Here is a 72,089-nt window from a genome sequence, read left to right on the forward strand (position 1 = left end):
AGTATTCTAAATGCATGAAATGTAGTGCCAAAATTATGGACACTCAAGAATTTGATACTTGTGACAAATGTGGGATGGTACAGTGTATTTCAGAGTGCCAAACTGAAGTAGCTGCAAAGCTGATGATCAGACACAGCAGCAGCAATGAAAGGCTTATGCTGAAAGCATATGGGAGCATTCTTGAAGAAATAGCAGAAGAAGTTGTATGCAGTCCTTTAGTACTTCTTAAAGCAAAGCCATTTACTGCCACCTATGGTAACCAGGATGGAATCATCCAGTCAATTAGCAGAGTTTAAACTGAACTACGACTACCAATTCAGCATGATTACACTTGTACTTGTATCTTGTACTTGCAACTTACAGTCATTTTATTATAATCACTGGAAATTTACACAAATATTGTATTGAATTTGGATATTATTATACGTACACTATTCTTCACTAATCCGTAACTCAGACCAAAAGTGTGTTTGTTGTGTACCAATAGTATTCTCATCATAATATCATATGTATCATATACATCATCTGGCTCTGTACAATATGCTGGCAACACTTGACACCAAGCATGCCAGTATAAGCCTCAATACATTCTCAGCATTGGAAAAAAAACAAAAACAGGAAACCATATCAACAAAATGCATTTGTTGATAGGACTTTTCGGCCATGACATTTATAATGGCTGGCCTCATCAGCTGGTTTCCACTGTCACTAATCCAAAAATAATATACATGTATTTTTTTTATGTATATGTAATATGCACAAAGTTTTGATTATCCTTCAAACTTGTGAAGTCATTGGCAAAAGGCAATTTTACTTTGTTAAATGGCAGGAATCTAGTTGACCTGAAATGAGCAATAGAAAGCCAGAAACCCTAACGATTAGTAGACATTTGCCATATCTCCTATGTACAACTAAAGAAGATAATACTTCCCTCTTTACTTTTAACATAAATGTTAGCAGAACTGTATATTCAGCTGTTGTATTGCTCCATGTCAACAAGACTCAGTATAATATAGATCAAGTCATTGATTGGTCAAGTATGTGTACTTGGAAAGTTTTGTACTTCTGTGCAATTGATAACAGTATAATAGTATTGACCAAAATTCCATCTAAATACTAGTAGATGTACAGGCAATAAGAACAACTTTTGCAGATCCAGTCACATATATCAGGGGGCATCTCCAAATCGATTTGGTACACTTAATGTTATATTGACATTAAGGGGTTCAGCCTGTGATATTATTAATTTGTTCTGTGCGAGCAAGTCTATAGTACACAAGTGAAAATGTCTCACCAAACCACACTATTTGGAAGAGTTTTACCAGAAAAGAAGTATTATGTCTATGAAAATCCATCAGCTAACTAATAAGCTTTTCCATGTCAATTACATCCAAACACAAAAATGGCAATAAGTGCGGGGGATCTTTGTACAAAGAGTTATTGGGAGGAAACCAAAAGCAGACCGTAGGACTATTCGAGAAGTATGAAATAAGTGCCCCTACATAGGAAGATAATTAATAAGCCTCACCAGAGTTTTCTCATGCTTTCTTCACGGGGAACATCTCAAAACATTATCCCTTCCATACGAAGTATCCCACTCAGCCACCACACTTTTTGCCATTTATACGTTATTTTTTTTGCATTGTGACATAATTGCAGAAAAGGCTCATATTGACAAGTTCATGTCAAAATGATGTTGAGCATACCAAAATCAGTTATGAGATACCACCTTTCTACTTCGTGTAGAGAAAATATCTTCATTTTGTTTCTGTACCATGCTTGAACCAAATGTGAGTTATATATGTTTGCTAACAATGTAACTTTGTTGTCACCATTTCCAAGCTTGGAGACCCTTCTAGTTTAACACGTAGCATGCCATTGGGTGGACTTAGACCAAAAGCTGTGCTTGATGAATACCCAGTTCTGGATAATACAATGACACAAGTTACAACTCCGTAGCCCATTGTACTCAAGACTTATGACTATGAATTGTGTAAACTGCAAGCTAGTCATGTTTTCACTCAGCAGTTCACAAATACGTAGCTATGTAGCTAAACCTTCTATTAACAAAGCCACCTAACAGGCAGTACCTTTCACCTAACCTATGGCAGTTAGTTCTTGTAACTACTTCACTGACAATCACCAAAGTGGACAGGGGAACAAAATCAACATTGTTATATTGATATCATCATCGAAACAATGAGAGAATGTACATATACACTCAATAAAAGCATGAATGTAGTTTGGCTGGGACACATCACACTACTGTAGAAAACAAAATCTGCATCACAAACTACTATACAGCTACATCACAAAGCATGGTGCAAAGCAAGCCGAATAACTAAACCAAACATATAATAGCACACACATGCTAGCAGTTAATCTCGCGACTCAATGCATTATGACCATTTCTGAGTCGGCCATTTCAGTCAGTTGTACACTGTGGCTGGGTTAAAATCACAGCATACAACGGCACAGTTGCATTGACAAATACATGTGGTTATACTGTACTGATCAGTTAATCTCAGAATCCTCTTCTAGAGAGCTGCAGAGTTCACAACCAGTGTTGCCAGATAATTTGCTCCAAATGTTCATGTAAAAACTAAATTTGTTCATAAAAAGTTCATAAATCCATAGTCACTTTCCAAAAACTAGCTTGCACATTATAAATAGGTGGATCTCTGAGTTAGTAGGGCACCAAAGAACAAAAAAAACAAACAAAGTCACCACCTAAAATTGCCTAAAGTTCATAAAAAACTTCACAGATTACTTCAGGTTCACAAACAAGCCAAAAGTTCATAGATTATTTCAGGTTCACAAACAAGACAAAAAGTTCATAAATCTATGAACTTTATTCACAACATGGCAACACTGTTCACAACACACTCGTCAACCTCCACATAAAACTTTATAGACACAGATGCATGTGACTGCATGTGAAAGTTTGACGCTAATGATATTTGAATTGGTGAAAGCAGTGGCAGAAGAAGTAGTTGATATGAGGGAGGGTTGACTAGAGTATAGAGTCTCTGACAGTAGGGGGTCTGGGGCGTGCAGCCCCCCAGAAGCTGTAGCCATTCAGTTAGCTTTCATAATGTTTCAAAGTTCACCAAAATTAATTTATAGCAATTTCATAAATGCAATTTAAAGCATTTTAACTAAAACACTGACTTTTAGTTAAAACTGTTTAAAACAAGCTATTTGCCAGGTTCTTTTGGCAACGCTTTTGGCTGTTGACTACTGGGTTAATGAACATTATAGTATTTATATGCAGTACAAAACAGCCTGTAGCCACCTGGAAACACTTGATACAGTAGTAAAACACCAAATCTTAAAGTAAGAGGTACTTCTATTCTATTCTCTATTCTCTACTTGGTTAGATTCCCGCTGTAGGCAACTTATTTTGTTTTTTTAAACTACTTTTAGGAACACGTTTTTATGAAGGCCTTGACTGCTCCATTAGGGTATTTGAACGTTCTATTAGAGTACATCGATTTTTCTCACGATTTTCAACCCCACTCCAAGAAGGATAATTTTGGCGTGATACTATTTCAGGGGGGATCATCCCCCCTCAGCAGGGCGAGTGGGGGGGGGGGGGGGTCCCCCAGCCAGCCTCCCCCCCCCCCAGCCGCCCATAGCCGGGTGAAGGCCGGAGCAGCCAGAACGGCAGTGCGCTAGCGAAGTGCCCCGATGAAGGAGAGATCACGCGCCCAAGCTGAGTACCGCACACGGTAAGTTTGTGAGTTTTGTGTAGCTGCGATGATGATTTATAATCACTGCCAGACAGAACGACTCGGTTGAGAGATAGGGAACCAGTGTGAGACTGGACGTCATGAGGCGAGAATACACTGAGGTAACATATTACTTTTCCATCGATTGTTTACCATAAAATTGTATAGTTGCATATTTAAATATAACCCTAAAAAATAAAACTAATAAAAAATACAAAAATATATTATTTATAGTAAATAAATATATATTTTTATTTGCTTTACAGCACAAGTGCTGAAGGTCTGTAGGACACCTAGTCCTACAGCCTGCTCAAAGACTTTAGCTACTTAATATTATAATAATATGACAACAGTGTCACAACCGGTTCGGATCAATGTCAACAGGGATATTTTTATAGGATATATATATTTTAGGGATATTTTTATAAATTTGAACGTTACAATTTTATGGTAAACAATCGATGGAAAAGTAATATGTTACCTCAGTGTATAAAATTTATATATGCGACCGGATTTGACAAAACCAGGCTTCCACACACATCCAATTCTTTGACTCTTATCATTTGTAACTTGACAACTCGGTATGCTATTGACCTACAATTTTCACACAATGCTTTCATTGCATTATACAATAACAGGTCCAAATTTGGTACTGATAACATACTCCTACATTGTGTTATGGTTCTTTAAAGTCATAAATCTGGATGTGTGTGGAAGTCTGGTTTTGTCAAATCTGGTCACACATATATTTTTATAAAATTTATATATATATTTTTATAAAATTTATATATTTTTATAAAATTTATATATATGTTTTTATAAAATTTATATATATGTTTTTATAAAATTTATATTATATTCTTATAAAATTTATATATATATATTTATAAAATTTGTATATATATTTTTATAAAATTTATATATATATTTTTATAAAACTTATATTATATTTTTATAAAATTTGTATATATATTTTTATAAAATATATATTTTTATAAAATTTGTATATATATTTTTATAAAATTTGTATATATATTTTTATAAAATTTGTATTTATATTTTTATAAAATTTGTATATATATTTTTATAAAATTTATATATATATCTTATAAAATATATTTATATATATACCACACCTGTGGTTGAGATCAAAAGCGCCGCGCTGTGGTATAGAGTATTTATAAGCTACTGATGTTCGACCACCAGGAATTTTCAGACGTTCGTATGCAGAAACTATGCAACGTATTCTCTTGCATTTTGCATTGCAATTACCTTAGTCCCTTACCATTTATCCCACCAAGTTTCGTATGTGTGTGTGTAGGCTCTTGTTTACCAGTCAAGTGTTATGATCATTCAGGTGTAATCATAACATTTGAGCACATTGACAAGTATGTCTTGTATCATACACTTGTAAAATATATGTTTAGTTCACAATGAAGCTATATAGGTATTTGTATAGGTAGATAGAAGAGCTGGTAAACTGCACTCATACAAGTAGAGCACATGATCTATACCTGTAACTACATACACCCCTAGATTGAGTTTAGAACCTTTGCCATAACTTGTTTTTGCACGTTTGCATGTGTGTGACCAAGTTTGGTTCCCTGTATGTATGCATGCATATACCAGTTCACAGTCTCATTGGTGGTGAGTAGTGTGCCTGTAGGTCAGAAAGTGGTAGTATTTATTGTGTATTTGTGAGTAGCAATGGTTGTCATTTGAGATTCATATAACATTGGTAATCAATGAACATATAATATTATAATTCTTTTCACTTTACTGACTCTTGTACATAATAAGAAGCTTCACTGTTGCAAATGTAAAAGCATCAAATAGCATGCTGCCAAATAGCTATGTACACTGTTTTTCTATGAAAATCAGTTTATTAGTGTTCTCAAATTCTGAGTCAGTCACAGTAACCTATACGCACTTTCCCATGCATTAAAGTTTGAAATGTGTAACATAATAAAAGATTCAACAGTCATTCAATGATACAGTATATACTGAATAGAAAAAAGAAACCAGTATCACAATGCTTTAATGGTGCCTTGACAAGATCAGTTCAGTTTAATCAAATCCACTGGCAGATATAGACATTTAATCCCCATAGCTATATACTGAAGTATAAGGATTACGTAAATGTCCACCAATATAATATTTATCTGCAAGTGTAAGCAGCCTCATTGTTTATTTGTTTGATCACTATTCAAACTTAAAATTCTCTTGTATCTAAGAGTATACGTATCATCTGAGTTGAGACACGTTTGTTCACATACAGGAAACCAAACTTGGTAACCCATGCACAGATCCCAAAGTACCAAAAAACAAGTTTAAGTAAACATAATAATGTAAAGAACCACACTGGCTGTACTTTCATGCATTGCACTACATATAATTCAATACACATTATGTATTGTGCTGTAGTTATACACATTATGTATTGTGCTGTAGTTAAAGCGTCGATGTGCAGGTCTACAGAAAATATAGCATGAGGAGGTATCAGTGTTGAGAGGCTAATACAGCATGAGGCAAAGCCAATTGTTGTATTAGTCTTAATGCAACTTCCAGGCACTGTATTTTTGTGTACTCACAAGCATGGCAGTGCTTTAAGTAATAATTATACTGTACTTCCAGGCCATCTTACTTAGGGCGTCATTATCCTGAACCACTCAATTTTTGGCAATCAGCCGGACTACCAGACAGTAAATATTAATTTATTTTTATACATATGACAAATTTCTAGAAGTAATTTGACTAGTTTTAGTGATTACAATGTCACAAATGTGATCAATCATGCTGTCTGAGTGAGGCTGTTTTCGTAATATTCCTACATATGTGACCGGATCTGCGAAAAAGGGACATAATCGCACAAGCCTAAATTTACAGTATAAAGCATTGAATACTTTGACAAAAAATTGAATACATTGAGTGAAATACTTGCGTATATTATTGAAAAATTCCGTATATTTTTTAACCCCTCTTTTTTAGTGAAGGAAGGGACTAACAATACAAACTTGGATATCATCTTATTTGCCTGCTCACGAGGACTTAGAAAAGCTTTGTTTCGTTGCAGCAGACCTAAGGACACTTAAGTTATGAGCGTTTGTTTACGTCATGTCGAAGCGATCGTACGCGATCGATTTTTCTTCATGCATTCCGCCTTTGTATGTAGTGAAGAAGGGCGAGTAATGGAAAAACTTACCCAGTAATTTATTCCCCTGTTCATGGCGAACACGATGGTGAAAACTTTAGCTCTGTAGTTCAATCCGGTGGTAAGTTACAACCGTTTTTGTAAGCGCCTGTAATTTATTTTCTCTATATACTTGCTGTACAAATCGATTTTTCCTGTTGTTGCTACTTTGTAGGGCTGTAACTCCCGGAGTGCTTTGCATATGAAGCTGAAATATTGCCAGTGCATACACTTGGCTACATAGATTATAAATATTCAATAAACAGGAATTTGGATAAATGCGATTATGTCCTGTTTTCGCAGATCCCGTCACATATTACTTAAAGCACCACCATGAGTAAACTACGGGAAAAATAGCATGAGGATGTGGGAGACTATATAATACAACATGAGGCAAAGCCGAGTGCTGTATTTGGCTTGAGGATAGTGTCAGAGTGTTATTGCATGAGCTTATATGGTGTAGGTAGAGAATCGAAGACTAAAGAAAATGTACTTAAGTAAAATTCGCTAACATATACTGTAGGGTTCTTGCAGATCCGGTCGCATTTACATAAGGCCACACCAAGTCAAACCTTAGTTTCTGGTCACCCGCCCGCATGGAAAACTGGAACCCCAGTTTATGAGGACTATTATTAATATTACAAGCGCTTAAGTGTACGTGACCAAGGACAGTGATTTTTAAACACTGCAAAAGATCGAGATACTCTAATAGAGCAGTCAGGCATTCTAATAGAGCAGTCACACTACCCTTAACTCTAATACTAGAATAGACAGATACTACTATAACGTTTTTGACTTGTCCTTGATTAGCTATATAGCTAGCTATTAGTAATGCTTCTGTTGCCAGTAGGTAACTTCAGTACAGTATGTATGTAGCATTGATCACTAGCCTAATGATCAGATATACCATAGCTTTAAACTTTCCTAACAATTCAGATGTAGTCCTCTAATGATTAGTCTAGTAACTCTTCTAGTGGATCTAAACTTGGACTTCCTTATCACTGATCACTGATATACTGACTAGAAATCCGGTAACATTTGGTGAGCTCAAACTTCAACTTTTCCATGGTTAAATAATTGCAAGTATGGTCCTAAATTAACAAATGCATGACATCCCTTAGTTAAAACATTAACTTAGCTTTCCCACATGATCACTGAAAAACACTAGCCTGGAGCACTCAACAACTCAACTCAAAACTTTGACAGCTACTTTACTCAAGGTTTACTGTATAGAAGGCTGGAAACGCATGCATATATAGTTGGCTAAGACTTCACATTTGAAAGAGTTTCTGATGATGTGTTAATATAGTTTTGGATTATTATTAGCTAGCTAATAAATAATAATTTCCTGACGTAGCTAATGAAACATTTCATTTGTAAAGCAAAAGTAGCTACATGAGCAGACCTTTCCTTAGTGTTAGCTACACATTGTTGTGCTCAGCAGTGTAGCTAGCCATCAACAATTTTCCTGGTGCATTTTGCAGAAGCATAATTAACTACTTATGCTATAAGAATGTTGGTTAAGCTTGGTTGTAAACTCAATATGAAATGGGTAAATTTAGCAAAATTAATAACATTACAGTATTACTGGTGTATATGTAAGAGTCTATGATAGTCCTGAAGTCCTGATCATCCGCCCGCCCGCATCCTTTTGTTGGCTAGGGAGTGACCAGAAACTAAGGTATGACTTGGAGTGGCCTAACTATAAATAAGTTCAAGTGTTTACCAATTACAATAACATTTATACAATCACATTATTTACATAAGTTGTTTACATAAGTGCTAATACCCTAATTACACTGAAACTTGAACGAAACAGTTTATAGGTAAAGCTTCTGCCCGAGTGTTTACCACAGCGCCCCTTCCTCTACTTTTTGTACAAAGACTATTCAGCTGACGTGAACTATATGCTTGCGCAATATTCAGTTCTCGCGTCATTACTTCACAATCAATTAGTGCAAGTAGATTGCTAATAAGTCATGCAAGCATTATAACAATCTGCTCATAATTTTCACAAAATTAAGTATAGGTCTATTATAAATCATTTTTACAGCATAATATATATATATATATATTACTAGTTGTGCTTTACTGTCATACAATTTAGCGTTCTTATATAGTGCAAGGTACTGTAGCTAGCTAGCTAAATCGTAAGTTTGCTCATAGGAATCCTACAGCATATCTTTGCAGTGCTTAATAATGTCTGCTTTGCTTTCTGTTAGAGCTGTTACAGCTTGTTCGGGGGATTTTTCCTTTCTCCCACGGTTGACTGCAGCTAGAAAAGCAGGGATTTTCTTTAAGTGATCAAATATCACTTCGTCTTTTATCTCCATTCCCTCTGTTATTATACCCTTCTCCTGTAGCCATTTCCTCACCAGTCGTATTAGTGCGCGTAATACACCTGCTGTTTAAACACAAACATATTATTAACTTAATATTTTATCCGTTAAATACCAGTTACACTGTCCGTCATTAGATCTGCGAATTGTGATGTATCTGTTACGTCCATTGTACTGCTGGGCTCGTCACGAATTAAATAGCTAAGCACAAGAGGTATGATGATCGCTTAATGCTCGAACCTACTATTGTAACTTATTATGTAAATGCTACATATATATAGAGGTATTCAGAAGATTACGAAATCACGCATATCATCGTATTTCGCAGGATGACATTGCGCGTTACGTAACCCATATTTTACCGGTTTTGGCAGCTGCCATTTTGGAGGTGTTCTTATTCACGCCTACCAACTAGAAAAACCGTTCAGGTGTGTCGCATACGGATGTGGAAACGAACAGGGACTCTGTGAGTATAGTTTTCATCACTTAATTTCTCGATGATAGGAAAGAAGATTGAGAAGCTGCGATTCGACGAGAACGTTGGAAATCTACGGAGTAGCTACAGTCGCTTGTGCGGAGCACACTTTATCAAAAGTAAGCATCAAATCATGAAATAGGTAGACATGTGTAAATTGACTGTAAACCGTCGAAGGATCCAACTCATGTTGACTTCATACCAGCGCTGAAACCTAGTCGGATCATCCGGTCACATTTTCTCCGGGTCTTCCGGGTCTGACCCAGTTTACAAATTATCCGGGACTGATCCGAATTGGATCAAGTGAGAAACAAAAATTGATCGTTTGACGACGTGGAACCTATAAACGCTAGTCGCGTAGCACTTTCGTGAGCCACGCCCACTTATCGCGTTACAAACATACGCTCAGCCACGTCCATTTATTAGTAAGTGTAGTCTGTAGCACTGAACTGTGTCCGTTGCTGTCTGCAAGCTCACGTGGAGCCACGCCCACTAGTCGATTATGGTATGAGTTGTATATAGTCTAGTTCTAGTCTTGCAACAGGATATTAAAGTACTTTTGCGAGCCACATCCATTATTATTATTATATTTGTTACTGTGCAGAAATCAAAAAGATTGTTGCGCACAGGTGCGATCATAATGAATGTTCAGGTTAGTACAAAACTCATCTAAGGTAAGGGAGTGAATTACAAAGGGGGGAGTGTGTTCCAGAGTCTGATTGTAGAAGGGAAAAAGGAAAATTTATAAGAATCAATCATAGTGTCAAGCTGTTTATAATATCCTTCCCTTGATGGACTATGACTGTAGCTATATGGTTGTGTGGAATTTAGTATGGCCTTGTGTTGTGGAGCCCAAGTGAATGAAGGTGCCTTCACTGAACTAAATTCCACAGAAAAATTATGCTTTATTTCTAATTTAAACCACCACAGTTCATTTTTCTACTGCATATTTGCAGCTGCTTGTAACATGAGAAAAGTAGTGGTAATTGGGTTTGTAATTAGTACAAATGAACAATTTACACCAATTATTATGATTTTTAAAGTCCAGTCAAATTCACATGTGTTGCCAATGTTATGGTCAGACAATTAGCTTGTGTTTTATATTGCCATAAAGACAGCTATCCATTGAGACGTGATTAAGTTAATGGATTAAACCAAATTAATCAGCAACTACTAAACAATACTAGACACCTGAAGTTGTACACATCAATTTGTGTACAATTGACTGTTATTGCATGGATGCAATAAATGAAAGTCTTTAATATAACATACTGTACAGGTGTAGTGTACATACATATCATTTTTTTCTTTTATTCCATTGTATAATTAATATTTGCTGTCACATTCATGGCCAAGCATTTATTATTGGTATATAGAAATTAATAAATTACCTTGACAATCAGCATTGGGAACTGTAAGGAGAATACAGAATAAATACAATTAATGTATATGACACTATAGGATGCATATTGTATATACAAAAGTACAAATAATTACTAATATATGACCATTTGTATGATGGGGTGTAGTTTGTACCCACATGCTGTATTTTTGCAGGCCCAGTCATATTTGCTAAATGAAACATTGTTTATTTTGCATTTAATCTTCATTGTAAGTACCAGCAGTTAGATCAAACATCCTCTGTCTGAGATTATCAAGTCATCATTTACAGTAATTCTTATTACTTTTGAAAAGAGATTGTGTGCAACTAGAAATCAATGTCTTTGGGAAGACTTAGCACAAAGACGTAGATGTTTGTAGTTTATTCGATGACAAATAAAGTACTAGAAACCTCAGTAAAGCTTTCGGGTTAGATGACAAAATGATAAAAACCTATATAACTGCCTGGAATGCCTACTATCCTGTCTAACTAAGTATGGTTGACCATCTAACTATATAGTTTTGATAGACACTACAAACCCAAAACTGGAGCCTGTTTGCAGGACACTTGAAAATGAGGACACCTGCATGCTGTGGATACTTGGCAATGGTTCAATAAAATTCCTTAATTCATTAACTGATCTAGAAAATCAGTGCGCCTTGATAACCAGGATATCTTTGGTCAGTCCCAAGGTGTCCTTAACACACAGGTTTCACCACTGTAGTACAATAGCACTTAGTCTACTTTTTAAATACAGTGATTGTACAGTTACGCTACTATAGATAATTCAGCTTAAAATTCCTGAAATGTAGTTACAATGCTAACATGTTATGTATGATAATGAAATATGCATATAATGTACTATATACCTGTACATACCTTGTGGCCTGCCTGCAAATTAGAAAAAAAGAGACATTAATAATAACAGTCTTGCCAATATGTTTTACTTACATACAGTAAGTACATTCTCATTGCACCCATCATTATGTATATCTTTTTACTATCAAATTTAATTATTCACCCATGGTAGGACAAAGTAGCTTTAGTAGGAAACTTCAACATGTCCTTAATAACACTAGGAGCATATGGTATTAAACTCTGGGAATGGAAGTTAACCTTTCGTAAATGAAACTTTTTCGAAGTCTCTACAATCATAGTCATCCTCTTTGGGTTGTAAGATTGTAGTGTTTCCTAGCTACCAAGTGGTAGATTTATGAGTAGCAACATGAACCATAAACCAAACAGGTAAACTATATAATTATAGCACACCTGATTGTGATCAGATAAGCAGGCTATTTTGGATAACAATGTCCAGTGACTGATCATAACCGTCAGTCTCTGTTTACACACCTACGTAAGTGGGCATGTAGATGAAAAAATAATTCTGTTATTCTTAATATTTTAGCACTATTTCATCATGTGTTCTTTGTAATTTAGAAGTTACAAATTTTTGACATTTTATTTTACTACGTACATGACACATTATAAGATCAGGGGTAGTGTATATGCCCACATGCCTATTGTATGCTTGTATGGACACATACGTATGTACACACAGTTACTGGCACAGTAAAGTACAATAGAAACTTACATTCTTCTGTCTTTGGATTTTGCAATGAAAACATAAAAGTAGTCAAAAAAGCAAGAAACACTAAGTAAGTGAACAAGTTGATGTAGTATATGAATATTCCATATGACCTCCACTTGTAGGTCAGTAACTGGGATGAAAGGGGATGGTTGAGTAGTTCAATCCGTTTGTTATCAATCTGCAGAAGAGTATACAAAGACAAATATTCATAGCATTGCAATGTTACTGTATTAACATCCTAGCACACAAAAGTGGACAGCTAAAATATATCATTAAACTTCTCTTGTGAAATATTGTTATTGCTGTAATGGAAAGAATTATCATTAAATGCATTGCTTGACAGTTGTATTATTGTGTTTATAATATTTCTCTTTGCTTTAACGATGATTATTTTTTTCTTGTTCAATGTATATCTGTGTATTATACTCTCTGTATTGAGTGCTTCACAGTAATAAATAAATAAACCCTCCTCTACAATTGTACCTAGACACAGGGTATACTTTTGAGAATGTTAGCACCCAAACAAATGATTGGGTGGTGATTTGGTAGGTGTACATGAGGTTTGGGCTGCAGAGAAACTTATTGAATCAGATGAGTAGAAGTAAAATGTCTACCCACCAGGAAAGATATGCAATGTCTAGGTGCAAAATGGGCTATATTTGTAATAGTTATACCATGGCTGCGAGGAATATTGCTGACATATACACCCAAAGTCCAAGGACAATGGGTGTATATTCATTGCAGCTGAGGTACTGTATAATTGATATAAATCATGCACTCACCTTAGGTTAACGAACTACACACTATAGTTTGTTTTATAAACTGGTATCTGATGATCAATTGTGGCATGTGCTAATAACAGCCTTCAGAATGTTATCCATGTATCTTTATGCTTCAATACACAATATAATTATGATTGTTCGTTAGAGTTTTTATTATTACTCTACTGCACTACATTATGGCTACTAATTTTATATTGCTATTGAGACAGTAAGTAACTTACAATATTTATAAATAAAGTGTTTAGGACATAGGCAGTGGAAAGGGGGAGGCCCCCCTCGGTATGCTGACAGAAGGGGCTTAGCACACCTCAGAATGATAACTGTCTGAAATTATCCTTCTTGGAGTGGAACGCTCAAATACCCTAATAGAGCAGTCAATGTGTTTCATAAAAATGTGTTCCTAAAAGTAGTCTAAAAATGGAGAAAATCAATGGGAATTGAACCAATGACCCCTCACTTTAAGGGTTGGTGTCTTACCACTATACCATGTGTGTAAGGGCTGTTTTGTACTGCTCACAAATGCTGTATGTTGATTAATAGTGTAGTCACTTTCCAAAAGACTGAAAATTTCCTGTTTTAAATATTTTTGATTTAGAAAGTTGATGTTTAGTTGAAATAATTACTTCTGGTGGACTTAGAGACATGATAAAAACTACAATAGCCACAGCCGCAGCCTCTCAGACCCTCTGCTGCTAGAGATTCTATACTCTTGTCAGCCCCAACAGCAGCTACTTCCTCTGCCACTGATTTAGGACTATAAGTTACAAAGCTGTTTTAAATATAGTTATTATTCTTGTTCCATGGTCAGCCGAATGGTTAACATGTGATGCATAGAATTACACATACGCACATTTCCTAAATGATTATTATTTTAGTGACCTTTCATTATAGACAATTATTGTAACTCGTTGTAATTGTGTGACTACACTCAGTCTAGCTAAGAAACTAATACTGAATTCCACAATGCAATCCTACGTGTTGTTCGATATAATGAGTCAAATCATATCATATCGTTGAACTAGGAGGGCATCAAAGCCATGAACAAACTACATTTCCATGATATTTCCTGGGCAATATGCAAGTTAAACTCTGAGTGGCACCTTTGAATATCTACGTTAAAGTGGTATACAGCTGTATGTCTAGAATACACCAACTTAGAAGGGTAATTCACTTGTAGTGAGTTGTTTTTTCCACCTTATTAAAGGTTATGCCATGCTGATATTTACTGGGCTGGGTAAAAGTACACCTTTGACCCAGTTATCCAGTACTTCTAAGTGACAGAAACTTGCACATGTGTTGATTAGTGCAAGTTGTGTACATCACCCCATGATACAGTTTGTGACTTGTTATCAGTTAAAAATCGTGTGTTATACTCCTACTTAAATAATAATATTACAGGAAAAGAAATGAATTAGCTACCTTCCTACGTATTTCCACTTGCTGTTGTGCCTTCACTCTATGTACAGTAGTAACTGAAAATGGGATCAGATTATTATGCTTGATATATTGAATCATAATGACTAGTGTTTGTATATATAGTATAGGACATAACGGTTAGACACTCTCCCCATAAATACCTTAGTACAACTACTTACTATTACTTGAAAAGTATGTGCTTCTTTCTTAAAGCTTTGGTGTAACCAGTTACGGTGACCCCTGTCTCTAATGATGATTAAAAGAGATAAAGCACATAATTTACTTAGCTGAGTATTTGCATGGTATATGGTTTCATTCAATATAAGCCTATAAAAGTTAATACTAATAATATTATTATTTTTAAAAACATGTTCTTAGTTCAGAAAGACATGAGTTCCTAAATTTTCCATAATATGTATTCAATATCCAAAAAATGCAATGAATAAGTATTGGTGCTGGACTTGAATGTGATGTGTTATATACACTGTCTTAACAGTATCATAATTTTAGTGGTACCAGGAGCACATTGAGTCCATAGACATGAGAATGTGTAACACCACAAACCACTAAATTCAAACATGGCTATTATGTAGTACAAAAGGTAGCTCTAAAGTACGTGCCTCTTAAGACATACGAGGCACATGAATGAGTACATTATTATACTGACACGACAAAGCCAAGCTATGGATAATTGCAGCAGTTGAAAGGCATGATAGAAGAATGGTAGCAGGATATTTGGCCATTCAACATTCACTAATGATACAAATTTTATTCAAGTTGACTTGTTGGTACTGTAACATTCTTTGTGTGACTCAACAGTCTTCTTGTTGAAGCAGATTTACTGCCTTTGACTTCACACAAGACAATGGAGTAGTGAGTGGCCTATTTGTGTATCTTCACCATGCAACAAAAATCTCCATATTTTAGATTTAGCCTGTATTGTTAGTATTGTATGAAGCTACATGTGCCCTTGTCTACAAGATTTGATACATGCACGTTATATAAACATAATTCAGTTACCGTAATTCTCTTCTTGTGCACAAAAAAGTTATGAATATCATTTTTGTGCAAACGTTTTATTTGTTCTGAGCAGAAATTGTTTTACATTTTCAGCAAGGTAGCCTCAGTTTAAAAAATGATTTAGCCATGTTTACATTGCTTATTCTACCTTCAGTATATGTAAGTCACACAATTACTGCTTGGAAATTTCATATAGCTAAATGTGCAATAAAGTTCATCTAGAAAAAGAAATTTTTGTATTATTTTTGCATACATAAAAACTTATAACAAAATACAGCTAATTACAGGTTAAAGTTGTATCATGGGCCCAACTGACAATCCTGAGCCTGAGGGCTGCAGGTCTGAGGAGTGGGTGTACATTTTAGGCAAATCACAAGGGCACATGATATGTACAACTGATATGTACCATGCCAATTGCAAGTAAATAGCCTGTGGCAGATGGCAGATCACCAAAGCCAATATGGGACCAACCACTGGATTTATTACAGGGACTAATTTTAAAATTTGAGTATGCATCAGCAGCAACTGACATTGTGACTACATTAAATTTTGTTAACATTAATTGGCAAGTCTATACAGGCACACAGAAAGTAATTTTACAGGTATTTTAAAGCTACTACATCATTTAAAGGCTGTTTATAACATTCACTAAACATTTAGAGGGGTAAACTTCAATGTAGAGTGGATATCTCATGTTATTAAAATTCTAAAATGTGGCAAATCACTTATGCTATATAGCAGTAGTTCTCACTTAAAAGCAAAGTTTTTCAGCTGATAAAATGGCAAACATGACAAATCGCTTCCATCTGAGTATTACAGAATGTAATAAAAGATGAATGGCTTTCATAATGGATTTTCAATATCAAGTTAGAGTACTGTATATTTTAGCTAAATTTGGATGTAGTAATAACCTAGATAAAACACATTACATCATATTGTATCTTGTGATATAAAACACAATAATTACACGTGCTTCCTGATTTTTGACAAACCCCAACATATTTCAAAGTCTATTTATCCAATGCTTACTTAGGCTTCATAGGATGTTTCTTTGTCCAGTTTTTACTGTGAAAATCTTCCAAAAACTCGTAATAATATTTCTTGACATAGGTTCCATTTTGCTTTTTAGTTGTTTTTATGCAATAACTACGGAACGCTTTCTCAAATTGAAGCTTGCAACTTACCATTGCTGAAACTGCCCTTACGAGTTATCAGTGGCACCTCCAGTGGGTGATTAAACATAAGATAAAAAGAATTAAAGGATCGATTGTGGGTTCTTGTTGGTTGTCATTAGTAACGAAGTATTAATTGTGGGATGGGCTGTATCAGTGATGTTCATCCTTGGTTCATCTACGGATATACCAAGAAGGGCACTTTATGTGAGCTGGTTTGCTCATTTTTACTTTAGAAAACAGTCTGGGCCGGCTTTTCAAGTCATATGTCAGTGTACAAATAAAGCAAGCAGGAAGACACTGGTAACAGGAAAGAGCCAGCTGAATTAAAACTTGAAGAATTTTGTGCAGTGTGAGAGGAGCAAATATTTTGGCAGATCGCAAAGGGGCTATATTCTGCGAACATCACTGAATTGTATGCATGGAGTTATTAACAGACGGTGCAGTGGACTAATGCTGTATTCAATAGTGAACTGATTTTTTCTGTTGCACAAATTCAAGGATGTGTCTGACTGCTAGCCTTGAATCAGGCCAAATGCCAAAACTCCAAGATCAACCAAATCTCAATTATAAGCCTAGCTATGCATGTGAAACCATGCCCATAGCCACCAGGCAAATGTGATTTGGACCAAGATGTGTGTGTAATTTCAATGTATCTAGTCAGACCGGAAATGGAACACTCACATTAATTACATACCACCTAAGAATCCTAGGATTTCTTAAGTGTAACATTTCACATGCTTCACTTCAAACAAAACAGGTTAAATTTGTTCATCTATTTTCAAGCGATTCCTAGTCCAGCTGCATGGTCCATGAAATTACAGTGGGATCATATGTATTTGTTACAGTGTGGGCTGCTCTGTGTTGGATCTACTCTAGAGTTGAGATTTCAAGGTAGACTGCCAATGTACCGACACTGTTGTAGCATATTTAAGTGGAGGACAAATGAATTCAGTAATGCTAGATTATTTAAGTATACAAATTTTTCATAATGAAATTGATATCCCATTTTGATTTGTACCTCCACTTTGCAACATATTCAAGAAGTTACCACCCTTTTAATCTCCAACCGCTGTCATTAAATAACCAAGATCTCACCAGTCCTTGTTTTTTCCATCTACAATTTTGCTTTGGAACAATAATTATCTAAAGGCTCTAATTCATATTTAGTATTTCAATCTGTAATTCACCTTATTGTGGTTTTACTAATTTTATTCTTCATTTCCTTTGAAGTTGTACAGTATAGGTAAACAAAGATAAATTTTCTCTCCCATCTTATTCTAGGACTGAGAAAAATTTAATTATTTGTATACAGGCTCAAAATTGAGAAAATATAAAGCAAGTGAATTAATATTATACAGTCAGTTTGCTTTTGGATATTTAATGTCTCCAACTAACAAAAATTCAATGAATCCATGCATGCATCTCATCGCTGGTTGTCTGAACATTCTGCAAGTGATACCTCACTCAATCAACCATATATTCTGTTTATTAGACTGAATAAAGTCATGATCACCTAGACTTTTCCTGTCACCAGTAACTTTCTAGTTAATTTCTCTGTGGATATTACGCTCTGAAACTGAAGAAATTGAGTAGTCTTCTAAACTATTTATCTTGTCAAGATCACCAGAAGCAACTGACATCCAATCAGCTACTGTATTGTAGTAACAAAACTTGCCTTGGTCATGCAATAAATGAATTGAAGAGACCTGCTTGATATATCAGGTACTGAATAGAACAATGCACTGCATGAAACAGCTATTAATATTTTATTATTATCCTGTTCCATTTCCTGGATGAATGCAACTTCAGCAATGATAGCAGCTAGACAAGCTGTAAGTTTTGATTCAGAAAACATTCCATTCTGTAAAATAGACCCCATCCTGGATTCAACTCACTACGCAGGCTAAGATATCTGACATTATGTAGTCCACTATTCTGCATCATTGATGTTCACACAATAAAGCCTCCTTGAGGTATCTGAATGTTTGCTCCTCACACACTGCACAAAATTCCTTTAGATTCTGTTTAGCCTGACAGAGTTGATTCAGCTTGTCACCATACTTGTTTCCTTTGTAGTGTAGCTACATACTGCCGGATTTATGCCTATTAGAAAGGCTGAGCCCCAGATTGTACATTCTAAAGTCAAAGTAAGCAAAAACATCTCACATATTCAGGGGCGGATCCAGGGGGGGAGGCTTTGGGGGCTGAAGCCCCCCCCTTCATATTTAGGCTTTACTTGATCAATATGCTGAGTATTATAATGGAATTTTGTCTTAGCATAATTATATGATCACTAATAATACAAATACTCATAAAACCACCTTATAAACATCTTTCCAAGGTATTATCAGTGGATTTATGCTAAAGTTTATGCAACAAGGACCCGGGTCAGCATTGGAGGTGTACAAGATCGAGATACTCTAATAGAGCAGTCAGCTAACTACTCTAATAGAACATTCACTGGAAACATGTAGTTGGTTCTGTTATGGAATTTTTCCAAATCTGCCTGCACCTATACATACAATGAAGTGAATTGGTCTGTTTAAAGGGCTTCAATCATCAACTTGTGTAGTTAATATGTATGGCAATACTTAATTCAGGTACACAATTTCCATTGAAAGTGCTCTCAGATTCAATCGTGTATTGTTCAAATTTCAAAATTTTCCACTTTCAACATTATTATTCTAACATGCACCTATTCAGTGTTGTGCAATTGTGAGAGGGGTGCATCATGTATTTGGTTGTCTGTATCTACCCAAACTTTTCCATTAGCAAAATGCTTCAGAGAGCCATACCTATAATCTAAAGGCAGTATGTAAAATATCTACAGGCAGAAAATATTATGAATTTTATGTGGAAATGTCTCCAAATTGCAGTATTTTAGCATCTATTTTTCAAAATTTTCCTGGGGGGGGGGGGGGGGGGGGGGCATGCCCCCAGACCCCCCTAGTTCCAGCATGCTTCGCATGCTGGGAAGTGTACTTCACACACCTCTACCCAAGGGATTAGTACCTTGAGGTAGCCCACCCCCCCTTTTATAAATCCTAGATCGGCCCCTGATATTAGCAAAAACAATTCATGCATTAAGTTCCCTACTTGATACATCCGAAGATAAACAGCAAGAACTCACAATCGATCCTTAAGTTCGTTTTATCTTTCTTGGGGTACGTTTGTTTACCAGCTGGAAGTGCCACCGATAACTTGTACAGCAATAGTAAGCTGCAAGCTTCAATTTGAGAAAATATTCCGTTCCGTAGTTTAGTCCATCATTCCGTTCCGTTCCGTTCCGTTCCGTTCCGTTCCGTAGAATAGACCCCACCTAAAATTACGCATGCTACAAAAAAAAACTATGCAGGCTTTTATTGGGTCAGTACTCGAAGAAGGAAGACTTAATTTAATTAACACTATATACCATCTTATTCACTTGTTCATGGAGAGTTTGAAAATCATTGTTTCGTTTCTCTAGCTTCAACAGTATGTATGTCACGTGCGTTTGTTTACAATGCGGTAAACGTAAACAATATTGTCATCGTTTCTTCTTCTTCTTCTTCTTCTTATTATTATTATTATTATTATTATCAATTTACCAAAAAGGAAGGCATACACAAAAGGCAAAGACTGTACAAGGTGTCCGCCTACAAAAAAACAAACATACATATACATATACCTACAGTACACTACAAACTAAACAGTACACAACAAAACACAAAACAGTGATTAAGAAGTTACTTGACACATAAGTAATTATAAAGGTGATGCCGGAAAGACTTTCGATTACTGTCTTCAAGGATATGTAATGGCACAGTGTTCCAGAAGAAAGTTGTGTTGACAAAAAAAGAATATCTCCTAGAATTAATGGTGGACTGTGGAGGGACTAGTGAAAGATGGTGACTTCTGGTAGATGCTATGGAATTAAATGAACAGTGACTATTAAATGCAATAGATGTTTGCTGGTGATATATGTCATTGAGGAAACTGACCGAAAGGAAACTTCATCTTGACTGGAGAGAAGGAAGGTGAAGTTGGGAGCAACAATCATTCGAAGAAATGGTCCAAGAGCTGGTAGATGGACTCCAGCGACTCCCACAGATCCATCGAGCTGCCCGCTTTTGTAGGGACTCTAGTAGTTGGATATCTCCCAAATTATGGGGATTCCATACGACTGCAGCATACTCTAGCGTTGGCCGGATGATAGCTTCCACCTTCATATCCATATATGCAAGTATCTACAGGGCTAATACTATACCTTGGCTGATGTGCTGATCTGTGGTGAACGTTTTAAGCCAAATTGCAACATTGTAGACTAATCCAAACGGAAGTTATGGCTGCAAATGTAAGCGCCTGTAGTTTATTTTTAGTATAGTGGCTGTATAAATTGATTACCTTGCTCTTCCTACTGTCTAGCCCTATAATTCCAAAACTACACATCACAGAAGGCTGACACTTTGGTGGTCCATTCCTTGGACACTGCTGATATTGCTGAGTGAATTAAAAAAAAAATTTAATTGTGTGAACAAGTCGGGTTTTTGCTGAGACAGTCACAAATAGTATACTTTGTCCCAATTTGCAGTCGGTGGGATCTGTTCAGCTAAATAATTTCCTCCACTCCAATTATCAACATAACCAAACTGATGACCGCTGAACACAGATACTGGTTTATCTGTGGTAACTTTGGTTCCACTCAAGTCCTTTTCAGTAGAGATGTATACAGTTTGAAATTTGTTGATTGCAAAAGAGTACATGTTTCCTGGAACAAGGTTGTCAACATTGTTGCTGATCTTGATCTGAACTTCTTGTGTAACTTTCAACTCCAGTGTGGTGTTGTCTTCTGTGCCTACCACTAAAATAGTGTTGTTATGGCCACCAGGAGAAACTTTTGCGGTAGAGATTGTATAATAAGTGTACTTCTCAGCATTCCGGCTTGCAACTGGCAATAGGGTAAAAGTGTCAGAACTGTTGCCATTAATACTTTGGCCTATCACAGTCACGGCATCACTGGTTGTGGTAAGGTAAATTCCTTTATTCTGATCATCAATTGAGGACACTTCAGCTTCACTGGGTATATCCACTATCTTCTTTTCACTGGCTGATATGTTACCACTTCTGATATAGCCTATCCCTGGAGCCTCCATCAAATATGATACTGGGTGACTGTCAGTGTTTACAAGGATTAGCTTTAGATCAGCACTGTGGCATTTACCAGGATTAACAAAAAATCCAAAGAAGTAAACTGTGCTCCCTGTAACAGCATTTGTATACAAAACATTACATCATAAAACTGTACAACATACTCATGTATTATACAGCAACTAGGGACTTGCAGAATACAGTATGTCAGAACAATTTTGGTATTAAAAAGAATCAAGAATAATTCTGAAACAATAAGGTGGTTTTCAAAAATAATTAACTATAATATAAAATTTTCTTGGGGACACCTCTCACACAAAACTGCAACAAATGATCAAGGTACTTTAATAGAGCAATCACTTATCCTCCTAAACATAACTTGGCTGTACAAAGAGTGCATCCACGACAGTAAAGTAACTAGCAACTAAAACAACTTTCTGTGTTCTACATTCAATTTTTCTACATTCCTACTAATTGAATCTAATCAAAAACAGCCAAGCTGTAAAAAAAGGTGCGGCCCCCATAAAGGCCATGGTGAAAAAAGATGTGAAATCCAAGGTGGCGGCCAAGAAATGGCTGTGATGGTAGGTTAATGGTTACATTTTAATAACGGCAATTCAGGTGAATTTTGTGCCGCTTGGTCTTGGCACCAAATTCACCTGAATTGTTGTTATTAAAATGTAACCATTAACCTACCATCACAGCCATTTCTTGGCCGCCACCTTGGATTTCACATCTTTTTTCACCATGGCCTTTATTGGGGCCGCACCTTTTTTTACAGCTTGGCTGTTTTTGATTAGATTTCATTTCTTTTTGTATTTGTATACCCCAAAGCCGGCCTATGGACAGCTTTGGGACTTTTTTAACCTATGTTTTTTTCTTTACTACAGGAAGACGAATAGATGAAGTAGATGTACTTTAAATATTGTATCAGTAAATGTACAAATTATATATATAATACATATGTGATCGGATTTGCGAAAAGGGGTCTTCCACACACATCCAATTTGCCAACTTTGACAATTGATAACTTCAGATTGGAAAGAGCTATTGCCTTGAAATTTGGACAGTGGTGATTTCTTTGCAGCTGAACTCTCTACATGATAGTTTCTTTGTAGCTGAACTCTCTACAAGGTAATTTCTTCTAGCTGATCTCTCTACAGGGAGATTTTTTGTAGCTGAACTATCTACAAGGTAACTTCTTCTAGCTGATCTCTCTACAGGGTGATTTGTTTGTAGCTGAATTCTTTACAGGTGATTTGTTTGCAGCTGAGCTCTTTACAGAATGGTTTCTTTGTAGCTGAACTCTCTACAAAGTAACTTCTTCTAACTGATCTTTCTACAGGGTGATTTGTTTGTAGCTGAACTATCTACAAAGTAACTTCTTCTAGCTGATCTCTGTACAGGGAGATTTGTTTGTAGCTGAACTCTCTACAGGTGATTTGTATGTAGCTGAATTCTGTACAGGTGATTTGTTTGTAGCTGAATTCTGTACAGGTGGTTTCTTTGTAGCTGAACTCTCTAAAAGGTAACTTCTTCTAACTGATCTTTCTACAGGGCAATTTGTTTCTGGCAGAATTTTCTACAGGGTGATTTCTTTGCAGCTGAACTCTCTACATGATGGTTTCTTTGTAGCTGAACACTCTACAAGGTAATTTCTTCTAACTGATCTCTCTGCAGGGTGATTTGTTTGTAGCTGAACTCTCTACAAGGTAACTTCTTCTAGCTGATCTCTCTACAGGGTGATTTGTTTGTAGCTGAATTCTGTACAGGTGATTTGTTTGCAGCTGAGCTCTTTACAGAATGGTTTCTTTGTAGCTGAACTCTCTACAAGGTAACTTCTTCTAACTGATCTTTCTACGGGGCAATTTGTTTCTGGCAGAATTTTCTACAGGGTGATTTCTTTGCAGCTGAACTCTCTACATAGTGTTTTCTTTGTAGCTGAACTCTCTACAAGGTAACTTCTTCTAGCTGATCTCTCTACAGGGAGATTTGTTTGTAGCTGAACTCTCTACAGGTGATTTGTTTGAAGCTGAACTCTCTAAATGATGGTTTCTTTGTAGCTGAACTCTCTACAAGTTAACTTCTTCTAGCTGATCTCTCTACATGGTGATTTGTTTGTAGCTGAACTATCTACAAGGTAACTTCTTCTAACTGATCTTTCTACAGGGCAATTTGTTCGTGGCAGAATTTTATACAGGGTGATTTCTTTGCAGCTGAACTCTCTACATGGTGGTTTCTTTGTTGCTGAACTCTCTACAAGGTAACTTCTTCTAGCTGATCTCTCTACAGGGTGATTTGTTTGTAGCTGAACGATCTACAAGGTAACTTCTTCTAGCTGATCTCTCTACAGGGAGATTTTTTTGTAGCTGAACTCTCTACAGGTGATTTGTTTGAAGCTGAACTCTCTAAATGATGGTTTCTTTGTAGCTGAACTCTCTACAAGTTAACTTCTTCTAGCTGATCTCTCTACATGGTGATTTGTTTGTAGCTGAATTCTGTATGGGTGATTTGTTTGCAGCTGAGCTCTTTAAATAATGGTTTCTTTGTAGCTGAACTCTCTCAAGGTAACTTCTTCTAGCTGATGTCTTTACAGGGTCACTAGTTTGTAGCTGAATTCTCTACATGGTGGTTTCTTTGTAACTGAACTCTCTACAAGGTAACTTTTTCTAGCTCATCTTTCTACAGGGTGATTTATTTGTAGCTGAATTCTGTACAGGTGGTTTGTTTGCAGCTGAGCTCTTTAAAGAATGGTTTCTTTGTAGCTGAACTCTCTACAAGGTAACTTCTTCTAGCTGATGTCTCTACAATGTCACTAGTTTGTAGTTGAGCTCTCTACATGGTGGTTTTTTTGTAACTGAACTCTCTACAAGGTGTCCTCTTCTAGCTGATCTTTCTACAGGGTGATTTGTTTGAAGCTGAACTCTCTACAAGGTAACTTCTTCTAGCTGATCTCTCTACAGGTAGATTTGTTTGTAGCTGAACTCTCTACATGATGGTTTCTTTGTAGTTGAACTCTCTCAAGGTAACTTCTTCTAGCTGATGTCTTTGCAGGGTCGCTAGTTTGTAGCTGAATTCTCTACATGGTGGTTTCTTTGTAACTGAACTCTCTACAAGGTAACTTTTTCTAGCTCATCTTTCTACAGGGTGATTTATTTGTAGCTGAATTCTGTACAGGTGGTTTGTTTGCAGCTGAGCTCTTTAAAGAATGGTTTCTTTGTAGCTGAACTCTCTACAAGGTAACTTCTTCTAGCTGATGTCTCGACAAGGTCACTAGTTTGTAGCTGAGCTCTCTACATGGTGTTTTTTTTGTAACTGAACTCTCTACAAGGTGACCTCTTCTAGCTGATCTTTCTACAGGGTGATTTGTTTGAAGCTGAACTCTCTACAAGGTAACTTCTTCTAGCTGATCTCTCTACAGGGAGATTTGTTTGTAGCTGAACTCTCTATAAGGTGATTTGTTTGTAGTTGATCTCTCTGCAGGTTGATTTGTTTTAGCTGAACTCTCTACAGGCTGATTTGTTTGTAGCCGATCTCTCTACAGGGTAATTTGTTTGTAGCTGAACTCTCTACAAGTTGATTTGTGTGTAGCTGATCTCTCTACAGGGTGATTTTTTGTAGCTGACCTCTCTTCAGGGTGATTTGTTTCTAGCTGATTGCTCTACAGGTTGATTTGTTTGTAGATGAACTCTCTACAGGGTAATTTGCTTGTAGCTGAACTCCTTACTTTGTGTCTAGTTTGTAGCTGATCTCTCAACAGGGTGATTTGTTTGTAGCTGAACTCCTTACATTGTGTGTAGTTTCTAGCTGATCTCTCTACAGGGTGATTTGTTTGTAGCTGATCTGTCTACAAGTTGATTTGTGTGTATATAGATGATCTCTTTGCAGGTTGATTTGTTTGTAGCCGATCTCTCTACAGGTAATCTGTTTGTAGCTGAACTCTCTATAAGGTGATTTGTTTGTAGCTGATCTCTCTGCAGGTTGATTTGTTTTAGCTGAACTCTCTACAGGGTGATTGCTTGTAGCTGAACTCCTTACATTGTGTCTAGTTTCTAGCTGATATCTCTACAGGGTGATTGTTTGTAGCTGAACTCTCTTCAGGGTGATTTGTTTCTAGCTGATCTCTCTACAGGTAGATTTGTGTTGATTTGTTCATTGCTGATCGCTCTAAAGGTAATTGATTTGTTGCAGTTGAACACCCTGCAAAGTGTTTTGTTTGTAGCTGATCACTCTAAAGGGTAATTTGTTTGTAGCTGAACTCTCTCCACAGTGACTTGTGTGTAGCTGAATTCTGTGTAACTGAATTCTCTAGAGAGTGACTTAATTGTAGCTGAATTCTCTACACAGTGCATGACTTGTTTATAGCTGAACTTTCTTCAGTGTGACTTGTAATGTTCTGAATCTCTATAGTGGTATATTTGCTTAACTCTCCACATTGTGACTGTCTTCTTGCTGAACTGTCTATAAGATTAACTGTTTGCAGCTGAACTCCCTACAGAATAACTTGTGATGTAATAAAATTCTATAATGGAGTAAATAAATTAGCCGAATGCTCTATTAGGGTGACTGTTCTGTTAGAGTATCTCGATCTCGCATTTGCTACACGGAGTTGGCTTTCGAATCATAACTCAGTGGTTTGTAATCCGATTCTTCTGTACTACTGCAAGGACTTTCTATGAAGATTATTCCAGCTATACACCGATTTTCAGCTCATTGCTCTAAGCGGTTTGCCTAGTAGGCGTGAAAACTAATACTTTTTTATTCATAAAAATCGATCGCGTAATTGCGACACAGGTTGGATTTTGTGTCATATCTCCGTGGTCTTTATCTCGATTCGTTTCAAACCACCAAAAGGCACTCCTACGATGGTTACTCCATCTACATAGCAATTTTCAACTCATTCCATGAAGCGGTTTACCCTGTAGCCGTGACAACAAATCGATCTTGTTTTACGCGAATAATCGGTCATAACTCCTGAACCATTCATCGGATTTGTACCAATGTTGATGCTAGGATTCGCCTTTGGACTCCCTTTCTGTGTGCCAAACTTCAAGGCGATCGGAGTACGCGTTTACTTGTTATAGCAATTTTTGCAAGTGTGCGAAAAGACGAAGAAGAAGAAGAAGAAAAAACGAAACTTTGGCAGCTCGTATCTCGGAAATGGCTGGAGCGATTTCCTTCAAATTTGGAATGTAGACTCCCTTGGCTGGCGGGCAACTGTGTAGCAAATTTGGTTCCAATCAGATAAGTGATCACCGAGATACAAAGGTGTGAAAATGACGTTTTCGTTCTTCCTGTCAATATACTCACGGTGTGGCGCGCCGGCTTCTTGGGCCGCACGACACACTACCGTGTGTCTTGATTCTGTTAAGTATAATTGGCTAGTTTACCTTTAATGAACAGTAAAAGGTGTACATTACTGTAAATTATCGTCATTATTACTTAGCAATGTGTAAGAAAAGTGAATCTAGAATGCAAGTCATTAATAAAAGATCAATGTTACGTCTTAACATAGCTAGTTGCTTTAACATTCATTCTTAGCCACACCAGACATCAGCTCTGACTTTATGTCGCCAGTAGTCACTTTTATTTTCATGGACACACATTTTTCAAGTCAGGTTGTTTTTGCATGAACATCGCTCTTTTTTGTAAATATAAGTGCAGCATCAGTTAGGAATAATGTGGGTTGTTAATTCTATATAGGTGGAAATAGCAGCTATATCGTATAGCTACATAACTTGCTACAGTGTGTATAAGTTACACCACTTGTGACATTGCTGATCTCATACATGTGATCAGGAGTTTAAATATATAGAGGGAGGGACCTCTATATCATTATGAATTCTTGGCATGACGTAGTCACTAAACTGTGAAAAGTTGAAATAATGTCAATCACCACCTTTTCTGTCATTTTTTATGCATTTGACCAAGAGTTCATCTTCTATAATTATGATGCGTCTGACACCCTGCACAGAGGCTCTCAGTAGCTTGTTGTGGGTATAATATACCTAGTGAATCAGTATAGTGACTTAACTGTAATGACATTATGACACATGAGAAATCAATCAAGTAGCTCAATTTGGAGTTTATAATATAATGAGTTCTTAGTTAAATTTAGAGGAAATCCTATATGCGCTATAGCTACAGCTTTTGGGTGTGGTCACTATCGCGGTGCTAGCTAATTAACGTTAACATTATCAGTACCCGCCTAACTTCGTGATTCAGCGGTTACATTACAACCCTCGGCTCGTCTAGTGTCGCAATTGTAATTCTCCGTTGGAAAACCGTGATGAGCAGTCGGTTTCTTGAATTGCGTAGCTAGCTATGAGTGTGCCGGCCAAAGCGACACTGAGGCGGATCTTAGTGACGAAGTTAAATCGCCTACCAATTGTCAAATAAATAAAAATCATCTTTTTTGGGCTTTGTAATTCAACAAAAGCTATTAGAGTAAGCGATCTATTGTCGGACACCATCTATAATCGGACACTTTTTCTCAGAAACTACCAGGCCGAATCTTCTGAGTTTTTCCACGGATAAACTTCACACTTAGCCTAGCAATGTACCAAAATTTGGGCTGGAAAGCTTTTGTGGTTGCTTTGCTACAGCCGATTAAAGTGACTGTCCGAAAACCTCTAATATCGGAAGTTTACCTCTTTTATCGGACACCGCCCAGCAATCCTCCACTAAAAGATGAAATTCCTCTCAACCACCACTGACTGTTAGGGGAATACATGTACTTTCTAAGTAGCCATAGTTTGTTTCATTCCTCCACTCGTAAGCGGAGCTAGCTACAACCATTAATATTCGGGTGTGTCGCGACCTCTGTAATCGGACAGAGCAGATTTTCATTTCACGCGGTTTTATCACTTCAAAGCTACCTTTTAGGTATAATTAGCCACGAAAATGAAAAGTGTGGTACAAAATCTAATTGGATTTCCAAGGAGTCGTAAAATTTTACCATTTTAGCGATGCAGTATGCTACTGTGGGACTCGACAAAATGACTTATGGACTGTTCCGAAGAACTTTTAGCACTGAAATGCATGGGTGTAGCACAAAGGGGAGGGTCTATAAGTCCTTCCACCCCTCCACTTCCAATTATCAAGATATACTCTAATAGAGCAGTCATGTATCTAAACAAACATTTAGATTCAGGTTTTAGCAAAATTCGGTCATCTTTGTTGCCAAAATCAATTTCAGAAGACTATACTCTTCAACTTTCCTGTTGCATGGGGGTATTCCCCAGACTCCCTTGATAGAACATGCTTTGCATGGTAAGAATGCTTCTCACTCTCAACCATGCAGCTATGCTACTTAAGCCCTTCATGCACCCAATTAACTTTTGCTATCTGCTCTTACAGCCATGCATGTCACACATGCTTTGCAACACATTAAACAAAAGGTAGTTTTGTATGAAATAAACAACTAGCTACATGCACTCACTGTGATATAGCTATACAGCTAGTAATTAGCTAGAAGATATTACAGATTTTTAAAATGAACCAAAGGAAGGCATGACATGTGCACTATATAGATATAGCTGTGACAAGTGTATAATGTAGGTTAAAAACACACAATCTGGATCGTAATTAATTTAACTGCTGGAATGGTTGTTTGCAGAAATGGCAAATATATAGTGATAGTCATCCTTGCTGGTTGTTACTCCAGAACATGAACATGTGATGTCATTCTTTGCATCACTAATATGTGACCCAATTTCTTGACTGGATGATAGGAGTTCTTAGCAATGTACAAGTTTTGTTTTCCACCTGCAAATTAGCTATATACACATGCATGCATGTCTTATTTTTAATTAAGCAAAATCATACCTTTCATTGAGCACATTGTATAGTATGTGTGACATGCATGGCTACAAGGGATATAGCAGAAATAAGGTGCATAAGGGATTTACAAGCTAGAATGATAGCTGGTCCATACAGTTTGTAGTGCATGTGATAAGTATACACTTATCATCATCTAAAGCATGCACTATCAAGAGGGTCTGGGAGCATGACTCCCCAAAAAAGCTTTGAAAATTAGCCTTCTGAAATTCATTTTGATGTACCAAGGTTGAAATTTTATTCAAAAATGCACCTAAATGCTTATTTGAATACATGACTGTTCCATTAGAGTAGCTGACTGCTCTATTAGAGTATATCTTGATAATTGGAAGTGGAGGGGTGGAAGGACTTTAGACTCTCCCCTTTGTGCTACACCCATGCATTTCAGTGCTAAAAGTTCTTCGGAACAGTTCATAAGTCATTTTGTGGAGTCCCACAGTAGCATACTGCATCGCTAAAATGGTAAAATTTTACGACTCCTTGGAAATCCAATTAGATTTTGTACCACACTTTTCATTTTCGTGGCTAATTATACCTAAAAGGTAGCTTTGAAGTGATAAAACCGCGTGAAATGAAATTCTGCTCTGTCCGATTACAGAGGTCGCGACACACCCGAATATTAATGGTTGTAGCTCCGCTTACGAGTGGAGGAATGAAACAAACTATGGCTGCTTAGAAAGTACATGTATTCCCCTAACAGTCAGTGGTGGTTGTGAGGAGTTTCATCTTTTAGTGGAGGATTGCTGGGCGGTGTCCGATAAAAGAGGTAAACTTCCGATATTAGAGGTTTTCGGACAGTCACTTTAATCGGCTGTAGCAAAGCAACCACAAAAGCTTTCCAGCCCAAACTTTGGTACATTGCTAGGCTAAGTGTGAAGCTTATTCGTGGCAAAATTCAGAAGATTCGGCCTGGTAGTTTCTGAGAAAAAGTGTCCGATTATAGATGGTGTCCGACAATAGATCGCTTACTCCAGTAGAATTAGCTAAGTGTTTCCACATACCACTGTCATCTTGCTTGTCATGGTCGGTGTTGCTCTGCCCAGTACTGACTCAACTGTAAACTGTTCCTCAGTAGACACAGCAACAAGACTACGCCAACTAGTCTGATCATCATGTTAGTTAGTCACTAGTTATTAGTTCATTACAGTTGGCTACTCTATTATAGGAAAAGTAACATCTCTAATATCCCGTTTGCCACTTCCTGCATGTGGTGTCATTACATCACATTATAATGGAGTTGGTTGTAGTGATGACGTGTGAAGCCATGTTTCTTTAATTAGCCTTTTCTTTTTTTTCTTGATTCTAGCTACATGCACAAGTGATGATATTATACTGTATACTATAGCATATAGCTACAGCTATGCGTAATAAATTATTGTGTTGATGGTTGTTGAGATGAAAGTCTTACATGTTGTGCTCATAGTTAGTTGAATGTATCAAATTTATATCTGTTCTAGTAGTTTGATATTAATTATGTTTATTTGTATCAACTATAATTTAGATTGCTAAAGTGAGCCATCTACATAGGTATAAATAAATTTCTACTTTCACAGACACTTCAGCATCCATGCAGAGTTTCTATGCCTTAGAAAAATAACGAACAAGTCCTCATATCAATTTTAAACTCTGCAATATAGCTAACATATTGTATTTGGCATTTAAATAAATACTAATTGTTTCATGCTGTAATGATGTAGCTAATACTAAAGTTGTTGTAAGGATCACTCAATCTAATTTCAACCATGATTCTCAAAATAAAAATATATATATGTGACCGGGCCTGCGAAAACAGGGCATGTGGGCACATGATTTTTGCCTACTTTTTCTAACTTGCATCGCTCATACCTTATTGTACCATTATGCTATGGCAATGCAATTTGTAGCTCTTAGTTAGCAATTAATTGGCTTTATGATGCAAGTTACAGAATGGAAATATTCTGTTCCAGAACTGAGATATGATCTGTAGTGTGATGGCGTCTAGTTTGTGCCCACGTGCCCTATTTTTGTAGGCCCGGTCACATATTATGTTTTACAAATTGTCTTTCAGAAATGAAGCTGAAACTGTTATGACCAAAATTATAAAAATTAATGGTTTATCCATGTTTTCTATGGTAATGTACTGACGTATTGGGATTAAATGTCCACTAGTATTATCTGTATGTATAGACAACCTCACTACTTTCTAGCTATTCCCTTGTTTCACTATTTTTTATATTTGATCCTTAATCCAACTTTAAAATTCCTAATTAATTTTTTTTCCTTTTACTTGTAATGTTATTAATAGGCTCTACAAAATTAGTGCATGCTACTACTTCTTAACCTTTATTATCTCATAGTTCCACGTGTAAAAAACTACAGACAACATTCATTTTGAATACTGTGTGCCAATTCCTCTAAAGCCCCTTCACTAACACAGCCATTTTGTCAATTATGACATCAAATTTTGTAATTGTAACATCAAAAAATGTCATTGTGGATATTGCTCATAGTATGCTCATGAAATACACACAAATTAGAAGCTGTATAGTATCAGCACATGTACCATGAGACACTCTAACAAGGAAACTTAGGAAAGCAGACCGAAAATTTAAATTCACACACAAATAGGCTTATTTGCATTGCATTTTATACTATAAGCCTCACCTTCACCCTAGCTTATTCGAATTTATAAATGCTATCATAGGGAAACACTATCATGCCCAATACCTCCCCCCACACTTAGTATGGTGGCCATTTTGTTTTGTGACATCATAGATAATGCACACAACGTCAAGAAACATCATTACGGATATCGCTCATTAAACTGTACTACAGTAGATAGAGCTTGCTAAATATTTTAAATATTGCTCTTTTGTGCAATAATTTTGTAATGATCTAATCAATTAAGTAGTTGTAACTAAGCAACATAATTTAACAGACAGGAACGACTTTGTGCATCATAACAGATGGCTTAATGGATGTTTATGAATTGCTTGTGGTCAATCAGTTGATATCATGAACACACATGCAAAGATGTCTAAATAATTCAATACACTCTGACGTTGAAGCAATTCTAATGCTCAAAGCAACTTGATCTTAGCCCTACAGCTTACTTTACAGATGTATATTTATATTGTATCAGATGGTCAAGCTGGGTATGTTGACTGAGATGACTAATTTAAAAAAAGGTCACACTTTACTTTATTGCATGGATGGAATAGCTGCAAAGTATACATATACAGCTATGATTGGGGTATACTACACTGCAATGCCAAAAATGGACACACTGATTTATTACAGAGTTTTTATCAGAATAGTTCTACTGAAAGCTCAGCTAATAATATTGATCCATACAGACATCCATTTGCATATCTAACTAATGGAATTAATAAAACTACTAATACTTTTATTAGTAGGTGTATATGTAACCATATACACAACTCAGTTTTTGTATACCAAATTGGTAATAACTATGTGCCCTACATTACGTGGTCTAGTAGAGTCTGCAGATGGTAAATTTGTAGCTAAATTTTATACTATAGCAGTAAATAAATCTATTTGATTTATTTGATAAAAGATTATAGCTAATGGATCAGTTATATGACTTCACCAGACATCCACTAGCCTACAGGAAATGTGGTATCAATTAATCATAATGGATGGACTTTAATGGATATGGACTGCTGGTGTGACTCGCTGACGTAATCTGTTGTACCATATGAAAGCTAGTAGCTGTATATGTGAGGTTGCATGTGCATAATATACATTGTTAACATGACATGATTGTACATGTAACTGTTATTAATATGTGAATCTGATCAATGTTGCTGCTCCACTATATATCTTGGTGATTACAAGTCAGCAGTAATTACAACACACACATAAATTCAGTACAACTATTAAGAGCTCACATCACAAATAAATGCACTGGTGTAATGAATGTAGTTCCATGCTGAAAAATGTATTGTAGTAAAGCATGTAAAGTTCAAAGACATTCATAAAGTATTATATCTGTGTTATCTGCACCTCCACTGTAATTTATCATTGTTTTCTCAGAGTTCAGCTTAGCATGTACACAGAAATAGCATTTCAGTCATGCAACCATGTGATCAGTGAAAACAATTAAGGTGACAAGATAGACATCAAAATGTTCATAACAGGCTACACATTTTTATAACATTCCTATAGGTTGTTATGATGACAACTTTCACTAGTCATAAAATGCAATAATAATCTTGGTAAGACAATTGAATAAAATTCACAGAAGTGAATCTAGAGTTGGGACTAGGGAATTGTGCTTCCATCCTTTCCCCCACCTTCTGATTTTTCGTAGTGTTTCCCTTTGTTGATAACTAGGAATACATCAAACAGTCATTTGGTCCTATGGTAGTACTGTATACAAATCTGTTACAAAGCAACCTGCTTGTTACGAAGCACAGGGGAACATGAGAAACTACCTAGAGACTGAGATATTTTTGTGTAATAGAGCAGTCACAGAATCTGATGAAACAGTCAAGAGCAGAACTATTAATTTAAAAGGCAAGGATGAATAGATTATCAGCTAAAATGCATATAATAGTTGTCGACTTCATCTATACACTCAAATACTGGACTATAAAAGATTCAGACCTGCCGCTGCATTCCTTTTAGTTAAATTGCTAGAACTGGCTGAAACAAAAAATATTTTCAACATCAAGGTTACATGTGATCAAGATCTCAGTTGATTTACTTGAAACAATCTGGTACCATCTATTAAGCCCTCGACTAATATGTGGATTCCTGATGATCAATAAATTACACAAAATATAGCAATTATTATAATAATGTTTTAGCAAAAATTTATCTACTGATATTTATATGATACTAATGCACATTTAAACATACAGCAGATCATGCTAAATCTTATAGAAAATGTGGTGTTGTATTGTAACACCAGCTGAGACATTACAAATGTTTCATAAATTCTTGTAACTCTGACTCATTACCATTATAAACACACATAACCGATAACTTTATTAGTGAGCTATCTTTCTAGGAACCTGAGCTAGTGAAGAAGAAGAAACTAAAAACTATGCCAAATGCAGAAAAAATCCTAAATCAGATGATGATCCAAAGACAATTTGCAGTTTAGGTAAGTGTTTGAGGAGCCACACAAGCTGGGATCCAGGATTTCCTCTGCATTATTTACCCAGTACATAAACATCATGACTTCTTGTTTTTCTTTTTCGTAATGGTGACAGAATATTGGTAGAATTTAGAATGCCACATAAGAAAAGTGATTAGTTTTAATTTAATTTAAAAGTTTAGTCCCAAAGGAAGAACAAAAAATATGTTTTTTTTGAGAGAAAACAATTTGTTACAATTTTGGTGTAAGTGATCTCTAATTTTATACCACCATATAAAATTTCAGTATTAAAAGTATGCTGAAGATGTTTTGATGTATGAGAAACTATTTAATCTAAAGACATAAAGACTCTGAATGCTAACCATCTGGAATCGACTTTGTTTATAATTAATTAACATTTTGAAATAACTGTGTTTTATTCAATTTAGCAAACAGTTTTATGAACAAAAGATTAGGTAAGTGTGGTAATTATTGATTAATAAATATGAAAATACAGACATATATAACTCATAAAACTTTCATACTAGCTGGAATTTGCCATTCAATGAATGGCTGGCTATAGCTATACATATAACAATTACAATAAAATTAAGTACGGTAACCATTAAATATCAGAAATTAAATTTAATGGACACACGTCATCACCACAACCACACTCATAGCATGACATCACAGGATGTCACAAACAGGATATCAGTGATAGTTAATTGGTGTGTATGTTTTCTTTGTGTATCATTATGATAATAGATGGATAAACAGATGTTTATGAATTGTTTGTAGTCAATCAGTTGATATCATGAACATACTGTACATGACAAAGATGTCAATACAGTCTGGCAATTGTAACGCTCAATACAATTCTGATCTTAGCCCTATAGCTTACTTGACAGATGTAGCCATAGTTGTTGTATTTATATTGTCCCAGATGGACAAGCTGGGTATGTTGTGATTGACTGAGGTGACTACAAGGTCATGCTTTACTTTATTGCATGCATGAAATAGCTACTAAGTACATTATACAGCTATGATTGGGGTATACTACACTGCTAACAAGTCAATACTAAAAATAGACACACTGATTTATTACAGAGTTTTATCAGAATTAGTTCTATTGAGAGCTCAGCTAATAATATTGCTCCATACAGACATCCATTTGCATATCTAACTAATGGAATTAATAAAACTACTAATAATTGTATTAGTAGGTGTATATGTACCCATGTAAGCACACACTCAGTTTTTTTGTATACCAAATCAGTAATAATTATGTGCCCTACCTTATATGGTCTAGAGTCTGCAGATGGTTTAATTTGTAGCTAAATAATAGCAGTAAATAAATCTATTTGATTCATTTGATAATAGACCCTCGTACAGGCTCTGCCTTTTGGTGTCACCCTGTCTTTTTTGACAAATCAGATAAATAATAATAAAAATAAAAAAATAATAATAATAATAGATCATAGCTAATGGATCAGTTATGTGACTTCACCAGACATCCACTAGCCTACAGGAAATTTGGTATCAATCAATCATAATGGATGGACTTTAATGGATCTGGACTGCTGGTGTGACTTGCTGAAATAATCTGTTTTGGATTTGGATTTTAATACTGCGTAAGGCAGCCATAAGACTGATACAACACAGGGAGTGCAACTGCACAACCCAAAACGATAAGCACAATACATTGTAAATCAAAGTTATATGATTGTTGTACCATATGAAAGCTAGTAGCTGTATATGTGAGATTGCATGTACACAATACATTGTTAACAGACATGACATGATTGTGCATGTAACTGTACATAGTTATTGAGTTGTTATTTGTTATGTTAACCTGATCAATGTTGCTGCTTCACTATATATTTTGATGGTTGCAAGTCAGCAGTAATTACAACACACACATAAATTCAGTACAACTATTAAGAGCTCACATCACAAATAAAAGCACTGGTGTGATGAATGTAGTTCCATGCTGAAAAATGTATTGTAGTAAAGCATGTAAAGTTCAAAGACATTCATAAAGTATTATATTTGTGTTATCTGCACCTCCACTGTAATTTATCATTGTTTTCTCAGAGTTCAGCTTAACATGTACACAGAAATAGCATTTCAGTCATGCAACCATGTGATCAGTGAAAACAATTAAGGTGACAAGAGTAGACATCAAAATGTTCATAACAGGCTACACATTTTATAGCATTCCTATAGGTTGTTATGTATATGATGGAGACTTTCACTGGTCATAAAATGCTATAATAATCATGGATAGACAATTGATTGAAAACATATGGAAATATTTTTAGCTAAATTTCTTGTCATCTAATGAAGGTCTGATGGTGTCACATAATGGATCAATTTCACTGTTACTGTAACAGTTGTATATAAAATAAATTCAAAGACATTAAGTTACCTACAGATGTACTTCAACGACTACATCTCCATTGTTCAGCAGCTATATATCAAGCCAGTGCTTTTATTTGTGATATCAGCTCTCTGGCTACTTTAGTTACATACTGTACATGTTATACTGTATACAGTATCTTGCAGCTACTTACTTTTCACAGAGTTGCAATGTACGTTGATCGAAGGTACAGTAACAGCTCAATAACTTTGTACAGGCTCATGAACATGTTAACAATGTAATTTTTTAATACATGATTGTGCCTATGAAAATAGGGCATGTGGACACAAGAAACTGTACTTTTTACACTTTTATGACTCATAACTTTTGATACCATTACACAATACCCATACAAATTTTAGCACTTTCAAAGAAATTAATTGGGTTTATAAAAAAGTACAAGTTACAGAATGCAAATACGTAATCTATTTCAGCACTCACTACTGAGATATGATGTGTTATGTGACAAGGTGTTTGTTATTTGTGCCCACATGCAGGCCGGTCACATATGCTTTCCAGGTTACACGAACAGATACCATGATTTCATATTATGGTATAATAGATTATCTAAGCAAGCCAAACAACCAGCTCAGGATCCATTAAAGTAATCAAATCCATCAATCCAGTATAAATTTCCTGTCAGGTAATGGATATCTGGTGAAGTCACATAACTGATCCATTAACAATATATTTATATCAAACAATTAACATGTATGCACTACTGATTGTTGTAATAAGTTAATGTACATTAGCACCTGGCTGAAAAATTTAACAATAAACCTGTCAACCATTAATGAAACCGGACAGTTATGATCAGCTTCAAAGAAGTGGAACAAGAGTGGAGACTAGGGAATTGTGCTTCCATCCTTTCCCCCACCTTCTGATTTTTCATAGTGTTCCTCTTTGTTGATAACTAGGAATAACTCAAACAATCATTTGATCCTATAGTAATATACGTACTGTACATACCTGTCACAAAGCAACTTGTTGTTACAAAGCACAGGGGAACATGAGAAACTACCTAGAGACAGATATTTTTATGTAATAGAGCAGTCACAGAATCTGATGAAACAGTCAAGGGCAGAACTACAGTATTAAGTTTAAAAAGTGAGGATGAATAGATTATCAGCTAAAATACATGTAATACTGTAGTTGTTGATTTTATCTACACTCCAATATTAGACTACAAAAGCTTCAGACCTGTACTCCTTTTAGAAAAATTGCTAGAGCTGGCTGAAACAAAAATATTTTAAACATCATGCAATGTTACATGTGATCATGATCTCAGTTGATTTACTTGAAACAATCTGGTATCATCCATTAAGTCCTCGATTAATAAGTGGTTTCCTGTTGATCATTAAATTACACAAAATATAGCAATTACAATGTTTTAGCAAAATTTATCTGGTAATATTTGTATGATGTAGTTAACGCAGATTTAAACATAACTACAGCAGATCATGCTAAATCTTGTAGAACATGGGTGTTGTATTGTAAACACCAGCTGAGACATTACAAACACTTCAGAAAATTGTTGTAACTCTCGTTATCATTATAAACACTTAACCAATAATTTTATTAGCGAACTATCCCTCTAGGTACCTGCAAGGAGGTCATAGTAAGCTAGTGAAGGAGGGAGAAACCTGACCTGAAAACTATGCCAAATGCAGAAAAATCCTAGACCAGATCAACTTGCAGTTTACATAGGTTAGTGCTTGAGGAGCCGCACAAGCTGGGATCCAGGATTTCCTCTGCCTTATTCAGCCAGTACACGAACATCATGACTTCTTGTTTTTGTATGATTCTTAAATTATTTTCAAATCCTAGCACATTCTCATTTACTTTTATTATAATATAATTTGTAGCAGGTGAACCCACGCATATTGAATCAAAGGAAAGTGTGACACCAGATATTAATTTGGAGTCTGATCTCACACTCTAAATGTTAATTACTTATTATTTTACTGTTGTTTAATATCATGCACTACTCCAACTTGTTTCAGTACTTTTTATCGATGTACTATGGTCCCTACTCTAGTTGAAAATTCCAATTTTTTGTGTACTCGTACCATTTATAACCTTGAAAGTAGCCACTCCTGGAGGGTACCCTGAAGGCAATGATGATGACGATGATGATGATGACAGTTCAAAAGTGTTTCATTACTATTAAAATTTTACTATTGTATAGGCACTGTTAAGTAAACTTGTAGCTGTAAGGTGCATTGTGGTATACAGTACTTTATGACGGGAGTGTATAAACAGTGGAATGGAATACTGGAATGGTGGAATACTGGAATGGTGGAATGAAATTTTTTAAAGTTCAATATCATTTTTTACATCCAAATAAGTACAACTCCTCACCTTAAGTAAGCAAATAAATAGGATTCCCCTTGAAGTCAGCTCTTTTAGCATAATTTACCTCACCATAGCCAAAGTTTACCAATATAGCGGTGTAAACTCAGTTATGAACATGCACAATAGCAGTTTATTGGGAATACCAAGAAGACTCCTGACTTAACCCTTGTTCCCAAATGATAAAAAGTTAGCTAGCTAGCTGATTGCATGAATGCATTGTAAAAGTACATTTACTACATAATGAAGTATTCATTTATTTATTATCAACTTTACCAGTTAGGCACTGAAGGGCAAACACAGAAGGCAGAGCCTGTACGTGGTTTTTTCCACTAACCTAGGAGCCTAAGCGAAAATCTTTGGGAAAAGTGAAATGCGACTATCTTGTAAGCATTTACAATGAGCCTTTTCCACAATTATGTCAGAAAACAAAATTTAAGCCAAAGTTCATTGTGGTAGTGCCACATTGCACACTGAACTGAACCACAGTTAGAAGCAATAAAGTATTGAGTTATAAGTCATACAAGTGTTATGGTGAGGAAAAGTATGCTGAAAGAGCTGACTTCAAGGGGAATCCTATTTATTTGCTTACATAAGGGGAGGAGTTGTACTTACTTGGATGTAAAAAATGACATTGAACTTTAAAAAATTCCATTCCACCATTCCAATATTCCACCATTCCAGTATTCCACTGTTTATGCCCTCCCCTTTATGACACATTCACAACTGAATAGGATATAAGTGTGAACATATAAGTAGTACTTACTAAAAGGGTAATTATGGTTATACAGTATTTTGATTGAATTATTGGTATGTGGAATTGATATACTAAAATCACAAGGAGAATGTTATCTAATATCGGTGCTTCAGGAAACTACATCTGGGAAGGTAATACTTCACAGCTGCATGGTTGTGTTTATATAGTATTGCATGAACTGTTTGTTACTATACAGAGTTAGTCATGGTGATTTAAACCAAAACAGTCAATCTGTGAAAACAGTACAGTTCCCAAAGCTGTCAGGATAACCAAGGTTGTGAAATCAAAGGTAGTGGCCAAGAAATGGCTGCAATGATCTTAATGGTAATTGCTTCATATCAAAATCGATTCACATTAACATCTTTGCGATCATTAATATTGGCTGCCACCTTTGATTTCTCAACTTTCCACAGAATTTTTTGGTGACCAAATTATTATTTCATTGGTTGGCTGTGTTCTTTAAATATGTATTACCATAATGAAGTCATGTGAGTCCATAACTCAAAGAGAATGAACTGATATGACCTACTGAGTCCTACAAACTTCATTATCAATGAGCTAAAGTGTAGTAAGTATTCATAACATAGAGTCATTGAATGGTAACTGTCCTTACTTTCCCTTATTGAATTGTGCATGTATGTAAGTAAATGTACATTGTTTACTGTTTAAATTGATAACAAGGTGGTTGTACTAAGCCATATAATCCATAGTTGTTGATATCATTTCATATTGATGAAAAATAATCAAAGATGTGTTTCTATATTAACACTAACAGAATGGTAACTGTACTGTAACTACAGTGTTACCAGTTTCAATACTATTAGCTACCGTAGTAAAGTCACTAAGTTTGGTTTGTGCTTACAAATTCTCTTTAGTTGGTTGTGTTCTTGTATACTGTATTGCTGACTGACAGCATATCTCTATGGTATTTGTTTTGCTTGTTTGATTTAGTGCATCAATAGACCGAATGTCATAGTATTCATTCCACAAAAATGTAAGCCAAAATTACTAAAATTTCTTAACAACCTACTGTGGTAAGTGATACGGACTAAACCAACTGATAAGCCACTTCTGAATCAGTATGGTTTATGGATATACAAACAAGATAACTATTCAAAATAATAAGTTTATATAGGCACTAGGCCTTTGTTCATATCTATTTCCTACAGTAACTCATGTTCCCAGTAAAAGTCTAGTTGTTTAAATAAAGAATAGAATGATGCTGACACCACATATTCAGGGAGTGAATTCCAACTCATTATTTTTTTTTATGACAGAATGTTGTTCTTGATTGTTTTTTTTCTGTAGAATTTCATGGAGTGTCTTCTGGTGTACTGAAATTGGTTCAACACAAATGTGATCATTCAATGTTGTAATATCCTTTTAAAATCTTATGTGTTTCTACATAATTTCCTTATTGATGTCAACAATAATTATATACAGCTGTATAATGTCCTAGCTTTTGAATACACAATCTAGTTGGGTATGGAAGTCTTCTAATCCCTTTACTTTAGCTCTCTTTTGCATCTTTTCAAGATCTTTAGCAAGATAGGGCAGAATATACATACAGTCTTCTAAATGTGTCCTCACATTAAATTTTGTACAAACGATTATTAGCATTTGTAACAGCTTTCTAACAGCAAAGGCTAGATAGCATTCACCTAGTATATACCTGTGTAGTCAACTCAAATGTACTATCTGTGTACTGTTCATACACAGTTAGCCAATGTCATAATAGAGGCACTTTTTTAGACACTTGTTATGGTTGTGCAGCATGAGCATACATTAGGTAGTAAACTACCTGTGCACTGTAGTAGTCATCTTGTTTTATGGGAGTGTAACTTGTCAGGATATGAGGTGGATCATGATCTGACAAGGTGACTTACATGTAGTGTTCCACAATTACAGTGATTAATGACAGAGTATTGAAGAAATATAAAAATGGCAGCAACATAATAATTATGATGTTCATGTGGATAGCAAATTTCATACTACACTCAGAAAAGGTGCATGCTATATAATATGCGAGTCTATGATTCGAAGGCAGTGAAAAGATGTACATACACTATTGAGTCCAGTACACTGCATGACAGTAATATAATAAGCAAAACTAGCATAGGTTTTCAAAACATCTAGAGTGAATAAGGGTTAGTGAGTGCTAACTGTCCTTACTGTCCCTTATTGAATTGTGTATGTAGGCAAGTAAATTGTTTACTGTTTATTACAAGGTGGTTGTACTAAGCCATACAATCCATAGTTGTTGATATGAAAATTAATAGCTCTTCATATTGATGAAGACTAGTCAAAGCTGTGTTGTTATATTAACACCTACTAGAATGGCAGGTGAATAAAGGTAAATACTAAATTGCCAATTCTCTTACTCAGGGGTGGATCCAGACTTTTAAAAGGGGGGTTCCACTCTGGAATTGCAACTTCAGCCTAGCTGTAAGTCAAAGACCCAATAAAAAGGTTATCACCTACAGACAATAGCTACCCCTCACCATAGATACCCTCACCAACTATACATTTCCTTATTTATAACTCCACACATAGCCCGATACACTGTAAACATTGATCATATCTCCACGTAGACGTCTATACTTGAGAGATAGTAAGTCAAGAGTACGAAGTCTTTGTTCATATGACAGGTGTCTAATAGATGGTATTAATCTTGTGGCTGCTCTTTGGACATTTTCTACTTTGATTTGATCTGTGATGTAAAATGGGCCCCAGATTGTATTTCCATAATTATTCTAATTGAGGGCAAACTAATGTTTTGCAAAGGTTAAGAAAGGTGTCACAGGTCATGTTAGCAAAGGTCTTTTTAATAATACCTATAGTAAAGTTAGTGTTACTGGTTGCATAATATCTATGTTCATGAAACTTTAATTGCTCATCAATTATCACCCCTAAATCCTTTTCCTTTGTAACTTTTTCAATATTGTGACCGTTCATATTATATAGACATGTCCAGGGTTGAATCTGCCAAGGTGGAGGGATAGTTGTTGTTATGAAAACTAATAGCTCTTCATATTGATGAAGCCCAGTCAAAACTGAGTTGTTAAATTAACACTTAGAATGGTAGGTGAATAAAGGCATAATATATGCTAAATTGCCAATTCTCTTACTTACAGTGCTTAAACTGCAAGCCTATTATGCTCACAATTATGCTCTCAAAGCTGGAGAGCTGATTGTTTTATCAAAGTATTATTATCATCAAATTCTGGCTTGTATTAGTGTAGCTTGATCTTATTTCTGCAAAGCGTGAATACCAACCAAGAAGCAGTTCATAACTTCATTTAGTTATATTACATGTTTTAAATAGCAATTATCTGAACAATTGCTTCCTCTGTAGTGCATGCAATGGTTATTATAATCGGCTGGGGCCTACCATAAGTGAACAGATGTATAGCTAAATCATAGTCATATCACATTACTATTGCTGAATAGTAACTTCATTTATCATTACAATTATTATGCCAGATGGAGTCACAGCAAGGTACACTGTAGTAGGCATGCATCACGTTATGTGCAACATCCATATTCATCAGTGAGAAATATTCACTTCCTTCAAGAAGAGGCAACATGTTAACTGTAAAAAAATAATCATTGCTGGATTGAATGACTCAGCATTAATGCGAATTGGGGTTCCAGGAATAAAGCCAAACAAATGCCTTGATATCATCATCATCGACATCCTTCACTGCCACTTTGATCAGTGCAGTAAACAGCCAAATATCACTTTAAATAAATCAGTCAATAAATGATGGTGATCAATGATTCGAAATATCATTTTTATAACTGAATTACATATGTATACATTATTCCTTGGTATATTTGTCACACAGAAAAATAAACTAAAGAACTATTTCAAACTTACACTCTGCAGCTATTCATAAATAATGCAGTCATATGTAATATGGTTTATACAGTATTAATAACATCAAATGAAAGCATTCTTCTCAGAAGCTTGTACAAGTATACTGAGCAATTTGCACAGTATAAAAGAGAAGTGAACTCTCTTTGGTGAATCAACAGCAGCAGTTGACCAGTCAGCTTTGTCGTAGGTGCCTATTCTGTTGAAATCATGGACAGAAGAGCTAGTAATGCCACTGATTTTCCTGCAAAATCTACCAGGGCTCAGAGTATTATAAGCTTAGGTCAACCCTCATTATCTTTTTATTCAGAAGATGATGATGCTCTACTTGACCTTGCTAGCAAGCTCCAAACAGATGGGACCAAGGTACATTATAACCATATTGTGTACTTAGAAACTGCAGTTATATTGCTATTGTTGTAGCTTTATACTCATTTTACTGCATGCACTATTATTGCATGCAAAAGTGTGCATATGTTCTTTCCAAAGTTTTAATTTACACAGCCATTTTACACAACTATTTTCTAGTGTTACAATGATTTAGTTTGCCTCAAATTATGGCCTTAAAAGTGGTTACTGGCAGTACAGATTGTTGCATATTGGTATCAGTTATTGGTATTAACTGTGTGTTTCCACATACATTTATAGGCAGCTATGCGAGGAAGATTTCAAAAAGTCTAATACATTGCTGAAGAAGTTTCAAAGCACTCTTGCAATAACCTCATTGATTTGACCACAGAAGATGAAGGCTACAATATGCTTCATTTTGCTGTTTGCAAAAAACATCCAGAAATTGTGCAATACTTGATTGAGAGTGGTGCAAGTAAGGAAGCCATGTGTTGTGGTCATAATGCTGTTCACGTGTCTGCAACTATTTCACTGGATAGTATAATGGGTTATTATAGATGTAGGATTTTAATAATGCTAATACACAAATACACTTTAGAAGTGCAGATCCTCTCCTGCTAATTGGCTGCATTTCTTGCATGGGCACAAAAGTGGACCTTATGGTAATTTGTTGTTGAACAATAAAGTTACAGCACCTCACCAGATTTGGAGGATGGAGTGCATGTAATACAAACAAACATGTACACAGAGACACATGACAGTACATTGTGTACTACACACTACATTGTTCAAGCCAATCAGCCAATCAAAATGTTACATACAGTAAAGCAGAGGTTAGGTATACACATGTACAATTAAAGATTAGTAAAATTGATTCTTATATGTGACTGGGCCTGCGAAAATAGGGCATGTGGGCACAAGTTACACCCCATCACTCTACAGGTCATATCTCAGTACTGGAATAGTGTATTTGCATTCTGTAACTTGCATCATGATGCCAATTAAATGCTTATTTAGAGCTGAAAATTGTAATGCCATAGCATAATGGTACAAGACGTTATGAGTGATGAAAGTGTGAAAAAGTAGGCAAAAATCATGTGCCCACATGCCCTATTATCGCAGGCCTGGTCACATATATTTAACTACGGCAACCATACTTTCCAATTTAATTTGTTCACAGATGTTGAATGCACAACAAAGGATGAAGATAATGATACTCCACTGATGTTGGCAATACAATACTATGATTCCTTCAGTCAACAGCATACTAAAGCATTCAGCACTCTCAAAAGGGGGGAGAGTAGCACTCAAATGTTAACCTGTCTTCTAGAGAGAGCTGATGTCAATGCTCCTAATGCTTCAGGAACTACTCCACTTTCATTAGCTGTACAACAGCAAGATGAGAACATTGTTGAACTGCTCTTAGATACTCCAGATATTGAAGTCAACAAGTCTAATCTCCAAGGCTACATACCCCTTCACTTTGCTAGTGCTGGGAAGAAGACGGAACTCATAACAATGCTGCTTGACAAAGGTGCAGATTTATTCAGTAAAACTGCCAAGGGATACATTCCAATTTATATTGCCTGCCAAAGAGGGTTCAGTGAAAGTTTGGAGCACTCGATCAAAAAATGTCAAAGTGAAAAGCAGCAACAGATGCTTGAAGCAAAAGACTACAATGGCAACATTCCTCTTCTGTTAGCAGCAGAGGTACAAAGTCATGCAGCTCCTTCAGACTACCTACAAATGTGACAGCAATGCTATAATTAACTGTGCAGGGCTGGAGGAAGCAATTTTAAAGTGGTCAGGCCAAGGGAATGTGATTTTAATGGAACTCCATGTTGTGCAAGGGAGGTAACCATTGTTTGATTGTGATGTCAAACTTTTTAAAAATTCACTGCATTTAATGGCATTTCTTCCTCCTATACATGCCGGTGTCAACAAATATATTAACTACTTATTTAGGGATCTAGGGGGGACATGTCCCCCATCCAAAATTCCAAGATCTGCATGAGATTCAATCTGAAACTACTTTCACAAATAAACCATTGCCATGCTTGCTTCATGTGTCAAAATTTCTTATTGCTATACATGTACGCCCATGTAACTATACAAGCAGCATAATATTATCGTTTCCATACATTGTATTAAGTAATGATGCTACAACAAAGTAGAAAATCATCAAAAACAAGTTTTTGGACAACAGTATAAACTAAGTTAATAGTTGTTAAACTTGCTAAAAAGTGAAAGCCTGTGTTCATTACCACTTATAAATTCAATTAAGCATCTTTCAAGGGACAAGTGATCAGTCAACTGTTTGTGGATATGAAGGGTCATCAAATGGTTAAGACGTCTTTGAGAGCAGGTTGAGCGAAGGTAAGTTTAACTCGATGGAGTGCAGATGCACTTCTCTCACTGACTGCATTTGTAGCAGGCACGACCATCAAAAGTTTTAGAACTAAAGCTACTTCAGACATACTAGCTCTAGCAGCAGATGACAATTGACAAAAGTAGTCCCTCATCTGAAGAATGGTAAGTGAGCTTTTGTTACGAAAACTTCTAAAGTAAGCAGTAAATAGTTCTAGCTGAACTTCCAAAACTGAAGAGTTTATCTTGTCCTTGTAAAAGTGAGCTACAAATTGCAGTTCACCAGCATAGTCTTTTCCAGTAGCAGCTTTTAGTAAAATTTCTTGCAGATTCTTATAGATGTCATAGCCTGGCTGGTGAAAACGGTCTTTTGTGTAGTTAACAACAAGATTAAGTACTGAATAGTATTCTTTGCGATAGAGTTCCTTGGGGGACTCGAGAAAGTAACTTGCTCCACCAGTATCAAATCTCCTAGGAGCTTTCCTTATTCTGGGAAGCACAGGATCGTTAACTGCTAATTCTTTCTGTAAAAGTAGAATTCGTTCCCAGAACAAATCAAAACATTCACCGTTTCTAATCTTCTCCAATGTCTGACATGTTAGATCAGCTAATTTCTGGCCTTCTGCAGCTGTCAGTGATGACAACTGCAGGGTTTTACTAAGATTATGAGTGTTTAAGAATAGGAGCTCCAAACACCAATCCAAACAAATATTCAAACTTTTCCATCTGAGCCCTTAACTCCACCAATTCGTGCTTGTGCATCTGAGTCAGTAGTAATATCCTTCACTTCTTCCCACAAGCTTTGAAATACAGAATAATTGTCTACTACACTTTGTGGCAACTCACCTTTTACTGTCCAACGTGTTGGTCACAGTGTTCTAAATCCTGGCAAATTTGGAGAAAGTGCAGATTTGAGCTTCTCAAACACAGCATCATGACAAGGTGAAAATATTAATAGTTTGGAAATTTCAGATGTTATATTTAGAGTATCACTCATTAACTTGTTCTTTTTCATTAGATCACTTATGGCAAGGTTAAGTGCATGCCCATAACAATGGGTGTAGACAGCACATGGCTCTTCTTGACGAATTTGTGTTGAAACACCACTTCTACTACCAGCCATATTATTGGCCCCATAATAACGACAGTTGGTCAGAGACAGATTTATATGCAGAAGTATATCATGCAATGTTGCAAAAATGGTATTGGAGTGTATATCATCCACTTTATACAATCCCAAAAAGTCTTCATGAGACTCAAATTTGTCATCCACCCAATGCATGCAGACAACTACTTGATCTCGGTTGGAAACATCTGTAACTTCATCTGCCATCAGTGAAAAATACTTTGCCTGTCGAATCTTTTTTGCAATATCTCTATTGATTGAATTGGCCATTATGTCTAGCAACTCATTCTGAATTTGATGGCAACAATACTTGTCGGTTTTCTTATCTAAGTATTGCATTATGGTCACATCATCATTGCTTCACAGGTGCAGTAGTTGAATAAAGTTACTGTCAAGTTCATCACCATTCCCTCTAAGTGCTAATCCCTGCATGGTTAAAAATCTCACATTTTGAAGGATTGTCAAAAGGTATTGACTATTGGCAGCCTTGTCCTTTGCATGAATTGTTTACAACATTTCTCCCACATCATTGGTAGTCTTAGGCAAAGTAATGACCACCTCCACAGCATTTTTATGGTAATTACTTTGCTCATGGCTGGTAAATGCACCTTTATCACCACTGGCATCCTTCCAATTATAAAAACCACGGTCTATGAATGCCAAATCGACATTCCCTCATTTTACCAGCTCTTGTGGCAGTAACACAAATGTGGCAGAAAGCTAGGTCTCTTGGTTCATCATAGTAAAGCCACTTCCACTTGCTAAACTGTCCTTGTTGAGGTAAATAAGGTTTTCAGAAGCATGAAGACAATCCATAAACATTCTATTTATTCACAGGCTGTACTTCAGATTGACCTGCATCTTGCAACAGAGAGTGATTGTGACACTGGAAAAACACTTCTACACATTGCAGCATCTTCTGGAGCACTGTGTACAACTAAGGTATCATGGACATGCACAAGCCCACATGTACTTACTCATTATGTCTACCCAACAGATTCTCTTGAATAACAAACACGTTTGTGAATTGCTGCAGTCAGCTGACGTTGATGGAAAGACACCTTTGATGCTTGCTGCCCAAAATGGGCAATTAGAGTAAGAAAAACATTAAATTTATTCCAAATGACCCAGCCTTACTAGTACAGGCCTGTAAACCTATGAAACAGAAAAAACTTTGAGACTTGGTCTTGACATCCCAAATGGACTGCTGTATCTGCACGTTATTATAGGCAGACACAGCAAGTTGCAACAGCCCCCACGCCCATACATTGGGCAGGTAGGCCACCTTTACCATGCAACACATATACACATGCCCATCTTCATTATAGTATTTAAAACATGTTGTGCATCACTGACTAGTCTATGCATGGAATACCTAGACCTGCAGTAAATGTGTGCATGAGTCTTATTTCACCAGCCAGCTAAATGTACTTACTTGGAAGTTACCGTATTGAAAGTTATTGCTGTGAAGTTGCAATACGTAACTGGGCTATGGAACATTCTTGATAATATTATAAGCCACTAGGTGCTTCTAATATCACTTGATGACTTAGAGATGTGTAAATTTCATCCTAGCAACTGAAAGCAAATACAGTACCAAACACATACCATTTGTATAGGTTACAAACCCAGGAAAGCAGGTGCTCTTGTATGGAGCCTCTTGTGTGATGCGCAAACCAAGTGCTTCAGGGTTGGTATTCTGATCAGAGTTCTGACCACTTAAAATCAACTCCAGATCTTGCTCCAAATACTCTCCAATACATTGTTATTGAATAGAAGGTCGAAGGAAAATCCTAGCCACAATGCCCCCCTTTATAATCACGTGATCTTGCCTCTATTATTAATTGTACCACAGTTACATACCTGGGGAAATCCCCTGAGAACTGGAAAAGGCTAAGAAAGGGCATTCTGAGAGCTTTGACTCTGGCCTCTGAGTTTGAAAGTGAAAGAAATCTGGTGAGTTTTACGGTGATGATCCATGAGAATTGGTTTGCTTAACTAAAAATCTGTGAGTTTAAAGCTACAACTGCTTGTGAGACCTTGAACTTGGTAGTGAAATCGTGAGTCTCACGGTAAACCCATGAGGGTTGGCAGGCCTGCTAGTAGTAAAACCAGGGAATAACTGGATGTCAAAACACACTGTCATATACAGAAACTATCATTTGACTGATGTTTCTTTCCCTCACTAATAATGTTATTGAAAAAATACACTTATTTTTCTTGTTGCTACTCTAATTCATAATCGTACAGTAAAAATATTTGGTTTTTACATGTACAGGTGCGTGAAAGTTTTGCATGATCCTGATGGAAACATAATGACATGTACTTCTGATACTGATGGTCCCAACTCTGGTCTAAACACAGTAGACAAAGATGGATACTCAGTTTTCCACCTTACTTGCCTCAATGGACATGACTCAGTGGTATAGAAATGACTCATGACTCGGGTAGAAACAAGTCACCCTGTAGAGAGAATCCTGTAAAGAGTTCAGCTATATTTCAAGTGGCATATGTATATATAATCTAAACCAAAACAGCCAAGCTGTAAAAAAAAGTGCGGCCCTCCAATAAGGCCAAGGTGAAAAAAGATGTGAAATCCAAGGTGGCGGCCAAGAATGGCTGTGATGGTAGGTTAATGGCAAAAATTTTAATTACAACAATTCAGGTGAATTTGCGTTGCCTCCTCCACTAGGATTTGGCACCAAATTCACCTTAATTGTCGTAATTAAAATTTTTGCCATTAACCTACCATCACAGCCATTCTTGGCCGCCACCTTGGATTTCACATCTTTTTTCACCTTGGCCTTTTTGGAGGGCCGCACTCTTTTTTAGAGCTTGGCTGTTTTGGTTTAGATATCAATTCTTTTTGTATTGCAAGCCACAAAGCTGGCCATATGGCTTTGATGCTTCCTTTTAACTTGTTTTTTTTTCTTTACTGTAGGAATTGTGGAACAAAATGATGTAATTGTGTGTATGGCTTTTGTGTGATAAAATATTTGTATATTTAACATTGAATGATGATTATCACATACTGTAGTTAATAAGGTGACTTCTTACATAACTGAACTGTAGCTGAAACTCTCATTGTTTGTAGCTGAACTCTTTTCAGAGTGATTTGTTTCTAGCTGAACTCTCTACAGGATGATTTGTTTCTAGCTGAACTCTCTACATGGTGATTTGTTTGCAGCTGAACTGTCTACATGGTAGTTTCTTTGTAGCTGAACTCTCTACAAGGTGACTTGTTCTAGCTGAACTCTCTACAGGGTGATTTGTTTGCAACTGAACTCTCTACAAGATGATTTGTTTCTAGCTGATCTCTCTATAGTATAGCTTGATGGTAGCTGAACTCTCTACAGGATGGTTTCTTTGTAGCTGATCGCTCTACAGGGTGGCTTGTTTCTAGCTGATCTCTGGATGACTTGTTTCTAGCTGATCTCTCTACACGGTGACTTGTTTCTAGCTGAACTCTCTATAGGGTTATCTGTTTGTAATTGAACTCTCTACAGGATGGTTTCTTTGTAGCTGATCTCTCTACAGGGTGACTTGTTTCTAGCTGATCTCTGGATGACTTTTTTCTAGCTGATCTCTAGATGACTTTTTTCTAGCTGATCTCTTTACATGGTGACTTGTTTGTAGCTGAACTCTCTATAGGGTTATCTGTTTGCGTAATTTAACTCTCTACAGGATGGTTTCTTTGTAGCTGATCTCTCTACAGGGTGACTTGTTTCTAGCTGATCTCTGGATGACTTATTTCTAGCTGATCTCTTTACACGGTGACTTGTTTTAGCTGAACTCTCTATAGGGTTATCTGTTTGTAATTGAACTCTCTACAGGATGGTTTCTTTGTAGCTGATCTCTGTACAGGGTGACTTGTTTCTAGCTAATCTCTGGATGACTTGTTTCTAGCTGATCTCTCTACATGGTGACTTGCTTCTAGCTGAACTCTCTATAGGGTAACTCTCTACAGGATGGTTTCTTTCTAGCTGATCTCTCTACAGGGCGACTTCTTTCTAGCTGATCTCTAGATGACTTGTTTCTAGCTGATCTCTCTACACGGTGACTTGTTTCTAGCTGAACTCTCTATAGGGTTATCTGTTTGTAATTGAACTCTCTACAGGATGGTTTCTTTGTAGCTGATCTCTGATTCTCTGTACAGGGTGACTTGTTTCTAGCTGATCTCTGGATGACTTGTTTCTAGCTGATCTCTCTACACGGTGATTTGTGTGTAGCTGAACTCTCTATAGGGTTATCTGTTCATAATTGAACTCTCTACAGGATGGTTTCTTTGTAGCTGATCTCTCTACAGGGTGACTTGTTTCTAGCTGATCTCAGGATGCCTTGTTTCTAGCTGATCTCTCTACATGGTGACTTGTTTCTAGCTGAACTCTCTATAGGGTTATCTGTTTGTAATTGAACTTTCTACAGGATCGTTTCTTTGTAGCTGATCTCTCTACGGGGTGATTTGTTTCTAGCTGATCTCTCTACAGGGTGACTTGTTTCTAGCTGATCTCTGGATGACTAGTTTCTAGCTGATCTCTTTACACGGTGACTTGTTTGTAGCTGAGCTCTCTATAGGGTTATCTGTTTGTAATTGAACACTCTACAGGATGGTTTCTTTGTAGCTGATCTCTCTACAGGGTGACTTGTTTCTAGCTGATCTCTCTACATGGTGACTTGTTTGTAGCTGAACTCTCTATAGGGTTATCTGTTTGTGTAATTGAACTCTCTACAGGATGGTTTCTTTGTAGCTGATCTCTCTACAGGGTGACTTGTTTCTAGCTGATCTCAGGATGCCTTGTTCCTAGCTGATCTCTCTACACGGTGACTTGTTTGTAACTGAACTCTCTATAGGATTATCTGTTTGAATTGAACTCTCTACAGGATGGTTTCTTTGCAGCTGCTCTCTCTACAGGGTGACTTGTTTCTGGCTGATCTCTCTACAGGGTGAACGTGTTTCTAGCTGAACTCTCTATAGGATTATCTGTTTGTAATTGAACTCTCTACAGGATGGTTTCTTTGCAGCTGCTCTCTCTACGGAGTGACTTGTTTCTGGCTGATCTCTCTACAGGGTAAACTTGTTTCTGGCTGAACTCTCTACAGATGATTTGTTTGGAGCTGAACTTTCTACATAGTGATTTCTTTGTAGCTGAACTCTCTACAAGGTGATTTCTTCTAGTTGATCTCTCTACAGGGTGATCCGTAACTGAACTTTCTACAGGGTGATTTGTTTGCAGCTGAACTCTTTATATGATGGTTTCTTTTTATGTACAAGGTAACTTCTTCTAGCTGATCTCTCTATAGGGTGACTTGTTTGTAGCTGAACTATCTACAGGGTGATTTGTTTGTAGTTGAACTCTCTACAAGGTGATCCTTCTAGCTGATCTCTCTACAAGATGACTTTTTTCTAGCTGAACTCTCTACAGGGTGATCTGTTCATAGCTGCACTCTCTACAGCGTGATATGTTTGCAGCTGAACTCTCGACATGGTGGTTTCTTTGTAACTAAACTTTCTATAAGGTGATGCCTTGTAGCTGATCTCTCTACTGGATGACCAATTGTTTCTAGCTGATCTCTCTATAGAGTTATAATTTTCTCTATAGAGTTATAACATGTTTGTATAGCTGAACTCTTTACAGAGTGGTTTTTTTGATTGGTTGCTGAACTCTCCAGCTACATGGTGACTTGTTTGTACTCCAGAGTGACTTGTTTGTAGCTGAACTCTCTACAGAGTGGCTTACTTGTAGCTGAACATTGCATAAAGTAGCTTGTTTGTAGCTGATCTAGATGAATTCTCTACTGGGTAGCTTTTTTTGTAGCTGAACCCTTTACGCAGTGACTTGTTTGTAGCTGAATTCTCTACAGAGTGACTTGTTGTAGCTGAACTCTCTACAAGGTGACTTGTTTATAGCCGAATTCTCTTCAGTGTGAGTTATAATGTTCTGAATCTCTACAGCAACATATTTGTAGCTGAACTCTCTACAGGGTGACTTGCTTGTAGCTGAATTGCCTATAAGATTAACTGTTTGTAGCTACCTGTACAATAGAGTACTCCCTGTACAATAGAGTACTCCCTGTACAATAATAGAGTACTACCTGTGCAATAGAGTACTCCCTGTATAATAGAGTGCTACCTGTACAATAGAGTACTACCTGTACAATAGAGTACTAGAAGTAAATTTGGAAGTAGTATAGGTACACTAGTAAATATGAAGTGAAAAGGACCTGATAAAGTATGCTTTTAAATGACCATTGTCTGGCCAATTGCTTGAAAAAGGCCAATGGTCATTACTTTTAATGATCTCAGCAGCTTCTTTTGACCGACATCATGCTTCTTGATTATGTGTTTAATATAGCCCATGTAATTGGTGGGGCATTTATGGCATAACAAAGCATTGTAGCTTTGAGGCATGCACTGTATCTAGAAGGAGTCACCTTGTAGAGAGTTCAGCTACAAAGAAACCACTATGTAAGAAAGTTCAGCTGCAAACAAATCACTACAAGGTGATCCTTCTAGCTGATCTCTCTACCGGATGACTTGTTTGACCTGATAAAGTATGTTTTTAAATGACCATTGTCTGGCCAATTGCTTGAAAAAGGCCAATGGCCGTTACTTTTAATGATCTCGGCAGCTTCTTTTGACTGACATCATGCTTCTTGATTATGTGTTTAATAATTATAGCCCATGTAATTGGTGGGGCATTTATGGCATAACAAACCATTGTAGCTTTGAGGTATGCACTGTATCTAGAAGAAGTCACCTTGTAGAGAGTTCAGCTGCAAAGAAACCACCATGTAAGAGAGTTCAGCTGCAAACAAATCACTTGTAGAGAGTTCAGTTAGAAACAAGTCACCCTGTAGAGAGATCAGCTAGAAACAAGTCACCCTGTAGAGAGTTCAGCTAGAAGAAGTTACATTTAAAAGAGTTCAGCTACAAATTAAAGAAACTACCATGTAGAGAGTTCAGCTGCAAAAAATCGCCCTGTAGAGCATTCAACTGCAAACAAATTGCCTTGTAGAAAGATCAGCTAGAAGAAGTCACCTTGTAGAGAGTTCAGCTACAAACAAATAACCCTGTAGAGAGTTCAGCTACAAACAAGTCATCCGGTAGAGAGATCAGCTAGAAGAATCACCTTGTAGAGAGTTCAGCTACAACGAAATCATCCTGCTACATCTTTTCTTCTTCCTGTGGTAAAGAAAAAATGATAGGTAAAAAGCCCTAAAGCTGGCCATAGGCCAGCTTTGGGGTATACAAATACAAAAAGAAGTGAAATCTAATCCAAAACAGCCAAGCTGTAAAAAAAGAGTGTGGCCCTCAGAAAGGGTATGGTGAAAAATGATGTGAAATCCAAGGTGGCGGTCAAGAAATGGCTGTGACGGTAGGTTAAGGGTAAAAATTTTAATAACGACAATTCAGGTGAATTTTGTGCCAAGACCAAGCGGCACCAAATTCACCTGAATTGCTGTTATTAAATTTTTTACCATTAACCTACCATCACAGCCATTTCTTGACCGCCACCTTGGATTTCACATCTTTTTCACCATAGCCTTTCTGAGGGCAGCACTCTTTTTTTACAGCTTTGATGTTTTGGATTAGATAATAAATACAGAGAAAAAGGCATTACGCCTGTGAATCTGGCTCGTTGCAATTACATTAAGAATAAAAGTTATCAACCCTGCTTGGTATGTTAGGAGGCGATCAGCATCCCTGAGAGGGATAATCCAACCGTAAAAATTCTGTTAACTAACCCCATCATAGATCCTATGTTTATTTCTAGTTTCTTGTAGATTGCCTGGAGGTGCCACTGATACAATATAAGAGCAGTTTTAGTAATGGTAAGCTGCAAGCTAAATTGCTTTACTTTAAGAAAGTATTCCGTTTCATGGTTTAGCCCATGATTGCACTATATTCCGTTCCGTAGAATAGACCCCACATTCGTTTACCGCAAATTATCCATATACAGTCGTGCACTGTTGATTTGCGTTTAAAGTACAAACTTAACTGGACACACCCAAAAAGGATTGTTTATTAAGTTAAAAATTTTAGTATACTTTGTAGCAAGAGTTGCAGTCTGATTTTCTTTTAAAGATTTGTTTTGAGTCAGCGCTATCCTCATCCCTAACTACATATTAGCTATGGAAAAATTAGATGATCTAAGCACCGCTTTTCAGTCTGCTTCTCTAAGTAAACAGCCTGAACAGGACTTAATTAAGGTTTCTGAAGAAATAAAGCCAGGTTATTTCTATCGGTTGAACCATGAAGCTGGCCGAAAAATTATCGGGGTGTACGCTAAGTCAGTAAAATATCACGGTATTGATTTGAAATGTGAGGGTTTTCGAACTATAAAGCAATGCGTGAACGACGCTGTGGAGAATAACACTGATCATAAAAAGTCTACCATTGGTGACCCAAATTTTTTGGGAGTCTGTTTCTTTGGAGTGTGGAGTAATGCAGAAAAAAATTTTTATATAATTGTTGAAGTTCCTGTCTGTGATGGAAACGGTGATATTTGTATTTGGCATACACTAAAAGACAGTCCCATTCCTGTCGAAAATTGCGTGTATAAGTCACGTACAGTGCAATATAGTCACACAGAAAGAGAAGCTGTAAATTACCTTAAAGGTGGCAATGTGCATAATGATTTGTGGAAGAAATTCATGGATAAAACAACCGAAAAAAGGAAGTCGACAAACTTTAAGGCCGGAGTATTAGATTGCGTAGGATTTCATTTTTATTCCAACCTGGATGCATGTGATCAATGTTTACTAGAAGATCTAATTCCATTTCTCAATAATGTTTCACCTTATACATCTGACGGCCATGATCCAACATTTAGTATCACGTTGACCTCAAGAAAACTGTACCGTCCTGATATAGATGAAGAACGCCAAACATTTCTATACAACAGTTGCTATAGTGCTTCTTTGTTTTTTAATCAGCCTCTAGCACTGTTACTTGAATCTACACAAAAGCTATATACCTATAAAGTTGAAGCACAAATAAATGAAGTTAAACATCAAGAGAGTGTGAACATTGAAGAAAGAAAAAAGTTTGATTTTATTGTTTTAACAGTTAATAATGGAGAACCTGTAAAAATAAGTCATACTTAATGTGGCTGTTATTCTAATATAGTTGAGTAAAGCATATAATATTGTAATACAGAGAGTAAATAGGCTAGCATCTATATAATGCACTATGTATTACTGATTGTTTTATAGTTAAGGCAAGCTTAATGTGGATTTTTTCTAATGTAACTGAATAAATTAGCATAATATAATAATGTAGCTAAGTAATACATATAATTGTAATACACTATACTCTAATAGAGGTCTGCACAGTATTACCAATAATAATAATAATAATAATAATAATAATAATACAGTTAGTAAATGTGACCGTCTCAGCGAAAACCCGACTAGTTCGAAAAAGCTTGTGTATTGAGAAAAACGAAATAGCTAATACAAGTAAAATGGTGATAGGGCCTAATTTTCGGACCGGATCGGACTTCCCTGGTAAAAATACGGATTGACGGACCGGACCACCCGTGATCTTGTGCACCAATCCAGATCATGCGATTATCGAAGCACGTACCATAGATTAGGCGAACTGTAAGATTTGACTGTAACTTCGCCGGGAAGCTATAGTTACCAGTTATAGGGTTGGCAATGAAAAAATCAACCTCTATAGTTTCTCCTCCAACTCTGGGTGATCAATCCTTCCAAATTCTATATCAAAACCGTAGGGTATTAATACGGTGATTCCCCTTGCTGTTTATGTAACGCGCAATATAATTTTTAGCGATTTTTCAGGTTTTTAAATAAAAATGGGCAGCATCATCAACGGTGCTGTTTAGCGCGCTTCAATATTTCCATGAATGGTACATTACGTGGTGGTCATCATACTATTGAAAACGGATGAGTAGTCTTAGGGATACGGAGGCTGCGAGTTTCTAAATCATAGCGTGAAGGAAAGCATCAGCTTGCGTTGACACGTAAACACTGTAAACTCCTCTTAATAATGTACAAAAAGGTGTCTGAGAGTTAGTGAAACAACCTTGGACTACGTTACTTGAGTTTCAGAGGGTTGATTTTTTATTGCAGAACCGTCAAGCGCCTTTTTAGCGAAAATCGAAGTACAACGAATCGCCTTTTAAGTAAATGCATTTGGTTCTAGACGTATCATGGCCTCATCTGGTGTACAACAAAGTGATCCTTTGGGCCCTTTGCTTTTTTCTTTAGTTCTGTTACAGTTTATTGATTTTGTCAAGCTTCATGATTTAGTCAAATTACATCTGTGGTATTTAGATGATGGGACATTTATTTGGTTCGAAATCTTCCTTACTGAAGCTTTTAGATTCTTTCTCAATTCATGGTCCCCGATTTGGTCTCCATTTAAATCTGTCCAAGTGCGAACTATTCTGGCCTTCTGGAGACTCTTTCTCTGAATTTCCCACCAGTATCAACCGAGCTGGTGAAGGTTTGGAGCTTTTGGGATCTCCTATTTGGGAAACTGACAACTTTTTCGATCAGTTCTTGTTCTCTCGTTTAGCCAAGGTTACAGCTGCTCAAGAAAGCATTGCAATTTTAGAAGACCCTCAAGTCGAGCTTCATTTACTACGCAGCTGCCTTGGAAGCTGCAAGATCATTCATCTTTTGCGCACAGTGCCATTCTGTATATTGCACTCCTTTTTATTTAGAACAGTTTGATTCTAATCTTAAATCTTGCCTAAGTCGCATAATACAATGTAGTCTTCCTAATGATTCTTGGTGCCAAACTACTTTACCATTTCGCTTGGGGGCCTGGGCTTGCGCTCATCCTTTTCTTCCGCTGCTGCAGCCTTTTTGGGTTCATGTAATAGTGTTCGTCTCCTGGCTTCTCATCTTCTATCCCAGGACTTTCATGATCTAGTGTTTCCAAATGAAGAACATACTGTTGCTACCTTTGAAAGGTTTACATCTGATATCTTTATTGCCTCTGCTACCCAGTAGGACTTACAGGCTCTCTTAGATCAAAATCAGTATGACCAACTATTTGCTTCTTTCAACATCCAAAACCGTGCTTGACTTACTGCTCTCTCTCACTCATCTGGTACTAGCAGTGGATGGCTCAAAGCTATTCCTCAAGTCTCCCTTGTCTGGCTATTCCTGGTCCTGAGTTTGTTGTTGGCCTTCGTTTGTGGCTTGGAATCCCTGTTTCCACTTTCCCCATTATGTATGTGTCTTACTTCCATTGACCAATTTGGTGACCATCTTCTAGAATGTTCTCATGGTCCTATGAGAATTCGTCGCCATGATGCTCTAGTTGACATTGTTTGTCATGCTTTGTCCCAGAGTCACTCAGGAGTTTTGAAGGAACAACATGTTTCTTATGAAGATAATTCTCGCCCAGGTTATGTGTACCACCCTGACTTTCAGCATGGTCGTCCAGCTTATTTTGATGTGTCTGTTCGTAGCACTACCCAGCCTTCTCACATTTCTTTTTCTTCTTCTTGTGCTGGGGTAGCTGCTGCAGCAGGTGAGTTAGCCAAGGACCAGAGACATCAAGATGCTGTATAGGAGGCAGGGTGTGACTTTGTCCCACTTGTTGTAGAAACTTTTGGTTTTTGGTCACCATTTGCGCTTCAGACCCTTCGTACCATCGCTGAACGCACCACAGCCAGAAGTGGTACATCAACCTAACAGGCTCGTAAACATTTGTTACAACAACTTTCAGTTTCTTTATGGACGAACAATGCCCGTATGATTTTACGGTACTGGGCTTTGCAGTGTGAGGACTCTGATTTTCCTTTCCCCAAATCCCTGTTGTAATTAATTGTGTTTGTAGTTTAGTTGTAGAGTACTTTGTATTGTAACTGTAGTAAATGCATTTTGTAGAGCATGTTACCCCATAACCCCAAAAAGAACTGGACAACATTCTAGATGTTCCTGCCAATTTTATGAATGTGAGCCGAAATCCGTTAAAATTTGCGACATGGCTATATCCCAAACTAGTCTCGCTTGTAGATCCTTTCAGCGCAGCCGCTTATAGATTGGAGATTATAAGCGGCGTGCTACAAGGGTCTGGAACAGTTCGTGAACGTAAAATTTTCAACACGTTATTGGTGACGATTGGCTGACTGAGTAACACCTAAGATATTTTTTAGTTCAAATCCGATGAAGATCATAACACACGTACATACTGAAAACTACAACATACTACTACTTATTACCTAACTATATACTTATTACTACCTATACGTACTTAACTTATAATAACCAATGTCAAAGTCAGGAAATTCGTCCTCAGCAGTAAGCGAATACTGGCGGAGTATCATTTTTGCATTGTACCTCCACAAAGTCACAGACAGTTGCCGAGGTAAACCGTTTCTAACAGTTGTTCTGTCAGCTATGGATCCTAAAATTGATAGGGCATATGGTGACCAAACACCAAAGGTCTCACATACAAGAGGGATAAAATCTCCTCCATTATCATTCACAATGTCCTGGTATTGGTTGTCCTTAGCTATCTCACCAACAGCAGCGGCCACCCCAGCCTGAGAAGAAGCAGAAGATATGACAGCAGACTGAGTGGTACTCCTGACGGAGAGATCAAAATAGGCAGGACGACCAAGATGAAAGTCAGGGTGGTATATGTCGCCAGGACGAGATCGATCAGATGGAATGCCTTGCTCCCTAAGAACACCAGGGTGATCTTGGAGCAAGGCATGGTGTACAACAGACACTAAAGCATTATGACGCTGGATCCTCAAGGGACCATGAGAGCACCCCAGCAGATGATCACCAAACTGGTCAATGACAGATAGACAAGTACAGAGTGGTAAAGAAGGGAACAAAGGAATGCCAAGCCACAAACGTAAAGCTATAGTAAAATCGTGAGGAGGAATAGCTAGACCCAAAGCAGGCTGTGGAAGTGCTTTAAGCTAACCACTGCTGGTGCCAGAAGAATGTGATAAAGCACGCAGACGTACTTGATCACGAATGGTGGAACTGCTTAGAAGCTGTTTAAAAAGTGAATCATCTAAAATGGCTTGAAGGTCAATTTGAGAGGAGTTTTGCAACACAGAAACAGACATGCCTTCGAAGAAAGCGAGGGAACAATCCTCCCCGGGAAATGGCATAAAAACATCAAAAGTTTCCACTAAACGCGACACTAAAATACGGGAAGAACCTAAGATACAAAGGGACAAAATGCAACGGATCTTTCTTCGAATCTTTAACCTGTTCTGATCAGCAAATCTATTCAATATCTTCCGCCGACTTTCCCTGTAAAGCGAGATGAACAGGGGTTGTTTGTCTATATTCAACCGTAGTTGTTGAAGATTCAATGGTAGGGAGAAGGCAAAACCCACATGGGTCGGTAGTCGCCTTTCCCAGAGGTCTTCTTCAGCTCGTTCTTCAGTAATTACACTATTTTGGCGGTTGAAAGATCGCGTGAGCTAATTAACACCCACCAACCACTGGTGAGAGCAGTATTTTAAAAATCACGAACGTTCCATACACTTGTAGCGCGCCGTTTATAATCTCCAATCGATAAGCGGTTGCGCTGAAAGGGTCTGGCCACGCTAAACTAATCCCAAACGGAAGGCATTTGGTCTCTACCGCATCCAGCATTTAAAAACTAGACCATTGGTAGGCTCCATCCCCTAAGTGACAAGTTAATCCAAAGGGAGTCAATTTTTCATTGCCAACCCTAAGCCAACGCATTGAGACATTCATCGTTTCGTTTATATGCCCGCAAAAGTAACTCCGGAGGGGCGTCACAGAACAGTCAAGGTACTAGGCAGGACGTTACCATCAATGCATTCGTCAATATTCCACCTAAAAGATTCCCAGAAGAGATGCAGTAAGGCGTTACAGCAGGAGATAATAAAAAAGTCTAGGGACTTAACGGAAATTACTGCTAACACAGGAACCAACGGAGGCTATTAAACAGCTCCCCTAATGATTAATAACGTACCCACAATCGTCCAGGAGGTTACAAGATTGCTCCGTTTTTAATAACTAAACCTATGTATCAATGATGCCAAGCAAGTTCTAAATAGCTATAATATATTTACTCCCCTTCCGTAGATACTGTTGGGACCTCACTATTAAGGACACTCCTTGGTCTCAGGGTCCGCAGTGCCCCTGCGTGGACCACTGGGTGAATGTGTGCATGTGTGCCCCTCTGTAGTGCCTTAAAACATGCCTCCTTAGCATACAAACTGCAGTAATTTGGCAAAGGGTAATTTGCAACAAGCAATCAAAGTTTACCGGTAACAAAGAGTGTTCACCTAGGCAGAGTAAGGCACTGCCCCCACCCACCCCCTAAAAGAATAGAACACTGATACATACAGTACTAATATGGGTGTGTGTGTGTGTGTGTGTGTGCAATATATGTGATCGTCTCAGCAAAAACCCGACTTGTTCGCAAAAGCATGCGTATTGAGAAAAATGAAAATTAATTTAGATATAATTCGTAAAGTTACGCATGCTATAAAAAAATTACGCAAGTTTTAAACGGGCCAGTACTCGAAGAAGAAAGACTCAAATCGATTAAAACTATATACCATCTTATTCGTCTGTTCATGGAGAGTTTGAAAATCTTTGTTGCGTTTCTCTAGCTCCAACGGTATATGCATCACGTGCGTTTATTTACGATACGGTAAACGTAAACATTATGTGACTGGGCCTGCGATAATAGGGCATGTAAGCATATGATTTTTGCCTACTTTTTCAAACGTTCACCTTACATACCTTTTTGTACCATCACGATATGGCAATGCAAACTTCAGCTCTTAGTAAGGATTTAATTGGCAGTATGATGCAAGTTACAGAATGCAAATATTCTGTTTCAGTTCTGAGTTATAACCTGTAGAGTGACGGGGTGTAGTTTGTGCCCACATGCCCTATTTTCGCAGGCCAGGTCACAAATTGTCATCGTTTCTTCTACCAAACCGTCTTCATATTCATATGTACAAGTATCTACAGGGCTAATACTATACCTTCGTTGATGTACTGATTCATGGTGAATGTTTTAAGCCAGATTGCAACGTTGTGGACTATGATTATGATTACTGAAAACTGTTAGCAGGAGTGTTCTCACGCGCAAGCTGGATGCCGCTACTTAGCCAGGAAGACCGTGAAGAGTAACACAACAATCAGTATTAAAGTTTAGCAACACAACACAACAACTACAATGTAGAAGTACAAGCCAAAAGGAACCAAAACTACAAAGAACAATAGAACAAAAGATGTGGCCTATTACACAGATTAAAATTCCTATACAAAACCACGGTAGCTAAGAATCAAGGTGTGAATAACTAATACAACAATGAATAGTTTAAAGCTAATACATACATTAAGTCTAAGTGTGTGCATGTGTATGCATACAGTTCAATACTCCTCCTCACTTGACTTAATGCAGTTCAAGTATTCCAGCTTTCTCTCTCAGCTTACAATGCTGCTCACGTGTCAGACCTTTAGTCATCATATCAGCGGTCATGTCTGTAGTTGAACAATAATCTAATTTGATAGTTCCATTTGCTACTTGTTCACGAACAAAATGATGACGAATGTCTATATGCTTTGCTCGCCCATGAAATTAGCCATCGCTATAGCAGATTGATTATCTTCAAATAGTAAAGTTGGACCTTCAGAAGAGCATCCTAACTCTTTTTCTAGTTGTCGCAGCTATAAACACTCTTGGGCAGCCCCAGATAATGCCACATACTCAGCTTCGGCTGTAGACAGTGCTACACACTTCTGATTTTTACTGCTCCAGGAGATTGGTCCACTACTAAACATAAAAATGTAGCCAGAAGTTGACTTTCTGTCTGAAGTGTCACCAGCCCAGTCTGCATCACTGTATCCAATACATTTGTCTGAACCATCTTGTTTGTAAAGTATACCAATATTGATAGTACCTTTTAGATATCTTAAGACTCGTTTCAGGGCTGTCCAATGGTCCTTCTGAGGATTTGAGTTAAACCGAGCTAAGCTGTTCACAGCAAAAGCTATGTCTGGTCTTGTACTCACTGCCAAATACATGAGACTTCCAACGGCTGACTGGTATTCAGCCTGGTTAACTGGCTCAGTTTGACTGGTTGCAGGTTGAAGTTTCAAACTGACATCTGCCGGAGTGCTTGTTAGCTTGGAGTCTTGCATTCCAAGTCTCTTTAGCAGGTTCTCAATATAGGCAGGTTGTCCAATCCATATGGATCCAGGTTCTTCGTTTTGCTCAATTTTCATACCAAGGAAGTACTTGAGTTCACCAAGGTCCTTAATGTCAAACTTACTAGACAGTTTTTCTTTGACTTGTTTGAGCTGTTTCTCATTCTTGGCAGCTAGAATTATGTCATCAACATAGACCCCAATGAACATCGTATCTTTTCCATTTTTCTGAAAATAAATACACGGATCACTTTCAGTTTGAGTAAATTGCCTCTCCTTCAGGTAAGTATCAAGAGTGGAGTTCCAGCAGTGGGGTGACTGCTTCAATCCGTAAATGCTTTTGTTAAGCTTGCATACAAACTCCTCCTTTCCTTGACACTCAAAACCTTTTGGCTGCTGCATGTATACTTCATCTTCAAGAGTTCCATTTAAGAATGCAGTAGTCACATCAACTTGGTGAAGAGACAAGCCATGTTTTACTGACAAAGCCATTAGGAGCCGAAGAGATTCTTGTCTTATTACTGGGCAGAAAGTCTCATCAAAATCTGTTCCATACTGTTGTGTGAACCCTTGTGAACCAGCCTTGCTTTGTACCTCTGCACAGATCCATCTGCTCCAGTTTTTACTTTGTAAACCCATTTGCTCCCAACTGTCCTTTTGCCTTCAGGCAACTTCACCAAGTCCCAGACATTGTTTTCTCTCAATGATGCCATCTCCGTTTCCATAGCAGATTCCCATTTTTTCTTGTCTGGCCTTGTAGTAGCTTCCTTGTAGGATACTGGCGATTGAGGGACCTCACATACATTGCTACTTTCTTGGCCATAGTAGTCGGGCTGCTTTCTAGTTCTGGTAGACCTTCGAGGTTCTGGAAGACTTAATTCTTTGATTTGCTCAGGTTGAGCGGCATCACCAGCCATTTCCATCTCAGGAACTTCAACTTCAGAAAATTCAGCAATCAAGTGATAATTACTCTTGGCAGTAGTTTGTGTATTTTGACCATGTTCTTTGACCTGTTCATTAAACTGTACATCACGACTATGAAATATCTTCCCTTGTGTGGCATCATATAGTCTGTAGCCTTTGGTTAGATTTCCATATCCCACCATAATACACTTACGTGTCTTCGAATCAAACTTAGCCCTCTCATCTTGGGGAACATGTGCATATGCATCACTGCCAAACACTCTTAGGTGGTTCACCTTTGGCTTTTTGCCATGCCACACTTCAAAAGGTGTCTTTTTCAAAGCTTTGACTGGTGATCTGTTCCTCAAGTACACTGCCGTTGAAATAGCTTCACCCCAGAACCTTTTAGGCAGCTTTGAATCTAAAAGCATTGATCGAGCCATTTCAACTAAAATACGGTTTAAACGCTCAGCGATGCCATTTTGTTGAGTCGTTTTGGGCACTGTCAATTCGTGCCTTATACCTTCTGCCTTGAGATAATTCTCAAACTGAGATGAGGTGTACTCCCCCCCGTTGTCTGTTCTGAAAGTTCTTATGTTCTTCTTAGTAGCCTTTTCTACAAGTGCTTTCCATTCTACAAAACACTGAAAGACCTGGTCTTTTGTTTTGATTATGTACACCCAGGAGTACCTCGACTTATCATCAGTGAATGTTAGAAAATACTGAGCTCCTCCTATTGATTTTTCACTTATTTTTCCACAAACGTCTGAGTGGACTAGCTCAAGCAGATCTTCTGTCTGCCTTTCACTACTTTCAAAGGGATTTCGGTGCTGCTTTCCACCGATACAGCTCTCACAAAAGCCAAGATCACCTGACAAATTGTAATCAAACTTTTCAACTAAATTACCACCTGCAAGACTTTTAAGGCTTTGCTCACCAACATGGCCATACCTTCTGTGCCACATTTCATTGTCACATTTAGTTGCATTTGCACTTTCCCTTTTTCTAGAGTGGTCTAGGTAATACAGGTTTCCATGCTTCGTGGCAACAGCAATTACTTTCTTCTCCTGATTAAAAATTTTGCACCCCTTTTTGTCAAAATTAGTGGTTTTCCTGGCCTCAGACGCTTTTGACACACTCAAGAGACTATATGACAGTTTAGGAACATACAAAACATTTTCTAGCTTACACTTTTGAGTGCTTCCATCAGGTAGAATCATAGCTAGTTTCACTGTGCCCTCTGCCGGCCCTTCCAGTGGGCTTTCATCACCCAGCGTCACTTGCTGTGGGGTCTCCAGGTGTCTCATATCAACAAACAGATTCCTGTCATTACACATATGGCAGGTTGCACCTGAGTCTACTATCCAAGTTCCACTAGAAGTAGCAGCAAGTGCATGAATAGTTACAAATGCCTCATCATCACTGCCTGGACTTTCCTTTTTCTTTGCTACACTGGCCTGTTTCTTTTGAGCAGCTAGATACTTTCTACAATCTTTCTTAAAATGGCCAGGTTTGTGGCAGTATTGGCACGTAAATGGTTTCTTGAACCCCTTATTCTGGCCTGCAGTAAAGACTTTACTGCTATCTTCCAGAGGTGTTGGTACCTTTTCTTTGAGCTTTGACTCTTGGTACAGCAACCTCTCAGTAACAATTTCCCATTTTGGGATATTCTCTGATTGTGCCTCAAGTGCAGTTACTAACGCATTGTATGACTCTGGTAAACTGGCCAGTAAGTGTACTACTCTGTCTTCCTCGGATACTACATCACCGATTACAGCAAGACCCTCAAATATCTCACTCATCGTCTTAATGTGCTGATTGACCGACCCACCTTCCTTTAGCTTTAAAGCGTAGAGCTTTCGTCGAAGCTGCAGTTTGTTAGACCAAGTTTTAGGTTGGAACTGCTCCTCTAACTTTTTCCACACAGCTTTTGGATCTTCCGGGTCCCCCAGTAGATATAACAACGACGGGTCTACAGCAAGCACAATTATCGCGAGGGTGCGATCTCTCCGTGCAATTGTCTCCGCCTGGCGCTACCTCAGTTCCACTGACTATACCCCAAAGACTGTCCTTCATTAACGCCATCCGGCATTGTACTTTCCACGTCGGATAATTCTTTCCGTTCAGTGGTATTAGGACAGTTTTAATTTCCGCCATTAGGCTTCAGTTCCGTCAGTCCAGCTGAGTTCGCCTTGATTCTTGTCGACGATTACCTGTTAGCAGGAAAGTTATCACTAAATTGTCACTTAGCACGGCACTGGGCCCATAACCTGTTAGCAGGAGTGTTCTCACGCGCAAGCTGGATGCCGCTACTTAGCCAGGAAGACCGTGAAGAGTAACCCAACAATCAGTATTAAAGTTTAGCAACACAACACAACAACTACAATGTAGAAGTACAAGCCAAAAGGAACCAAAACTACAAAGAACAATAGAACAAAAGATGTGGCCTATTACACAAATTAAAATTCCTATACAAAACCACGGTAGCTAAGAATCAAGGTGTGAATAACTAATACAACAATGAATAGTTTAAAGCTAATACATACATTAAGTCTAAGTGTGTGCATGTGTATGCATACAGTTCAATAAAAACACAGTTACAAACTGATATGTTCAGGTAAGGAAAAACATTACAAATCACATAGATAAGAGTCAGTTATAATTTATCTAAAACTATTTGTAGAGATTGGGATTCTATTGTGTCAGTTGGTAAATTGTTCCAATCGCGGATAGATTTGGGGTAATAGCTGAATTTATAATGACATGTTCTAGCCTAATCCAAACGGAAGTTATGGCTGCGAATGTAAGCGCCTGTAGTTTATTTTCAGTATAGTCGCTGTACAAATCGATTACCTTGCTTTTCCCACTGTCTAGCAATATAATTCTTAAACTACGCACCACAGAAGGCTGAAACCTTGGTGTTCCATTCCTTGGACACTGCTGATATCGCCGAGTGAATAAAAACATTTTTTTAATTGTACGATCAAGTCGGGTTTTTGCTGAGATGGTCTGTCATGCTTTGTATTTATTTATCAAGACACACGATAGTGTGTCGTGCGGCCCAAGAAGCCGGCGCGCCACACCGTGAGTATATTAACAGGAAGAAAGAAAACGCAATTTTCACACCTATGTAGCTCTGTGATCCCTTATCCGATTGGAACCAAATTTGCTAGAGACGTGCCGCCCAGTTAGGGGAGTCTACATACCATATTTGAAGACAATCGGTCCAGCCATTTCCTAGATAAGAGCGAACAAAATTTCGTTTTAATTTCTTCGTTTTTTTCTTCTTCATCTTCATTTCGCACACTTGGCAAAATTCACCATAAAACACGAATGCGTGCTCGGATTGAGCTGAAATTTGGCACACTTAAAGGGCTCATTAAGGCGCATCTCCGTACCAACTTTGGTAGGAATCCGATGAATATTCACAGCCTTATTACCGATTATTTGCGTAAAATAAGGTCGAAGATCTGTCAAGCCTACAGGGTAAACCCCGTGGAGGAATCAGTTGAAAATTGATATGTAGATGGAGCAACCATGGTAGGAGTGCCTTTTTGTGGTTTGAAAGGAATCGGGATAAAGACCATGGAGATATGACACAAAACCCAACCTGTGTCAAAATTACGCGATCGATTTTTATGAATAAAAAAAACTATTAGTTTTCGTGTCTACCAGGCAAACCTCTTAGAGCAATGACCTGAAAATCAGTATGTAGCTGGAATAATCATCATAGAAAGTTCTTGCAGTAGTACAGAAGAATCGAATTACAAATCACTGAGTTATGATTCCAAAGGCAACTACGTGCAGCAAATGCGAGATCGAGATACTCTAATAGAACAGTCACCCTAATAAAGCATTCAGCTGCATGTATAATTTACACAGTTATATTACATTGCAAGTTATTCTGTAGGGAATTCAGCTACAAACAAGTCACCCTGTAGTCAGATCAGCCAGAAGAAGGTACCTAATAGAGAGTTCAGCTACAAAGAAGTCATCATGTAGAGAGTTCAGCTCAAATTAATCACCCTGTAGAGAATTCAGCTACAAACAAATTGCCCTGTAGAGAGATCAGCTAGAAGAAGTTACCTTGTAGAGAGTTCAGTTACAAAGAAACAATCATGCAAAGAGTTTAGCTGCAAACAAATCACCCAGTAGAAAGTTCTGCTATGAACAGATCACACTATAGAGAGTTCAGTTAGAAACAAGTCATCCTGTAGAGAGATCAGCTAGAAGAAGTCACATTGTAGAGAGTTCAGTTACAAAGAAACAATCATGCAAAGAGTTCAGCTACAAACAAATCACCCTATAGAGAGTTCAGCTAGAAACAAGTCACCCTGTAGAGAGATAAGCTAGAAACAAGTCACCCTGTAGAGAGTTCAGCTAGAAGAAGTTACATTGTAGAGAGTTCAGCTACAAAGAAACTACCATGTATAGAGTTCAGCTGCAAACAAATTGCCCTGTAGAGAATTCAGCTACAAACAAATCACCCTGTAGAAAGATCAGCTAGAAGAAGTTACCTTGTAGAGAGTTTAGCTACAAACAAATCACCCTGTAGAGGATTCAGCTACAAACAAGTCACCCTGTAGAGAGATCAGCTAGAAGAAGTTACATTGTAGAGAGTTCAGCTACAAAGAAACTACCATATAGAGAGTTCAGCTGCAAACAATTGCCCTGTAGAGAATTCAGCTACAAACAAATCACCCTGTAGAAAGATCATCTAGAAGAAGTTACCTTGTAGAGAGTTCAGCTACAAACAAATCACCCAGTAGAGAGTTCAGCTAGAAACAAGTTACCCTGTAGAGAGTTCAGCTAGAAGAAGTTACATTGTAGAGAGTTCAGCTACAAAGAAACTACCATATAGAGAGTTCAGCTGCAAACAAATTGCCTTGTAGAGACAAACAAATCACCCTGTAGAAAGATCAGCTAGAAGAAGTTACCTTGTAGAGAGTTCATCTACAAACAAATCACCCTGTAGAGGGTTCAACTACAAACAAGTCACCCTGTAGAGAGTTCAGCTAGAAGAAGGTACATTGTAGAGAGTTTAGCTACAAACAAATCACCCTGTAGAGGATTCAGCTACAAACAAGTCACCTTGTAGAGAGTTCAGCTAGAAGAAGTTACATTGTAGAGAGTTCAGCTACAAAGAAACTACCATATAGAGAGTTCAGCTGCAAACAATTGCCCTGTAGAGAATTCAGCTACAAACAAATCACCCTGTAGAAAGATCATCTAGAAGAAGTTACCTTGTAGAGAGTTCAGCTACAAACAAATCACCCAGTAGAGAGTTCAGCTAGAAACAAGTTACCCTGTAGAGAGTTCAGCTAGAAGAAGTTACATTGTAGAGAGTTCAGCTACAAAGAAACTACCATATAGAGAGTTCAGCTGCAAACAAATTGCCCTGTAGAGACAAACAAATCACCCTGTAGAAAGATCAGCTAGAAGAAGTTACCTTGTAGAGAGTTCAGCTACAAACAAATCACCCTGTAGAGGGTTCAACTACAAACAATTGCAAGTCACCCTGTAGTCAGATCAGCCAGAAGAAGGTACCTAATAGAGAGTTCAGCTACAAAGAAGCCATCATGTAGAGAGTTCAGCTCAAATTAATCACCCTGTAGAGAATTCAGCTACAAACAAATTGCCCTGTAGAGAGATCAGCTAGAAGAAGTTACCTTGTAGAGAGTTCAGTTACAAAGAAACAATCATGCAAAGAGTTTAGCTGCAAACAAATCACCCAGTAGAAAGTTCCGCTATGAACAGATCACACTATAGAGAGTTCAGTTAGAAACAAGTCATCCTGTAGAGAGATCAGCTAGAAGAAGTCACATTGTAGAGAGTTCAGTTACAAAGAAACAATCATGCAAAGAGTTCAGCTACAAACAAATCACCCTGTAGAGAGTTCAGCTAGAAACAAGTCACCCTGTAGAGAGATCAGCTAGAAACAAGTCACCCTGTAGAGAGTTCAGCTAGAAGAAGTTACATTGTAGAGAGTTCAGCTACAAAGAAACTACCATGTACAGAGTTCAGCTGCAAACAAATTGCCCTGTAGAGAATTCAGCTACAAACAAATCAACCTGTAGAGAGTTCAGCTAGAAACAAGTTACACTGTAGAGAGATCAGCTAGAAACAAGTCACCCTGTAGAGAGTTCAGCTAGAAGAAGTCACATTGTAGAGAGTTCAGCTATAAAGAAACTACCATGTAGAGAGTTCAGCTGCAAACAAATTGCCCTGTAGAGAATTCAGCTACAAACAAATCACCCTGTAGAAAGATCAGCTAGAAGAAGTTACCTTGTAGAGAGTTCAGCTACAAACAAATCACCCTTTTGAGAGTTCAGCTAGAAACAAGTTACCCTGTAGAGAGTTCAGCTAGAAGAAGTTACATTGTAGAGAGTCCAGCTACAAAGAAACTACCATGTAGAGAGTTCAGCTGCAAACAAATTGCCCTGTAGAGACAAACAAATCACCCTGTAGAAAGATCAGCTAGAAGAAGTTACCTTGTAGAGAGTTCAGCTACAAACAAATCACCCTGTAGAGAGTTCAGCTAGAAACAAGTCACCCTGCAGAGAGTTCAGCTAGAAGAAGTTACATTGTAGAGAGTTCAGCTACAAAGAAACTACCATGTAGAGAGTTCAGCTGCAAACAAAT

General features: G+C 37.3%; 2 protein-coding genes and 2 long non-coding RNA genes across 4 annotated transcripts; 3 read left to right on the plus strand and 1 right to left on the minus strand.

Annotated features, from left to right (window-relative positions):
* Positions 1 to 8,940: 8,940 nt before the first annotated feature.
* On the minus strand, positions 8,941 to 9,505 carry LOC136243031 (uncharacterized). Its single transcript, XR_010694716.1, has 2 exons — positions 9,376 to 9,505; positions 8,941 to 9,325 (listed from the first exon to the last, which is right to left on the minus strand). It is a non-coding gene; the product is annotated as an uncharacterized lncRNA (long non-coding RNA).
* A 132-nt stretch (positions 9,506 to 9,637) lies between these two features.
* LOC136243038 (uncharacterized) lies at positions 9,638 to 13,102 on the plus strand. The gene is made up of 3 exons (XR_010694721.1): positions 9,638 to 9,854; positions 12,675 to 12,771; positions 12,827 to 13,102. It is a non-coding gene; the product is annotated as an uncharacterized lncRNA (long non-coding RNA).
* A 32,895-nt stretch (positions 13,103 to 45,997) lies between these two features.
* On the plus strand, positions 45,998 to 46,654 carry LOC136247777 (ankyrin repeat and protein kinase domain-containing protein 1-like). The gene has a single exon (XM_066039602.1). It carries the CDS (start codon positions 45,998 to 46,000, stop codon positions 46,652 to 46,654), a length of 657 nt encoding a protein of 218 aa, XP_065895674.1.
* Positions 46,655 to 49,196: 2,542 nt separating this feature from the next.
* On the plus strand, positions 49,197 to 50,824 carry LOC136247778 (ankycorbin-like). The gene is made up of 3 exons (XM_066039603.1): positions 49,197 to 49,337; positions 49,393 to 49,490; positions 50,674 to 50,824. Exons 1-3 carry the CDS (start codon positions 49,197 to 49,199, stop codon positions 50,822 to 50,824), a joined length of 390 nt encoding a protein of 129 aa, XP_065895675.1.
* Positions 50,825 to 72,089: the final 21,265 nt, after the last annotated feature.

Source organism: Dysidea avara, chromosome 2 (assembly GCF_963678975.1).
Source record: "Dysidea avara chromosome 2, odDysAvar1.4, whole genome shotgun sequence".
In the NCBI taxonomy this organism is placed as follows: Eukaryota; Metazoa; Porifera; class Demospongiae; order Dictyoceratida; family Dysideidae; genus Dysidea; species Dysidea avara.

Coding starts and splice junctions, on each gene's coding strand:
- LOC136247777 (XM_066039602.1), top strand. CDS start 45,998: ATGTGCCCACATGCCCTATTATCGCAGGCCTGGTCACATATATTTAAC.
- LOC136247778 (XM_066039603.1), top strand. CDS start 49,197: ATGAAGACAATCCATAAACATTCTATTTATTCACAGGCTGTACTTCAG. Junction 49,338..49,392: donor GAGCACTGTGTACAACTAAG/GTATCATGGACA, acceptor TCTACCCAACAG/ATTCTCTTGAATAACAAACA. Junction 49,491..50,673: donor GCCCAAAATGGGCAATTAGA/GTAAGAAAAACA, acceptor TTACATGTACAG/GTGCGTGAAAGTTTTGCATG.